This window comes from Nomascus leucogenys, chromosome X (genome assembly GCF_006542625.1).
Source record: "Nomascus leucogenys isolate Asia chromosome X, Asia_NLE_v1, whole genome shotgun sequence".
Classification (NCBI taxonomy): domain Eukaryota; kingdom Metazoa; phylum Chordata; class Mammalia; order Primates; family Hylobatidae; genus Nomascus; species Nomascus leucogenys.
In genome coordinates this window covers 58,108,618-58,180,706 of record NC_044406.1, presented here as the reverse complement: position 1 = coordinate 58,180,706, position 72,089 = coordinate 58,108,618, and the positions used below count along the sequence as shown (strand labels likewise).

Sequence of the window (72,089 nt, the reverse complement as noted above, 5' to 3'; positions counted from 1 at the left end):
GATTAATATTTTCCTGTGTTGATTATTTCTCAGGAAATACCCCAAAATATCAATTCAGGATGTACCTATGAGTGAAGATTCACTGGCCATTGGTTTGGATTTGGTGGTACCAGATTTCCAAGAACTAATGATCCAGGAATTATTTGGAGAGGCAACTATAAATATTTCTTTGGAGTTGGTGTTTTCTCCTTTCCATGTCAGTACTCCAATCTTGATTGAAGACAAACCAGATACTCAATGTAATGTTATAATGAACAGGTACAAAATCTCTTTCTTCTTTAACCTAGGGGGTTCTCCACATGTTTTTAAAGAGAATGCTTACTTTGTAATTTTTTTCATAATCTGGAAATCACTTTGGATAGAGTGGAAGAAAGGCAGGAATATATCAACAGAAGCTTGCAGAGACTTTGAAGGGTACCTCTGTGTACTCTTTCACTTTCCTTTCTGAGAAACCAAGAAACACTATTTACGATGGTGATTGGGATTTGGAAACCCAAGTATATAGCTAGTGAACCTCAAATCTAGCTGAGAAGTAGCATAATTCTATGATACATCCCTGATTGTACATTTGAATATTGATTCAATGTTTACTTTGAAACCTTAACCAATCAGACATTTTTTAGGAGAAAACCAAATTATGATCAATATCTTATACTGGGTCTTAGCTCTGATGTATGATTTGTGTTTCTGAAGAAATCTGGATATTGATTTTCAGGCATATTCTTCTGAGGTTAGAAAATTACTTGTGGCCAAGTGCAGTGGCTCATGCCTGTTATCCCAGCAGTTTGGGAGGCCAAGGCAGGAGGATTGCTTGAGTTCAGGAGTTTGAGACCAGCCTGGGCATAACAAAATGCTGTCTCTACTAAAAACACAAAAATTAGCTGGTCATGGTGGTGTGCATGTGTAGTCCTAGCTACCCAGGAGGCTGAGATGGGAGGATTGCTTGAGCCCAGGGAGGTAAAGGCTGCGGTGAGCTGTGATTGTGCCACTGCACTCCAGCCTGGATGGCAGAGTGAGACCCTATTGGGAAGGGAAGGGAAGGGGAGGGAGGGGAGGGAAGGAGGGAAGGGAAGGAGGGAATGGAAGGGAAGAAGGGAAGGGAAGGGAAGGGAAGAAGGGAGGGAAGGGAAGAAGGGGAGGGAAGGGAAGAAGGGAAGGGAAGGAAGGGAAAAAGGGAAGGGAAGAGAAAAAGGGAAGGGAAGAGAGAAAGGGAAGGGAAGGGTTCTTGCTAGTCCAAAGTATAATATTATAATATTATAGTGAGGGGAACAAAACATAATTAAGGAAACATTTCCCCTGTACTTGCACTCCCACATATTATCATTGTTTCTCATATACCACAGATGCACTCTTTGCCAATATATTTGGTATTTGTTCTTTTGTAATCTTCTAAAGATGAAAGCCAGGCATTGGTAGTGTAAAATCCCCCCCTCCCCATCTTATATCTGAAATTAACTCTGTAAGTAGGGTGAAACCCCCTGCTTGGCACAAAACTATAGGAAGAAAAAAAAAGTCTTCATTTCCTGAAACTAGGAGGTTGTGGGTGCTTCAGCAGAAATACTACTAAATTGGAGCCACAAAGTCACTATTGTCAGCAAACCTCTACCCATGAAAACCTTGAGTAGCATGTAGAGGAAGGGAGTCTGCCTGAATTTCACATTCATCAGCAGTGCTTACATTTCTGTTTACATGCTTTATTATTTTATATTTGTGTTATTCCCTGCTACTGACCCTCATTTATTGCCCAACCCCAGTGAGAAAAGCTTCCTGAGAAACATACCCAAAACTCTTTCCCTCTCCCAACGTGGTGGCTACAGCAAAAAAGAAGAAGAAGGAGAAGACTCTCCCTAACATACTTTCTGGCTGAGGATGGGAGGATTGGTGGAAGAAGCACCTATGTTTCCAAACCAGTCCCCTGGGCTGATGAAACAGATGACCTGGAAGGAGATGTTTCAACAACTTGGCACAGTAATGATGATGATTTGTATAGGGCACCTCCAATTGACCGTTCCATCCTTCCCACTGCTCCACGGGCTGCTCAGGAACCCAATATCGACCATCTTCCCAAATCACCACCCTACACTGCTTTTCTAGGGAACCTATCCTATGATATGACAGAAGAGTCAATTAAGGAACTCTTTTGAGGATTAAATATCAGTGCAGTGCATTTGCCACGTGAACCCAGCAATCCAGAGAGGTTGAAAGGTTTTGATTATGCTGAAATTGAGGACCTAGATTCCCTGCTCAGTTCCATGAGTCTCAATGAAGAGTCTCTAGGTAACAGGAAAATTCAAGTGGACATTGCTGATCAAGCACAGGGGAAAGACAGGGAGGATCATTCTTTTGGCCATGATAGAAATCGGGATTCTGACAAAGCAGATACAGACTGGAGGGCTCGTCCTGCCACAGACAGCTTTGATGACTACTCGCCTAAGAGGTGATGATAGCTTTGGAGACAAGTATCGAGATAGTTATGATTCAGACCGGTATCACGATGGGTATCGGGATGGGTATTGGGATGGCCCACACTGGGATATGGATTGATGTGGCAGCTGGGATCGCTATGATGACCAAGGCAGCAGAGACTATGATAGACGCTATGATTCCCAGATAGGCAATGGCAGAAGGGCATTTGGCAGTGGGTGCCACAGGGATGATGACTATAGAGGAGGCGGGACTGGCTATGAAGACCAATAAGACAGACAGGATGATCAGTCATGGAGCTCCAGAGATGATTACTCTCGGGATGATTATATGGGTGATGATAGAGGTCCCTCCCAAAGACCCAAACTGAATCTAAAGCCTCAGAGTGCTCCTAAGGAAGATGATTCCTCTGCTAGTACCTCCCAGTCCAGTGGAGGTGCTTCTATCTTTGGAGGGGCAAAGCCCGTTGACACAGCTGCTAGAGAAAGAGAAGTAGAAGAACAGCTACAGAAGGAACACGAGAAGTTGCAGCATCAGCTGGATGAGCCAGAACTAGAATGATGGCCTCGGGAGAGACACCCAAGCTGACAAAGTGAAGAAACTCAGGAACGGGAACAGTTGAGGACAGGAAGTGAGTCATTGCAGACTGGGACCTCCGCCACATCCGGCAGAAATGCACGAAGGAGAGTGAGTGAGAAGTCACTAGAAAATGAAACACTCAATAAGGAGGAAGACTGTCACTCTCCAACTTCTAAACCTCTCAAACTTGATCAGCCCTTAAAGGAGAATGGTTGGGTGAAGTGAAGTTCTAACTCTCCTGCTCGATCTCAGAGCTCAGACACAGAGCAGCAATCCCCTACAATTGGTGGGGTAAAGTAGCTCCAGCTCAACCATCTGAGTAAGGACTAGCAAGGAAAAACGAAAATGAAGTAGATGGGATGAATATCCCAAAAGGCCAAACTGGGAACTCTAGCCATGGTCCAGGAGAGGGAGGGAACAAAGACCACTTGAAGGAGTAAGATAGGAAAGATGACAAAAAGGATAAAGACTCCAGATCTGCACCTGAGCCAGAGAAACCTGAGGAAAATCCAGCTTCCAAGTTCAGTTCTGCAAGGAAGTATGCTGCTCTCTCCATTGATGGTGAAGATGAAAACGAGGGAGAAGATTAAGCCGAAGAGATCTCAACATCCTGTGCTTTCTCCTAGTTTCTCTCCACCCTGGAACATTCGAGAGCAAATCAAACCTCTATCCAGACAAGACAAAATAAAACTCACCATCTCCTGGAGACCTTTCTTACCTTATTTATTTTTTTTAAAAAAAGGAAATTCTTTTGCATGCTGCTGCAGCCTTTAAAGTACTGAAGCAACTGGAGAATCACCCGTATAGCCAGAGAGAAAGAGACTAGAGATTTTTAGTGGAAAAGTTGTGGTGCATTATGTCACCATGCAGTTGCCAGTGTGATTAGTGCCTAGGGGCCTCAATTTAGCAGAAATGGTAAAGACAGTGATACAACGTTTGGAATCTAGTTGGGCAGTAGGGGAGGGAGGTATAAGGAAAAGTGTGAGATTTCTACTGTTTCATTTTTATCCTATTGTGGCATATATGAATTCTCAAACATTATCTGAATAAATTTTACACTCTTGGAAAGGTAGATTTAGCCTCAAGTTGTTTTAGTCTCCAGCAGGCTGCCAGCAGCTACTCCTATTTAATCCTGACTTTGGTGGCCAGCCTAGGGGGAATTCCCTCATTTTTTTTTTTTGTTTTTACCACCCAGGAGTTGGGAGTGAGTCTATAAGCCATAAAGAATAGGACTGCATTCGACCAAAATAAATGGGAAAATTGTGGTTTGAAAAGAAGCTTTTGGGAGGTGAGGAGTCATTTTGCACCAGGTAATAGGGGAAAATTGTGTGACCTCCAGCAAACACATGAATGGTTATTTCCTGGAGCCAGAAGCACTTGGGGGTCACAGTAATTCCCAATGTTTTGTGTGTCCTGGTTTTCCCTTTCTAAACACTCTGCTTTTTGAAAGTTCAAATATATCTACATTCTGTTGAAACCTTGAAACTTTAAAAATTTAGACTCTTGTCATCATCTTAAGTTCTTCATGCGACTCTTAACTTCCCAAAAAGCAGTCTCTAAGTCACAGAGGTGATCTCTTGGGCATTGTCTCTCTCAGCCATGGAGAGCTGTGGAAGGAAGAATCTCTGCTTTTCTCAAGCAAATCGGTTTCTTGCGTTTTGGTTCTCACACCCTGCCTGCTCCTGATGCTTTGACCCCTTTTATAGATCAGAGTGCTCTAGAATAACGGATGGTCTTGGGTGGTGAATAAAGGTGGATAAATAGGGACAGGGATAGTTAAATTGGGAGCCTTTCTTACAACCTTGATGGGGTTTTTTCCCCCAAGTTTCCTTCTCCACTGAAATGCCACACCAATGCTTGTTGGATTTATGAGGTGGTCAGACTAATGTGTTGTTTTTTCTTTTTCTTTTTTTTTAAGCTTCCCTTGAGAGAATAAATGGTAATGGAGAGAACTATTTAACAAGGTCCTGGTTTCTCTTGCAACACAGTAGCTAAACTTGCCTGCTTTTATGTGAATTTTTGTAGGAATCAGCTTGGTAGAGAGTATTACCAGAGAAATGACATCTTGATCTTGGTTTACAAGCCCTTCTCCCATCAGTCCTAGATTAGGCCTTGTTCAGCCATGCAGGGGTGTTGGTTTATGCATGCTTCAACAGTGGGCATAATGAATATAATTTACCCAGCGCACAAAAGTGTGTACCAAGTGAATTTAAATAATTGGTGTGGATTGGCTAGTAGCTAAGAAGTGGGCTTTTAAAGATAGACTGAAGGTTGGAAGGTTTTAAAAAGAAAAAAACATTGATTTTAGATAATGAAAAGCTAGAATTTGCCATCTTCATGTCTACTCTCCTTCCAAATAGTTGTATCCAAAACTGTTTTTCCCTCTCCCCTACCTTGCCTCCCTGTTAAAAAAGAAATGGGGATTAATTAATGGCCTTCTCCTGAATACATGCAAAATTTGTAGAAAAATATCTTCTATGAAAATAATTTGTAATCTGTAGACTTATTACCTGGGAGATGCCTTGAGATGTAAAATCCCATCTTTTGTATTGTGGTTTTTTTGTTTTCTCCAAATAAACATGATCTTTAAAGTTCAAAAGAGAGAGAGAAAGAAAGAAACAAACAAACACACCCAAAAGGGGGCCATGTGAGCTTCCTTAGCCTGATGTCAAACTTAAGTGTGGACCAGCCCCTCAAACCTGTGCCAAAATGAACTACTTTAAGCAGCAAAATAATCATCACTCTTCAGGGCACTGAGTTGCCTCAGAAGGCAACTAGTTTGGGATGATTATTAGTTGGCCATCAAAGCTGAGTTCAAGTTCTACCAGACTGAGAAAGCTACAGGCAAGACCAAAGGCTCCTGACCTATTAGAATTTACTGGCATTTTGAGCTCTTGAAATCAGGTTAAATAATAGTTGATAACAATACCACAAATGGTCCTCACAGCACCTCCTTTTAATAATGGCACTATAAAATGAAGTCAAGATCTATATTACTGGGTAAGGTAAAAATATGCAAATTTTTTACACTCTGAAAATTGAAATAAGTCCCACTCCCCAAGTCTTGTGGCTCTCATCTACTGAAGAGATTCAGACTGAGTGCTGTTCACTAGGAGGAACACAGTCATTTCAAAGCCTAGGTTGCATATATATAGAATCTCATAGATAGAAGGACCCTAGAGGTCATTTGGACTAGCCAGTTACATTGTTGGAATATCTCGCATTTCATTTCTGATTAGGGACGGTGAAGTGATTTATCATCTTTACCTGGCACCACATAGGCAAAAAGGCATCTTGTGGGCTGAAAGTTTTCCCAGGTTGAGGAGTGCTTCCTATTCAGGTTTCCTAGGGAACAGAGTAATCTGGTTTTGCCTTTATCCTTCTTTTCTGGACCTCTTCAGTTTGAAAACTCTGGTATTGTACTCGACTGTGGTCCACTCTGGCTAAACTATAACAAGTTAATTACATACTGAAATCTTCTGAATAGCAGTAAGCTTTATAGTCTGGAAGTGAAATATCTATAACTGGAAAATACTATATGGTTTGTGTTTTCTTGGTCAAGGACCTGCCATAATCTAAGAAATTTATTGTCTGTGGTATTTTCTCAAAGATTGTCTCCTGGCTGCTAGATTACCATTTTTTCAATTCACCTTCATCCTGCTGGCAGCAGTGCTTGTTGATTCCCCACCCTCTGCTTTTCATTTACAGGATGAGATGCACAGGCTCTGTATTGGAAGCTAATCTGGCAGAGCTAGTCATTGCTATCTAGGAAGAAAGTGAATTATGACTCTTTTCATGTCAGTGAGGTAAGCTTACTTTTGGGACTTTACTGTACTTGTGTGTATTATTCCAAAAGAATAATGGTATATGACCACTGACACTGAGGATATTATTCATCCTGGAATTCAAGAATACTTGAATTCTTATCTCGGCTTTTCTACTGATTTCGTGTGTATGGTGTTTCTATCTTGGCTTTCTGAACTAAAATGGAAGAAGTTATTATATCCCTCTTTCCCACAGTAATATCACAATTTATTTGTTTGTGGTGTTTTCCTTTGCTCCACTTAAAACTTTCCAGTATGAAATTAGCCATTGTGTAGAATTGTAATGCTTTAGTAATAGTTCTTCATGTATCCAAAGTTCCTCTTCTTGTTGTATTATGCCTCAATATTGTGTACAAAGCCTTTTCTCCTTAAGTAACCTAAGGCTTAGAATTTAAATTGTAGTATTTAGAGGATTTTGTTTAGAATTCTTTCTCTTTCTTTTATTTTTAGCCAGTCAGTTCTGAACTTCCAAGTTTGATGACAAAGGAAGCTGAAACTTTACTCAATGTGAATGTCATGACAGAAATAGATGTGTAAGATCCATTTTTCTACTTTTCTTTATTGCTTTTTTATATATCACCTAGTTGTAAGGCCCTGTATTGTACCTGTACAATGAAGATTGAGGTAATAGCAGGTTATTCGTCAGATAACTTTTCAGTTAAGTGAATGAAGTCAGATGACTTATGGTATGCCATCCATATCTTTTTTTTTTTTTTTTTTTTTTTTTGAGACGGAGTCTGGCTCTGTCTCCCAGGCTGGAGTGCAGTGGCGCAATCTCGGCTCACTGCAAGCTCCGCCTCCCGGGTTCACGCCATTCTCCTGCCTCAGCCTCTCTGAGTAGCTGGGACTACAGGCGCCCGCCACCACGCCCGGCTAATTTTTTGTATTTTTAGTAGAGACGGGGTTTCACCGTGGTCTCGATCTCCTGACCTCGTGATCCGCCCGCCTCGGCCTCCCAAAGTGCTGGGATTACAAGCGTGAGCCACCGCGCCCGGCCGCCATCCATATCTTCTTATTGCTTTACTCATGCTTTTTCTCCTCTGCCTTAATATTGACTAAAGTCTAGTCTCAATTAGTAAAAATTTTTTTCAATATTTAATTGTTTTGCTATACATACAAGATATGTCAGAGACCTGTTTGGTGAAGTAGAAATTCTTTGTTCACACATTTGCAAATGGCTACTGATGAAGTAGTTAACATATTCTTCTCTTAAGTAAACTGTTGTTTTTTTGGCAGTTGCTTTCTTTATAAACTATACAAAGATGAATCTTATTCTATCTTTGACTATAAGATCACAAACTGGAATATATATCTGATTCACTGGGCTTTTACTTTAGTTACCGTGTTGAATAAGAGAACTTTCTTAAAACTTGTGGCCAAGGAGACTGTAGAGAGTACCTAAGGAAATATTTTAAGGGACTTGTCAGTCAAAAAAATATGAATGGATTGATCATTAGCATTACCACATTATTCATCTGCTTGATTTTCTCTAATATTACTTGATATCCTAGGGTATCTTTTTATACCATCATTTTTACCATCTTTTTATACCATAATTTTATGGCTATAGGTTACATTTAAATGAAAATATTTGATAAATGGAGAATCTGTACATTTTAGACTGTGACATGGATAAGTGTCTAAACATTAAATGTACTACTGTCTAAATATTGGATAGGTAACCAAATTTTAGCCATATGAAGAAATAATGCATTCTGACTGGACTGAGTCAGACAGTAAATAGCCATAATTATGACTGGAAATTGCAAGAGGATCAAAAAGAATAGGGCATTTGCTTTGTAAAATTGTCTTTATTAAGCTCTTCCTCAACCTCCTGAAATAGAAAGGAACCCTAATTCCTAGCAGATAATTGTCTTTAATACTGTTCTTACAAATCTCTTTCTTAGCTTAGTGAGGTATTATTATTGGTGTTGCTATTCTAAGACAAAGAATAAAACCCTTCTACTTCCCCACAACTGTTTTCTCCGATTATGAAAGATCTCCAGATGGAATCTTTTTTCTTTGTCATTGACCAATAAGTAATGGGACTAGACCCTGATAGGCATTGATTCTTGTTAAATTGTTTAGCCAAGATGACTTGAAAGAAGTGTTCTTTTCTTTCTGCCAGACAGACTAGGCATGTTTGATGAGTCACATCATTCAGATTCAAACACTTGTGTTTAAATCCAATATTTACTACATTTCCTTCATTCTTGGCAGAAAACATTGGTCAATATTAGTTCAAGCTAAATGACAACTGGATCCATATTTTACAGTTGACTCTCGCTGTACTATTAATTGATTTTCTGCCTCTTATCTAAAGATCATTTAGCAAAGACAACTACAGCCTGTACAAAATTTTAAAAAGTATAAACATTCTTTTCTCAATTTTTTTTTTTTTTTTTGAGATGGAGTCTGGCTCGGTCCACCAGGCTAGAGTGCAGTGGCGCGATCTCGGCTCACAGCAAGCTCCGTTCCCCGGGTTCGCGCCATTCTCCTGCCTCAGCCTCCCGAGTAGCTGGGACTACAGGCGCCCGCTCCCGCGCCCGGCTAATTTTTTGTATTTTCAGTAGAGACAAGGTTTCACCGTGTTAGCCAGGATGGTTTCGATCTCCTGACCTCGTGATCCGCCCGCCTCGGCCTCCCAAAGTGCTGGGATTATAGGCATGAGCCACCACCCTGGCCTTTTCAATTTTTTTAATCTTTCGAGATATAGGTTTTTTTTTTTTACCTAAAGTGTTTAACTTAATCTCTAAGAATGATTGGCTGAAAAAGACATCAGTGTTTTCTCTTCCTATCTAGAGTCTAAGTTTAAAGAAAAATGAAGGAGCGAAAACTCCACTTGAAGCCAATGGAAAAAGAGGTACAAAAGCATACTTGTGGAGGAATCAGAAGACTTATGTCTTAGTCCCAACTGCATGGTTTACTATCCAGATGACCCTGGGCAAGTTACTAAACTATCTGAACCCAAATCTACTCTTGTGTAAACCAATGATAATACTAACTGCTTTTCTTGCTTTGTGAGCTTTTGTGAATATTAAATAAGGTAGACTATGAAAAGGCCTGAAAACTACTACATAAACTTAAAAGATAACATATTATCATATCTCTGATTTTAAGACAAAATTAGAAAAATAAAATAATCAAACAGATGTACTGTAAAACGATGTTGGGTTTTTCACATGACATCCAAAAAAATTCTTTCTCAGAAAATAGTTCCTTTGTTATTTACTAAGCCTTGTCCTCCACAGTCAGCTTTAGATTTTTATAAGAAGTGCATCCTGCAAAGGTCTATATTCTAAGATGTTAATGCTATTCCTAAATCCAAAACAAGATTTTGACATAATTATATCACAGATCTTTATTCTTCTCCTATAGAAGCATCAAAAGGGTTGAAATAGTAGATATATTAAGGAAGGCTGATAGTAGCATCTAAGACCAGAGGCGAGAGTGCATTATTCATAGTTAAAATGTCCTTCCAAACAGGGAGAGATTTTTTAAGGGATACAAAGTAGCTACATAGGAGGAATAAGTTCTGGTGCTCTACACCACTGTAGGATGTCTATAGCTAACAATAACACTTTGTTTAGTTTCAAATAGCTAGAAGGAGGATCTTGAACTTTCCCAAAACAAATAAATGATACATGTTTGAGATGATAGATATGCTAATTACCCTGATCTGATCACAATACATTATATGTATCAAAACGTCACTATGTACCCCATGAATATGTGCAATTATTATTTTTCAAAACATTTATTAGCCTCTGACATACTTGGGGAAAAAAGAAAGTAAAATAAGGTTTTAAAAAGACACTCCTCCGTAATGCTGTGATGTATTTAACAGCGTAAGACTTGTGAATTATACTTTCTCTTATTCCCTGTCCTTCCACATCATGTATAACACAACACTGCCTCCACAGACAAGCAGATGGTACAAAACATGAAAACTCCCCTGCCTTCCCTGTTAGATGAGGTGCTAATAAGAAACCCTGGAGAAAAACTTTGAGACTCTAATGACCTTCTTTTGGACGATCTGAAGAACCCATTGGATGTCTCATCAGATTCAGGTGACCATGATTACACAGGCCTAAATGTTTCATTTAGGCCTGTGTAATCATGGTCACCTAACATTTTCAACACTAGGTGTTGCAAATCCTGTTGAAAGCTTCGAGCCCAATTAGCCACAGAAACCAGCTATTCCCTTTGCTCTTTCTCAACCCTCTTGCCAACTTTATTGAGGAGTCTACTAAAATTGACCTATCTGTTTGAATTTATTTTTAGATCCTCCTCCCAATCCAGCTTCCTTCTGGAAAATACACAGGACTCAACTATCTTTGACTGTCTAGTGTATTTCCCTCCATTTCTTAACGTCTGTACTTTAAAAATTATAGTTAAAATTGTTACCTCCTGGTACCATAACAAGATTTCATGGCTGGAATGAAATTCAGACCATATATAAAAGGTTAGGAATACATCAAAGTTGGAGGGGATTTAAAAAACATTTTAAATCAACATTCTTCCAATACCTTGAGTCTAGAACCAAAATTTCTGTTAAATACCATATGTTATAGCAGTTTTCTAAATAATTAGCAAATCCATGTAGCTTGATTTTGCTTCTAGCAAATGAGTTATATCATTCCAAGGTTTCTTGGGACAGTTAAATCTGTTTTTGGAAAGCAAGATTTAGCCAGATGTAGTGGCTCACACTTGCAATCCAAGCTACTTAAGAGGCTGAGGCAGGAGGATCACTTGAGTCCAGGAGCTCAAGACCAGCCTGGGCAACATAAGAAGATGCCTACCTCAGAAAAAACAAAAAGCAAAAAAGAAAGGAAGGAAAGAAAGAAAGAAGTTTTTTGTTAATATAGTCACATGTCACTTAACAACAGGGATACGTTCTGAGAAATGCATTGTTAGGCTATTTTGTCATTGTTTGAACATCACAGAATACACTTATTTAGTAGAGGGAACACTTGCAAATGTGCAAGATTTTAAGTTTTGAAAGTGAATATAAGGTATAGATCATCATGGCAGATGGGAGGAAGGACTAGATTGCAGCTCAGACTCGGACGGACAGAGCAATGTGCAAAGGCTCGCATTGTGAATTTTAGCTCCAGATTGACTGAAAGAACAAAACAGCAATCCCAAGAGGAGCCACAGATCTGCTGAAGGAAGCAGACTGTTCCTGTAGGACCTGGGAGACACCCCAAATATTGTGAGTCCCCCAAAGGCAGAAGCGGGAAAGGGGGAACCTCCTCTCCCAAACACACAACCCCCTGGAGAAATGGAATGTCTGTTTGCGGAAGAAATTTCTGACCATACCTGGAGCTGAGTCAATTTAGAGATCCAAGCAAAATACACGGGTAGAGGAAGCAGCACAAAGGCTCTGGGAGCTTGCTGGGTCCCCAAGCAGGCCATTCCTGCCTGGGACCACAGGGATCCATCAGGAGGGTGGCTAGAGGAGCGGGGCCAGATGGTGAGGGAAACACCACAAGGAGAAGGAAATCTCCAGCTGAACTTCATAACAATTTGGATAGGGTGAGAAACCTCCTGGCCAGAACTCAGGGAAGGGTGCGAATCCGGTGTGCAGACTCCACAGGTGGAGGAAGAACCAAGCTCTTTTCTTTTGTAGCTGGGAGGTGGGTAGCCTGGAGCAAGTTCTCAAGCCTGGCTCACCCACCGCCTGGAAACAGACTTGGGGTTGCTAGAGGGGGCACGGTGGGAGTGAGACCAGCCCTTTGGTTTGCATGGGAGCTGGGTGAGGACTGTGACTATGAGCTTACCCCACTTCTGTGACAACTTGCATGACTCAGCAGAAGCAGCCATAATCCTCCTAGGTACACAACTCCATTGACCTGGGAACCTCATCCCCATCCCCCAAAGGGCCACAGTAAGACCAGCCCAAGGAGGGTGCCTACCCCTGCCCCCACCTAATCGTCCTTCCCTACTCACCCTGGTAGCTAAAGACAAAGGGAATATAATCTTCGGAGTTCTAGGCTCCCTGCTCAAGGCTGGTTCCCTTGTATACTACCACAGCTGATGCTCTCTGGAAAGTGCCACCTCCCTGCCAAAGGACAACCAGCACAAAAATAGAGCATTAAACCACCAAACCTAAGAACCCTCATGGAGTCCACTGCACCGCCCTGCCACCTCCACCAGAGCAGGCACTGGTATCCACGGCTGAGAGACCCATAGATGGTTCACATCACAGGGCTCTATGCAGACAACCCCCAGTACCAGCCTGGAGCCAGGTAGACTTGCTGGGTTGAAAGACCCAGAAGACAGACAACAACCACTGCTGTTTGGCTCACAGAAAGCCACATCCATGGGAAAAGGGGGAGAGTACTACGTCAAAAACACACTCCGTGGAACAAAAGAATCTGAACAACAGCCTTCAGCCCTAGACCTTCCCTCTGACAAAGCCTACCCAAATGAGAAGGAACCAGAAAACCAACTCTGGTAATATGACAAAACAAGGCTCTTCAACACCCCCCAAAAACTCACACTAGTTCACCAGCAATGGATCCAAACCAAGAAGAAATCCCTGATTTACCAGAAAAAAAAATTCAGGAGGTTAGTTATTAGGCTAGTCAGAGAGGCAGTAGACAAAGGCAAAGCCCAATGCAAGGAAATACAAAAAATGGCACAAGAATTAAAGGGAGAAATTTTCAAGGAAATAGACAGCTTAAAGAAAAAACAAAAAATTCAGAAAACATTGAACACACTAAGAGAAATGCAAAATGGTCTGGAAAGTCTTAGCAATACAATTGAACAACTAGAAGAAAGGAATTCAGAGATTGAAGACAAGGTCTTCAAATTAACACAATCCAACAAAGACAAAGAAAAAAGAATAAGAAAATATGAACAAAGCCTCCAAAAAGCCTGGGATTATGCTAAACAATCAAAACTAAGAATGCTCAGTGTTCCTGAGGAAGAAGAGAATTCTAAAAGCTTGTAAAACATATTTGGGAGAATAATTGAGGAAAGATTCCCTGGCCTTGCTAGAGACCTAGACATCCGAAAACAAGAAGCACAAAAAACACCTGAGAAATTCATTGCAAAAATGTCATCACCTAGGCACACTGTCATCAGGTTAGCTAAAGTTAAGACAAAGAAGGAAAGAATCTTAAGAGCTGTGAGACAGAAGCACCAGGTAACCTGTAAAGGAAAACCCATCAGATTAACAGCAGATTTCTGCAAGCTAGAAGGGATTGGGACCCTATCTTCAGCCTCCTCAAACAAAACAATTATCAGCCAAGAATTTTGTACACAGTGAAACTAAGCATCATATATGAAGGAAAGATACAGCCTTTTTCAGACAAACAAATGCTGAGAGAATTTGCCACTAACAATCCACCACTACAATAGCTGCTAAAAGGAGCTCTAAATCTTCAAACCAATCTTGGAAACACATCAAAACAGAACCTCTTTAAAGCATAAATCACATAAGACCTATTAAGCAAAAATACAAGTTAAAAAGCAAAAACAATGAACAAAAAAACAAAGTACACAGGCAAAGAATAGCATGATGAATGCAATGGTACCTTGCATCTCAATACTAACATTGAATGTAAATGGCCTAAATGCTCCACTTAAAAAAATACAGAACTGCAGAATGGATAAGAACTCACCAGCCAACTATCTGCTGGCTTCTAGAGACCCACCTAACACATAAGGACTCACATAAACTTAAAGTAAAGGGGTGGAAAAAGGCATTTCATGAAAATGGACACCAAAATTGAGCAGGGGTAGCTATTCTTATATCAGACAAAACAAACTTTTAAGCAACAGCAATTAAGAGAGGCAAACAGGGACATTATATAATGGTAAAAGGCCTTGACCAAAAGAAAAAATACCACAATTCTAAACATATATGCACCTAACACTGGAGCTCCCAAATTTGTGAAACAATTACTAATAGACCTAAGAAATGAGATAGACAGCAACACAATAATAGTGGGGGACTTTAATACTGCACTGACAGCACTAAACAGGTCATCAAGACAGAAAGTCAACAAAGAAACACTGGATTTAAACTATACCTTGGAACAAATAGAATTAACAGATATATACAGAACATTTCATTCAACAACCACAGATTCTATTCAACAGTGCATGGAACTTTCTCCAAGATAGACCATATGACAGGCCATAAAATGAGGCTTAATAAGTTTAAGAAAATTGAAATTATATCAAGCAGTCTCTCAGATCACAGTGGAATAAAACTGGAAATCAACTCCAAAAGGAACCTTCAAAACTATGGAAATTAAATAACCTGATCCTGAATGAGCATTGGGTCAAAAACGAAATAAAGATGAAAATTAAAAAATTCTTCAAGCTGAATGACAATAATGACACAACCTATCAAAATTTCTGGGATACATCAAAGTTGGTGCTAAGAGGAAATTTTATAGCCCTAAATGCCTTTATCAAAAAGACCAAAAGAGCACAAACTGACATTCTAAGGTCACACCTCAAGGAACTAGAGAAACAAGAACAAACCAAATCCAAACTCAGCAGAAGAAAGGAAATAACCAAGTTCAGAGCAGAACTAAATGAAATTGAAACAAAAAAAAAATACAAAAGATAAATGAAACAAAAAAACCTGGTTCTTTGAAAAGATAAATAAAATTGATAGACCATTAGCAAGATTAACCAAGAAAAGTAGAGAGAAAATCCAAATAACCTCATTAAGAAATGAAACAGGAGATATTACAGCTGACAATACAAAAGATCGTTCAAGGCTACTATGAACATCTTTATGCACATAAACTAGAAAACCCAGAACAGGTGGATAAATTCCTGTAAAAATACAACTGTACTAGCTTAAATCAGGAAGAATTAGATACCCTGAAAAGACCAATAACAGGCAAAAAGACTGAAATGGTAATTTAAAAATTACCAACAAAAAGAAATCCAGGACCAGACAGATTCACAGCAGAATTCTACCAGACATTCAAATAATTGGTACCAAATCTTTTGACACTATTTCACAAGATAGAGAAAGAAGGAACTCTCCTTAATTCGTTCTATGAAGCCAGCATCACCCTAATACCAAAACCAGGAAGGGACATAACCAAAAAAGAAAACTACAGACCAATATTCTTGATGAACATTGATGCTAAAATCCTTAACAAAATACTAGCCAACCGAATCCAACAACATATCCAAAAGATAATCCACCATGATCAATGTATACTGCTCAGGTGATGGGTGCACCAAAATCTTACAAATCACCACTAAAGAAGTTACTCATGTAACCAAATACCACCTGTACCCCAATAACTTATGGAAAAAAAACTTAAAAGATAATAATTAAAATTAAATAACATAAAATGAATACAAAACTTCAAGCTGTTTTCAAAGAGATCAGTTTGTACTGCTTCCCCACTCTTTTACTTCCACCTGCTAAACTCCCCTTACATGTTTACTCATTTTATTCTCCTTTTATTTCACAAGGTTCTACATGTGCTTCCGTAGCCTCTCCAATAAACTTCAAAGGAAAGGAAGGATTTTGTCATTGCTTTCAGTCAGTATATCTTATAAAAAACACATTCACTTAAATATGTTTACACAATGTTTAAAATTCTCAAGAAAGTCCAGGCTTCAATTTACCCAGGACTGAGCTTTTGATATGCAGGAATGAACCTAGCATACTTCAAAATTGAAAGAACTATGTTGTCACTACAGTGTTGCTTCAACACGTTACATGAGGTTAACAAAGAACTTACCATGCGTTTCATAGGGTCCTCTTCTTTTGGGTAGACTGGACCCTATAAAAAAAAAGGAATACAGCTTCTAGATCACATGTTCATGTAGGTATTGAGACTGTAAAACAGACATATATGTGAACTTGTGTTTTAATTATTTTTTGCACTTCAGAAAAAATCTCGTAGACTGAGTGCCCTCTGGTTTTATGGTAAAAACATCACAGAGTCATATGTATCACAAAGTAGCATAAGCAAAAGTGATCTGGATTTATAGGTAGTTATATGATAACCAGAGTAGACATTAAACTTGGCCTTTAAAGGCTGTGGAGAGTTTTAAAGACATAACAGAGAAAGAACTAAAGGTGAGAATAGCATAGCTGGAGCAGGAGCTACAAATAGGATCAAAGAGGTGGATGAATTAGACCAACTAAGGTGGTATCTCTAAGTCCATAGTTCAGGAGGACTCGATGTAGCAAATGAGTTACATCATTCCAGGGTTTCTTGGGACAGTTAGTTAGATCTGTATCAGTAGAAAGCAGTCAAGAAGATCTGAGGAGTAAAATAATATCAAATTGCCATGCTATATAAATAATCAGACTGTAGTTTGGATAGCTTTAAGAATCAAACATTTATAAGTCTACCAAATGTTCTGTGTTTTCCTAGGGCCCACAGCCCATACTAAAAAGGTAATGAAATAATCAGCATAATTTGCTACTAGCCTCAAACCAAATGACTGAGGAGTCTTAATGTTTACCAAGTGAATATTAAACCTTGGCTTTTCCTCGTTTGGGAAATATTTTTTTCCTAATCCTATCACTGCGTTGCTTTAGACAGCCTATAGAAGAAAAAGCAATCACTGTGCTGAATGGTACGACCACCACAAAGTAATCTGGGTAAATCGTCCTGGTGCCAGATCACTAAGTAAGTTTCAATAATGTAGGCCTTGCTTCTCTTCTCCCCTGAAGAGCCATGGTCCCTTCTTCTAAGCCAAGCAAGTACCAACGTCTTTCATGGACTTTCTTATCTGGGCATATGTCTGAGAAAAGGTAAAATATTCCATTGGACAAAAACTCAGTTATGCAGTGCGCTGTAACTTCCCCCAAATTAGAAACACTATGTACATTCTGAGAAGTATAAATAAAATATATTATTAACCAACTTTCTTAATGAAGACTAGGAAGCTACTAACAGCTGCCCCTAGAATTCAAAATTATGAAAGAATTCATCTCATAAAATGGAAAGCTTTCAAACAAATGCTTTAGCTCATTTTGCTTTGCCTGTGCTCATGGCACTGCCCTTCAGAAATGAGTACTGGTAGATGTGATTTTAGAACAATGGAGGAAGATCTCCGTTCCCTTTCCAAGACACAAGCTCTTTAGGCAAAAATTAGTCTTTGCTGACTGCTTGACTGTTGAGCTATTGTCAAAGACAGAGTACAATGAAGAAAGTAGTAAAACTCAAGAACTCAAAATGTAACAAACCACCATTTGCTTTTCTATTGCTCTGAGTTCTTCCATTTAACAAATATTTGTTGAGTGCCTACTCTGCACCAAGAACTAGAAATATAGTGGTGAACAAAACAAGGCCCCATACCTCATGAATTTTAGTCTCTAAAAGGAGTCAACACAAATATATAATTGTTTTAAGTGCAAAGAGAAAAGGTGAAAAAGGAGATTTACTTATTCATTGTCAGTTCTTCTTAGCCATACTATAAGTTCAAAGAGCAAGTATTTTGTCTTGTTCTCTTTTCTACTTTTGTATCATCAGTGCCTACAACATAGTAGTCAGTCCCTCAATACATGTTTATTGAATGAAAAAATGGATAAATGATCAACCAAACTATCTGTTGAGTAGAGGGAAACATTTCAGAGTGGTTGGATAAAACTACCAATACTTTTTTTTTTTATTTTTTTGAGACCGAGTCTTGCTCTGTCACCCAGGCTAGAGTGCAGTGGCGCGATTCCAACAAAGTTGCCTATAACATTAAATTTATTAAAATAAGACTTTAGGTAACGCTGGTTCCCATTAAAAAAAATAAATAACAGAAGGAATTCATAGGGTAGGAAACTTACCAAAGAATCGAGTAATATGATGGTTTCCCTTTGAATACTGGATAGTATTACACCCAAGTAATAGGGCCTGCTGGGGTGGGAGGGTATTTTGTATCTGTTATCTAATTTCAGGTTCTCTCCTTACCCTTTATCCCATGTAGGCACTGTTTCAAATCATAAGAATTCTTCCTATGCCTGGCGAGCCCCTGACTCTATATTTTGATCACACACTCATCAAGGATAGTACTTAAGTTTGCTTTCCCAGAATAATATTTATTACTTATGCCCATACCAAAAAGTGGAAAGGAAGAAGAAATGGTAATTTCTGCAAATGTTGCTAGTTATATCTCTTGTCACAGTAACTCAAATGGCATCTAGGTGGTTCTTAACCTTGGCTGCACATTGAAATCAGACGGCAGGCTTGATATGGTTTGGCTCTGTGTCCCCACCCAAATCTCACCTCGAATTGTAATAATCCCCAAGTGTTGTGGGAGAGACCCAGTGGGAGGTAATTAAATCATGGGGGCAGGTCTGTACTGTCCTCCTGATAGTGCATAAGTTTCATGAGGTCTGATGGTTTTATAAAAGGGAATTCCCCTGCATATGCCCTCTTGCCTGCTGCTGTGTAAGACGTGCCTTTGCTTCTCCTTTGCCTTCCACCATGATTGTGAGGCCTCCCCAGCCATGTGGAACTGTGAGTTAATTAAACCTCTTTCCTTTATAAGGTACCCAGTCTCAGGTAGGTCTTTATTAGCAGCATGAGAACAGACTTATACAGAGTTCTAAGAATACTGATGTCTGGGACCTACTCCTAAAGACTTTGATTTAATTTGTCTGAGGTAATATCTGGATATTTGAACTTTTAAAAGTTTTCCAGGTGACTCTAAAGTGCAGCCAAGATGGCCTGGAGGACTGTGCGGGGACAGGGTAGGTGAGGAGGAGGAGGCAGCGATTGGATAAGAAGGGAGGGGAAAAGGCCATGGCTGCCCAGTGAGGCGGTGAGGCAGGAAGGAGGCCCAACCCCCGGCCAGGCCTCAGGCCCCAGGGAGAGGTGAGAATGGACCAACTGACATGGGGTTCTGGAGCAGCTGCCCCCAGAGAATGCTTCCCTGAGAGGCTACCTGACCACCCCTCTCCTTCTCCCCCCTCCCCATCCCTCCTTCACCCCCCACCCTTGCCCACCTGCTGTGCTATGAACAGTCAGAGCACCCTCTCCACAAGAGTTTACAAAAGAAAATGGAGGAAATGTCTTTGTCTGGCCTGAATAACAGCAAACTAGAGGCCATAGCTCGGGAGATATAAGTGGACCTAGTCTAGAATTCTTGTTCGGGATTCTGCTTCGAGGTATACCAGGCTGCCAAGTGTGGCTACCTCTTCCTGGATGACACGGACCCTGATAGCATGAAGGATTTTGGTTTTCAACCAGTGGAAGAGCAAAGAGTGTGCTTGCCCCAATTGCAACTGTTGCATTCCTGCCTCCCATTTTGCTCCTCATCTGGATAAGTGCCTGGGAATGGGTGGGAATAGCAGCCGAATCGCCATCCACCGGATTGCCAATAGCAACAATATGGACAAGTCTGAGAGTGACCAAGAGGATAATGATGACATCAATGACAACGACTGGTCCTATGGCTCAGAGAATAAAGCCAAGAAGAGAAAAATCAGGCAAGAACACTGATTCCCCTTGAAGATCTGAGTCTTTAAAACACAAAAATGGGGAACTTTGTGATTTGATTTTTTTTTAAGTATAACAACTCAACTGGGATCAGCTATGAAACCTGGGGCCAGAGGAGATTCATATCCTGTTAAGCATGCAATGTAGGGTGATTTCTGAAGATACCAAGAAGATGTGCACAAAGTCCCTGCACTGCCCACAGATGAGCAGAAGTGAACCTTGCAGATGTATTTCTTCAGGGCCTCAGCTGTCCATCCAGAGGTGGAGAGCTCCCAGGATAATGACAGCTTTGACATGACTGACAGCCAGGCCCTGATCAGCCAGCTTCAGTGGGACTGCTCCTCTGATCTCTCACCCTGTGATTCAGGCTCCCCCAAGACGAGTGAAAATCAGGGATGGGGTCTAAGTACCAACAGCTCTGAGACACAGAAAACCAAGAAAAAGAAATCCCATTTGAGCCTGCTAGGGACTTCCTCCGACCTTGGCTCCAACAAGAAGAGGCCAAAGTTACCGATACCCTTGATGGCCAGCATCTATGATGACATCAGCTGACTTTGGCGCAAGGGATAGCCTTTGGCTGAGCAGAGCCCTCTCTTCTGATCCCCACCCAGGTGCCATAGCCTGGCAAATGGATGGCTGCTAGGGGTTGGGGTTTGGGAAGCTCGGTGGGCCAGGCAGGCAGAGGATCTGATTATGTGCCTCATCTCTGTTGTTCCCTTAACCCTCTAGGATCCCTAACCTGATCAGTCCAACCAATCATTGTCAAGGTCCTCTACAATGGAGCATACCTCCTTGGTGTGCAGGACTCAGACCTGGACATACAATGCTTTGGACATAAGTGTGGTGGTTTTTCTATTTATTCTGTGAGTTACTGAATGTCCAGCTAGGCCAGGGGCCTGAACTGGGCACTGTGCCAAGGCACTGCCTGTCTCCCACCATAGGAACTGGACTAAGCCCTGCTGAGGAGCAATGTGGTGGCCTGGGAGGCTGTGGGTTGGAAGCTGAGCCTTGAGGGGGCCTGCCCTCTTTGCCCTCAGCAATGTGAATGGGTCCAGTAACTTGGAGCTGAAGGGCAAGGATGGGCATGTCCTGTCTGTGAGAAGAATCCTGTCAAATGTCCCCAGTCCCAGGGGTAGGCAGGCACAGAGTACTCTCTGCTGAGGTGGACATCCAGAATTGCCACTACCTTCCCCACCCTTCACAGGGACAGCCCTTTCCCCTTAGTCCCCATGGGCTTCCTTGGCAGCAGGAGCTGTCCTTTTGTTGTTGGGTGCCAAGAAAGGGCCTCCAGCCTCTACAGCTTCAAGGAATGGGAAAGGGAGGATATGAAGAGGGAGCTGTGTCAGAATTACTCCCCATGACTCTCCTCCCTGACCCAGGGCTGGTGAGGAGTGGTGCCCCAAGGTGAGAGGGAACTGTGTTGCTTTATTTGCAATGTTTTCTTACCTCATTCACTGCCCCAGGAAGGGGCCCAGCATCACTCTCCTGGGGTGGCCCTGTGTTCCTCCTACCCACCCTGCCCCACTGCCCTACCAGGGCAGCCCAAGTTCCCAACTGCTGCTTGCCAACCCCCTTCACCTTGACTGGCTTCTCCTCCTATCTCAGTGCTCCTGCCTCGAAAGCCCCCCATTTCCCTTCCTTAGTGCTTTTAAGTTGTTTATTCTGTACTTGTGGTTTGGGACTCTGAGGAAAATCTTAATCTCATGCCTCCTCCACCTTTCCTAGGAGTTATGTGGGAAGAGAAGGTGGCCTCTGTGTTCTGGGTTGTCAGTGGAGGGGAAGGGGTATCATTGCCCTTCTGTGGAACTGTCAAATGCCAGTGTGTCCACCTGCCTTGTCTACATCCTGAAGAGACATTCCAGCCCCCCTCTATGCGGGCACCACTACTCCCAGGAACCAATCTGGAGGACCACAACCTGGGCTGAGAGCAGAGCTGACTGACATGGGTAGAGGTGATCCTTTGCCAAGTTCTCTGGCACTTGCTGGACATGTCCTCTGCCCTCTTCCCAAGAGGAGCCATCCTACATTTGGGTAGTTAGTACCCAGGATTGGTCGGACTGTTCAGGTTAGGGATCCTAGAAGGTAAAGGGAACAACAGAGATGGGGCTACAGTGCCCTGTTTGGAACCCCACTGTCCCCCTAGGGTGACTCTGATGGTGTCTGATGCCTGGTTACAAATTAGTTTTGCCAACAAATTGTGATTATTTTTTAAAAACCAGATTTTAGCAGGAGTTAGAATAAGTCCTGGGGCCTGGGCTCCTCTGTTCTTGGCCCCATAGCCTTCTACCTCCCAGGGAGGCCAGAGATAGAGGAGAATCTCACCAGGCCTCCAGCCTCCTTCCAGTTGCAATCTTGGGAGTAGGCTGAAGGTGAAGGGAGTAAGGCTGTGGGCCACTCTCCCTGCTGAAAGGCAGCTGCAACTCAGGCCCTAATATACCCTTTTCTCTCCTCTTTCCTCTTTTTCCCCCTTCTGGTTAGAGGAGAGAGAAGTGGGAAGTAGTTTGGGAACTCGTTTGTCCACATAAACTTCCCCATTGTTCCTTGGCCCACCCTCAGGGCAGAGTCCCCTGCCTAGGCTGGGTAAGAGATGGGCTTGCTCCAGCAAGGACCCTGAGGGAACAAACCCTTTTCCTTCTGAAAAGAGAGTTCCCCGTACCATGTAGTTGAACAGTTGCTAGGAGCTTCCCACTCCCCTCCCTCTTACAGCAGGCTGTGTAGACTTCAATTCCTATCCTTCCAATCCCAGCTAGGTGTCATCTGCCCTTTGTCTGTATCCTATCATGTGTCTGAGTGTGTGTGTGTGGGAGGGGGTGTTGGGGGGTGATTCTGTACTAATTTCCATGGCCAGTGGCTTTTACTTCCATGCATCACTCCCACCCCCCCACCCCCACATACTCAGGGGCCACCGGCCTGGCATTACCACATGCTGGGGTGATTGAGGGAGGGGAGTGGAGCTCACGCTGTCCTGTCATCTTGAGACTTTTATTTTTGCATATGTAATTCATTCTGTACAGGTAGCTAACTCTGTAAATGCTATGTATTCCCTCTGCCCCCATGGCTGCTTTTGTAAATAAACTGCATCTCCTGTTGGTAAAAAATAAAGTAAAGTAAAATAAAATAAAATAAATAAAATAAAATAAAATGTGTAGCCAAGACTGAGAAACACTGTTTTACACCTTTGATTAATTTGACACCATCAGAATTGATAATGGTGACTGCTTGGATCCATAAATTTGAGAACCTACCCTGAAGTAGTAGGAACCAAACCAACCCTTAAAGCTCCATCAACCAGCAACAGCATGGACATGTGCCCAACATAGCATGAGAAGTACACATTTCTTCCAAGTACCAGAAAGATATAAAGTGTTTATCAGGCCTTTGGAAAAACGAAGTGCTCTTGAAAATGCCATATATATATATATATATATATATATATATATATATATATATATAAAACACATATGTTTTACATATCAGTGATATATAACTCTCACTTCAAGAGATTATAGCAAAGGAAGACAGCCAGATGAAAATACTATTAACTGAATTTTTCCTTGCAATAGCTTCCAAAATGGAGATGAGCAGCAGCTGCATTTGAGTTAAGTGATTCATGTATATTGAAAAGGTAGCATCTACTGTTTGACACTTTGCACCTCCTCACACGGCTCAGCATCAGTACAGTTCCATTAAGCCAGTTTGCCCCAGCTATCTTGGCCTTTAGATCTGCCTGCACTACTGAGGTTGTGCCAGCCAGGAACAGTCTTACAAAGAATCATATTAAATTTAATGTCACCACTCTTCATCTAGGTGACAGTGACCAAGTCAATGAAAGATGGTGGTGACCTCTGCGACTCTGGCACTCTGGTGACTCCTTGTAAGTCTGTCTTGTTTATTTCCACATGTCTTCTCTGTCCCACAGTTACACACATTGCTACACCACCCTAGTTGCTCCATGGGAGTGAAGGGCTGATTTCACTATTAGGTTATTCAGGACATTTTTCCACCTAAGTCAGCACACCCTCAGTGAGTGCTTGAATGTCCCAACTCCGCAGTCATGGGATTGACTATAACAGCTTACTAGAATAGTTAGTACTTAGGAAGAAAACCTAGTAAGTACTCTCAAAAAGTGTTCTGGGCCATGAGACTACAATCTGTAAAATAAGACTAACGGAACTGGGATTATATACTACAGAGAAGAAAGACTTGGGAAGGGAGTACTTGGGGAAGGGGATATCTTTGCAGTCTGTAATATTGGAAGCTATGCCAAACAACACCTTATTTGGCACCTGCTAAGACTTTAATGGGCTTAGTTGCCATGGATAGATGACCTACACCGGGAGGCTTTTTTTATTTTTTATTTTTAGATGGAGTCTCGATCTGTTGCCCAGGCTGGAGTGCAGTGGCACGATCTCGGCTCACTGCAACCTCTGCCTCCCGGGTTCAGCCTCCAGAGTAGCTGGGACTAGAGGCGCATGCCACCATGCCCGGCAATTTTTTTTTTTTTTTTTTTGTATTTTAGTAGAGATGAGGTTTCATCATGTTGCCCAGGCTGGTCTCGAACTCCTGAGCTCAGGCAATCAGCCTGCCTCGGCCTCCCAAATTTCTAGGATTACAGATGTGAGCCACTGCACCCAGCGGGATTTCTTTTCTGATTCCAAAATTGAAGATGATCTCACTCCTTTCTACCCCTGGACTATTTAGTATATATTACAGGGCACTTATTATGTGTGACCCAAAATTCTAGTTAGCTGTCATGTGTCTGTGTTTCACTCTGGATTTTGGGTTTCCTGAAAGCAGTAATGTTTTGTACTCATTTTTTTGTATTTCCAGTGCCAGCTCAGGGTCAGGCACAGAGTAGGCATGCAGGAGCTAAATGAATAACATGAACAAAAGAATACATTCCGTAGCAGTGAGCAGTTTTATAAATTGGACAGTGCTTTCAAGAAAACTTAGAGTTTTATTCCTTGGAATATATGACCTCTAAATTTTACATGGCAGATTTGACTCCTATTTGAGTACTACAAATGAAGAAAATTAACTACAAGATCTTAGAATGTTTATACATTCACCCATTCAATAAATATTTGTTGAGCTCCCAAGGTTTCAAGCCTATTTCTAGGCACTTGCAACATACCAGTAAATGAAATACACAAAACCTCTACCTCACAAAGCTTATATTCTAGCAGATAGTAAAAATTAGACGTAAATTATATTTATGTTTCCTACTTTTATCTGCCTGCCTACTGCATAAGTCCAGGTTTAAGTCCCCAGATAATAAAGCCAGATCATGAGGAGGAGTTGAAGCATTTTGAGAACTGAGAAAAGATAATCAAAATACAGTGTTTGGGACACATTTAAACATAAATTTGAGATAGGTAGGCCCATGAGAAGACATTTGTAGTAGTCCAGCTGTGAGCTACACAGACCCTCAATGAGAAATTTGACTATGAAGATGAAGAGGAGAATAGCACAGTTAGGCATCTGAAAGATGGGGCAAAAGAGAAGGGAAGAGTATCTAGTACCTCCAAGATTAGCTGCAAGGTAGCAGAAAGTATAAGCATAGGAGCAGAAGTAAATTTAGAACATTTATATTGATTGTGTCCACAGGGTATGTTTATTTGTGTCCATTTCAACATCCCTGCTCCAGCTGGGCTTTGTCAGCTTTTGCCACTTCTGCTTTGCTCCCAAACCAGTGAGATATAAGAATTTAGTTTGCTCAAGGGTTCTCAACCTCTGTGGTCAGTGAAAGTCCATGACCTAGCAGGACACACAGCCACTCTTGGCTCACCCCGGAAATATCCCAGGACAGAACACAGGGGGTTCCACTTCCACTTTCCAGTCCCTAAAGCAAAGAAACAGTCTGGGTGTGTGAAAGGCAATGGCTGTGCAAGAGACTAAGGGATGTACCAGAAAAAGTTCACTCTCCACTTGAATTAATCTGGACAGTGTTGTGCAATATGAAACAGCACAAATTTGGAGTCACACAGAACCTGGTAAGATTCATGGTTCCACGATGTGTGACTTTGGGGAAGTTAGTTAATTTCAGAGACTCTGCTTTATCTATAGAGTAATAATAACTGACAGATTTGGGATAATGCATGTAAAAATGCTTCAGTTTCCAATAAATTTTAAGAATAGAGATCTAAGGCGTTCCCTATCTGGGGAGCTCCTTTGTAGATTACCAGATACTCTACCCCTCATGGGGAGGTTTTGTACAGTTTCTGTTCATCTTACTTGCTACTCTGACAAAGTCACCAAACCATTATTTGAATGTGGATTGTCAATCTTCTTACCTTCTCTTCTGATCTTAGAAACAATGTGTAAAAATTATTAAAAATTGTAGTATAAAGCAAAATAACTGATATTTATTGCTTACATTTTAAATAACTGATATTTATTAGTTACATTAGTTATCTTCAAGGTAACTTTATGAAATACATACAAATTTTAGCCCCATTACAATGAGAAAATGGAAACTAACTTATATAAGGCCTCATGCCTTAGTAAGTAGAAAATCTGGGATTAAAACTCAGTTTTCCTTCTTTGTTGAAACTGAAAGTCCCCCCTAAACCTACCCCACAGATAACAATTTGTTGTCCGCCCTTCACAGAATTTTTCTATGCATATATTAACCTATATTTTTCAACAAAAATGGACTCATACATTCTTGTTTAAATTTTACTTTCTTCATCTATAATATGTTGTAGGCATCTTTCTGTAAGTGTACATATAAAACTACTCCCATTCTTTTTAATAGCTTCATCATATTCTTCAGTATATTGATGAACTAACATTTATTTAAGCAATCTCTTATTGATAGGCATTTAAGTTGCTTCTAACTTTTCCATATTACCATAGACAATGCAATAAACATCTTGTATTTCATCGTACACTTGTGTAAATGTTTCTGTTGAATAACATCCTAAAACTTTAATTGCTCAGTGATTTTTTTTATCTTAATAGGTATTGTCAAATTACTTTCTAGAGTGGTGGCACCAGTCTAAACTCCAACCATCCCTGTATGAAAGTGTCTTTTTCCCTACACCTTCAACAAAAATGGGCAGCATCAGTTGTTTTTATACTTCGGCTATTATAAGTGAGGTTTAGCATATTTCTATGGGTTTACTAGCCAAACATATTACTTCTTGTGCAAATTGTCTCCTGAGTGTTCATTCTTTCATTAGTTGACTTAAATTATTCTTATTTATTTGTAGATGCTATAATGTATAATGGATATTTTATGGTATTTTCAAATGCATTAGTTTTGTCTGATTATTACAATTGTACATTTTAATTGTAGAAAATCAGAAAATGGAACAAAGTAAAAAGTACAAAAGAAAAATTATTTTAGGTCTTCCAGTTAAAATATGTATTTGATGCATATTTGAAGAAAATTATAAAAATAACTTATTAAAGAAAATATATGATTATTAGAAAAATATGAAAATACAAAAAATTATAAGAAAAAAATTAAACTATCTGCAAGCTCATCATACTTTTAACCTAGTTTGGATTATGGCTTATGTACAATTTCATATTCTGCTTTATTACTTAACATTAAATTGTAAACTTTTCCCCAAGCCATTAAAATTTCTTCCAAAACTGTAATAAATTTTTCAACAGCTTCATTGAGATATAATTTATAGAACATAAACTTTACCCACTTAAAATGTACAATTCAGTGGTTTTTAGTATATTCACAGAGCTGTGCAACCTTTGCCATAATCAATTTTAGAATATTTTCACAGCTCCAGAAAGAAATCTTATACCCATTAGCAGTCACTTCCCATTTTTTCACTGGCCCTAAGCAGCAATTTCTCCTAACCCCACGCAGTAATAAACCTACTTTATGACTCTAGATTAATTTGCCTATTTTTTGGAGAACTTTTAATGCTGGCTTATTTGTTTCCACCTACTAATATGGGCATGAATGCCTTGAAATCCTCCAGATAGTATGTGCTTAGGGAAAGCAAACATAAGGTTAGTACAGCCGAAATGTTATTACATTGTTTGTATTACATGCATTTGGGTTATAGCATAGGTCGAATCCCGTCCTGAAGAAAACAGCTGCCTCACATCTGGAGTCTGCAGTCTAGCAAACTAGTCAAGGCTAGAGATGCTAAAAATGAAGTTATTCAACTGTACAAAAGTTGTCCTGCTTCACCCCGAACTTCAATTTGGAACAACCTCCTTATTTGCTCTTAATTCTTCCTATAAAAGACCTATACAGATGGTGTGCACCTATAGCCCCAGGTACTCAGGAGGCTGAGGGAGGAGGATTGCTGAGCCTAGGAGTTTGAGGCTGGAGTGAGCAGTGGTCATGATACTGCACTCCAGCCTGGGAAAAAGAGGGAGGTTCTGCCTCAAAAAAAAAAAAAAAAGGAAAAGAAAAAAGACCTATCCAATCCTCAAAATATACTGGAAATGCCATGACCTCCCTTCTCAAAGCCTTTCCTGACTCTGAGGGGAATTTGGATCTTTGTTTCCTTGTAGTTTTATATTAGTTTAACCTCCTAGGATAGTACCTTCTACATTCAATTTGGTTATACCTAACAGACAGAACCTGACACATATGAGGCCCTTGGCTGGGCCTAGAGTTACAGAGATAAAACTCATAGTACAAGAGTCAGTGTTGGATAGTGGTAGCCAGAACATGGACTCTATCCACAAACTGTATAGGTTCAATTCCCAGGTCCATTTCAAATTAAATTTGGAGCCCAGGCCTTGAGCCTTACACTTTTTGTAAAATGTGAATAAATTAGTACCTTTCTCATAAAGCTACTATGAAAGAATGAAGGAGAAAATTTTTGTAAGGGCCCTAACAAAAGCCTGACATACACAGTAAGTACTCAAGTCTATTGATGAAATTAATTGGATTTAAATTGAAAGTCCATTTAACAGGAGCCAGGAAAAAGGCTTGCAGGCCTAGCCTACCAGGGATCTTCCTGGGCTGTTGTTTGTTCACGTCTCCAAGTCAGTAGGTAGAGTGGGTGGAAGTAGGAAAATGACAAAATTTTTTCATTTTATGTATCACATCCACCCACTCACAGCCACAACTGTCTCACTTCCTCTTTTTCTGTCACCTTAAACACCAGAGCTCAAAAAACACTGCTGCTTATTGTTCAATCAAAAATAAGGGCGGTGGCATATAGTTTATTTTTTATTTGTTTTCCATTCTGCTTGCATGCATGTAACCAATGGATCCCAGCTTGATTTTCAAGCATACTCTTGGTTGTTTTAGTTGACTGATTAATACTATTAGCTTTTCACCTCAGAGAGAGCAACTAGGGCTCAGTAAGTACAAAGCAGCTCCACTCTGTCCAGTCTAGAAATGGCCTCTCCCAAATGCATTTTTGAGAGTAATTTCTTAGAACCTGCATAATTGGAGGATGTAGCAGCACGAGTGGCAGTGTGATGTAAATAAAGGTAGTCTGGGTTCTGGTCCTACCTCTGCCACTGATCTTCACTGTGTATCATTAAACACATTCTATTCCATCACTAAGCTTCATGTTTTCCCCCTGTGAAGTCGAGGTGAAGGAGGAGGACTCATTGTGGTCTCAAAGGGTCCTGTAGGCTCTGACTTTCTGTGATTTTAAGTATGGATCTAGAATTGGTGGTGAAGGAGAGAGTTGGGTGCCACATAGAACTCTCAGCTCTCCATCCTTACATACCTGCTTCTTTCTGCACTCTCCTATACTGAGGGATATGACAATCTCCCATGGCTTCACCATCACATGTCTTTGAATGATTGTCAAAGTTCTCCCTCTAGGCGTGATCTCCTCTGAACTCCAGTCCTACCTTCTTCACCCTATGAGGACATCTCACTGCAGGAGTCCCATCACCTCTGTTTCCACATGGCTAATCCCAAACTGTCTTCTGCTAAAAATAACCTCTCCCCTTGAACACTTTCTGAGCTCTGTTTATGGCCTTATTATTGCCCAGGACAACCATATCTACAACATGAGTAGTATCTATGCTTTTCACTTAGCCATGATGCACTCTGCCACATGACCAAAACCTAGCCACTCTTCTTTCCACAGTCTCTGGCATCCACCCCTTATACTCTGATTTCACTGTCACTGTCCTGCATTTACTCATTTGTTGCAAATCCAGACTGGTTTCCCTGCTTCTACCCTTGCTCATCTATATTCTACAATAGAGAAGCAAGGGCAATCCTCTTAAAATACAAATAAGATTATCTCATCCTCCTGTTCAGATCCCTCCAATCATCCCTTATCTCAAAATAAAAGTTAAAATCATTTAAATGCCCTACAAGGACCTGCATAATATACTCTCCCTCACCCTTTTCCATTCCCATCTTATCTTCTCCCAATTTTCTCCTTCACTCCCTCTGCTCCAAACACACCTCTTTGAACATTCTAGGCATGTTCTTGTCTCAAGGTCTTTGCACTTGCAGTCCTCCATGCCTGGAATTATCTTTCCCCAGACATCTGCTAAGCCTACTCTCATATTTCATTCAGGTCTGTTCAAATATTACTTCCTCTGAGAATACATGCTATCTCACTACTCTCTGTATTAGTGTTACATCACCGTCATAAAAAATTAGAACAACTTTACTGGCTTAAAGCAACATAAATTAACCATCATACAGTCCTGGAGGTCAGAAGTCTGCCATGAATTGTATTGAGCTACAATGAAGATGTCAGAGGACTGCATTCCTTTCTCTAGGGTCTAGGGGAGAATCCATTTATTTGCTCTCTCAAGCTTCTAGAGGCCACCCCTTTTCCTTGGCACATGTTTTCCCTTCCTCCATCTTCAAAGTTAGCAGTGTTGCACCTATTTGTGCCTTTCTCCCATAGTCACATTTCCCCCTACCTAACTGACTCCTCTGCCTCCCTTTTCCACTTTTAAGGACTCTTGTGATTACAGTGGACTCACCTGGGTAATCCAAAATAATCTCCCTATGTTAAGGTCAGTTGATTTGCAACCTTAAATCCATCTGCAAATTTAATTCTCCTTTGCCATGTAACCTAACTTATTCACAGGTTCTGGGGATTAGTATACAGACGTCTTTGGGGGTTTAGTACTCTGCCTATCACACTCTCACACTCTCTATCCCACAGCCCTGCTTTATTTTACTTCATGGTACTCATCACCATTTGACATATTATACACAATATGCATATTTGTTAACTAGATATACATAATCAAGGAAATCAAATCTTTCTATGAAGCTTGTTAAAATATTTCCACTTCCCCAAGACAATCATTTTCAACTTTGTTAGCTGTTTTTTTGTTTTTTTTTTTTTTGGCCAGGGGTTGACTTCATATCTCTGAATAACATGCTCATATTGCTATTGTTATTCTTAAGAATCTAGCTCTAATTCACTCCCTCACCTCTATTCACCCAAGTCCTGCACATACACATGAGTATTTCCTGTCTTCATATTCCACAATTTATTATTAATAAATAAATTATTTATAGACATTGGTGGTGGTGAGAGCAAGATTCAATGTTTATGTTACTGGTACATCATGGCTGAGCCATATAATATATAATTATATAATGATTGATTTTCCTTTTGATATTTGCTTGGTTGTTTTTTAAACTTTTTTCTTTCTATTAAAATTTAAGTTTCATGTCTGTTTCTTTACTACTATATCCCCCAGGACCTAGAACAGTGTCAGAAACAACAAAAGTGCATTATATGCATTTATTCAATACCTATTATATGCCTGGTCTTACATCTAGGGTCTTGTAAATATCTTCATCATGGCGTCTTTCAAACTACCAACACAATGTCACTAAACACAGAGTTAGGAATAAATTCACACAATCAGCTCTCAGAATTTAAGTTGGCTCTAGTACACCATTGGTTGAAATCCAGTCACCTAAATTTCTGTCTATTCCCTTCCTCTTCCCTGCTACAGAACTCCTAGGGATCCCCAGAACATAGGTTGAAAATCCATGGGTGAATATGACACCTTTAGAATATAGATGGGAACACTGAGGCCTAGAGAAGTGAATGAACCCAGGTCTCCTAATGCCCATTTCCATGCTCTTTCCATTGCATTATACAACCAATAGTCTAATTAGTCTCTCAGTTTTCTGCTTCCAATTTCCCCATCCTATTCCATTGATATTCTGCAAACAGATTTGGTCCTAAGAAACTGCTTTCAAGGGCAGCAGACCCCTGTTTCACTATAGAACCTTTTACGGCTCCCATAGAAGTCTTTAAGATCAAGTCTAGGCATTTTGGCCTTATTTTCAAGACCCTCCACAATCTGGCTTAGCTTTTTCTTCTCCTGCCTTTCTAAATATACACCAAGCCAAAGTCCAGCTGACTCTCCCTGTTCATCAGAATCATTCTTGCCTTTGATTGTCTCTGGACTTTGGCACTTTCTCTACCACTTACCTGGAATTTTTCCCCATTCTTTTTGCCTATCCAATGCTAACCAAATCTCACATCCCAGCCCACACTCCAGCTCCTCTAGAATGCTTTCCTAAACCACTGAAGTCCATAGGGATTGCTACCACCTCTCAACTCCCATTGTACAAAAGAGTTTCTGCCATTCCTTTGTCCCTTAATATGTAAGGCCTGTTATTGTTAGTTTTCTTCAAAATCCTCATATTTATCTTTCTATGTATCTTTAGGTTGATGTTTATATGTGTATTTCTCTGTATATGTATGTTATATCTGTGTTTTTACTTAAGTGTTCATATGTTTATATGCATGTATTATCTACCTATGTCCTGCTTGAGTATATGAATCTGTGTTTCATTGCTTGTTTTCTCATGTCTATGTGCAGGTCTATGTGTATTTGTGTGTTTGCATGCATATTTTGTGTGTCTGTGTCCCATGCACTTACATGTCTCTGTGTGTATATTTTGTGTATTGTGCATCAATGTGCTCATGTTTGTGCTTAAGGCCACATTATATACATATGTATAGCCATACACAAATGTGTGACCATATGTGTCTGTGCATTTATGTTTATTTGTAGTACTTATGGGGTTGTGTGTGTGTGTGTCCTCGAGCAGGGTCTATGTGGATTTCCTCTTTATACCACTGCTTCCCTCCAGCTCAGTAAGCCCAAGCTGCACATACATAGAGGAAGGTCTCAGATAATGTTTACACACTGATAAATTTCTCCAATCTGACCTTTCAACCTTTGTCTAGAAAGGTGGGCTATGGGGGTAGGAATAGACACAGAGCCACAGTGACCTCTGAATATTGGGCTTCAAAGGGTGTGAGTCGTTTTCTCTGCTGCTCACCCACATTCTGTGAACTCCTATCACATGCACATTATTATCTCATGAAGCACTGAGTTTGAAAATAAGAAAAAGGTGGACTCCTTGAATTAAAGTAATTATCCATCTCCCTCCTCTTCAACCGCTTCATCTTTTCTGGCTCATGCCCTGGTGCATGGAGGATCAAAGGTACAATTTTTTGAAACACCAACTTGGATGGTAAATTGCACTTCTGCCATTTATCAGTTGTGTGACCATGGGCAGGTTCCACGGTACCTCCAGACCTCAGTTCTCTCAATAAGGAAAGGTTATTCATAATGCCTTCTTTGTGAGGTAAGGCCTAGGGATAATGTGTACAGCACAGAGCAGGAGTTCTACAAATGGTAGTTTTAGTATCGCTTTACCTGGGAAGCCTTCCCATGCTACTATTTCCTTCACTAAATACTGCCCAAACCACAAGTTTCACAGCTCAGTTAATAATTCACCTTGTATTAGTGGTTCATATGTGTTTGTCTTTCCTTTACACTAAAATCTCACTTATACAGGGACCATATCTAACATTTCTTTTCTCTCCCTCACAACATCCAGAAAAGATCTGGAACTATTGTAGAAGTGGTCATTAAAGGTATGAATGAAGCAGAATAGTGTGTTACTTAACAGTATCATTTCTGGAGGCATATAGATAGGAGTTTGAATCTTGTCTAGGCACCCTCTATAAAAGTAAGTGATTTCACCATTCTGGGTTTTAGACACATTTGTAAAATGGAGATATATTGAATTCATTCATTCAACAAATATTTATTGAGTGTCTTATATGCTAGGCACCGTTTTAGGCACTGGAAATACAACAATGAACATGACATGCAAAAATTCCTGCCTTCAGAAACCTTACATTCCAGTCTTACATTCTGGAGATGGACAACAAACAAGTAAGACAATAAATATACAATATGTCAAGTAGTGGTGGGCTCTACAATGAAAAAGAAAAGTAGTGTAAGGGAGTATAGAGTGGTAGGGAGAGATACAAGAGTACCTACAATAATACCCACCTGAGGGGTTGTAAGAAACAAGGGAAATAACCCATGCAAGGTGCTTAATTCAGTGACTGGAAGAGTAAAAGATTTTAAATAGCAACTATCATTATATAGTTGTTATTGTATGTATAGTATAGTTTGATTTTTATAAATCTGAGAAGATACAAGCATCAAGTATAATTATGTTCATGTTACAATTAGGGAAGCTGAGGTTCAGAGAGATTTGACTTGTTCAAGGCCTCAGTATGAAGGAGACACAGAGCCAGGCTTATCTCCAGGTTTCTGACTTCTCATTCAATTCTTTTACTAATCAAGAGGCCTACTGAGCCTACTGCAATACTGGAAGTCTTTCCCAGCCTTGAAGTAATGTTGTGCATACTCCCCAGGACATTTCTTTATCTTCAGATCCAGGAGGTCCTAACAAAATGCAAGAGGTAGCTCAAAACATACACAATCACCTGGTCAGGCAGAAATTTACACCTGTCCAGTGTGCTTTTTAGCGTGGAAGGGGAGGGGTGTGTGTGTGTGTGTGTGTGTGTGGTGGTGGCGGTAGTGGTGATAGGGTGTTGGTTGAAAAATATCAAAGGAGGGTTCCCTGAAGCTCAGGGTTTCCTGAGTGAGGACCCAGTGGGAAAAAAATGGCTAAAAGTTGAAGTGAGATAGAAGGAGTGCAGTACTCAAAAAAAAAAAAAAAAAAAAAAAAAAAAAAAACAAGGAACAACCAGCCAAGGGGGATTGGGCCCTAGAGGCAGAGGTGTTTGATAGAATTCCATGTAATAATGGGTCCTGAAATGCTGGAATGTCGCCTTAGCCCATGCACAGCTCCAAATCATCTGTATGCAGCCACCCCTTGGCAAGTATGTTTCTTTACATTCCCACTCCCCATCTCTGCACAAACTCCTCCCTCCCCTGACCAAGTCCTTTCCTATCCCTCCAATCAAAAAGTAAACTAAGCTTAGATGTTACTTACAGTGCAGTATGAATTTTTGGGATGTATTTGTGCTTTTGAAAGTGCTTATAGTTTCAAAGCTTAGTAGACAAAGGGCAGTGCCAAACCTAGTTAGACTGCTGATGAAATTACAGTCACTCTGGGGCCTGTGAAGAGGAGCAATTTCTGGGGCAGTTGAGCTTTGCTAGGAGGCATAATATTACTCTCTTGTAGGTCAAGGGCCTGTACCAATTGGAAGTCAATGAAAAATTCAACCTAATAGAGCATACCACTAATGGGCTCCTGCACTGGAGGCTAGGCTTAAATTTCCCTTAAAAGAAGTAAAAAATAAATTCTTTATGAAAAAGCACGGAGAACATTAATGAAAATGAATTCTCCCTTACCATCAGAGAGGTGGAACCATTGTAGAAAGTGATTCAAAGAGCTTCCTCAATATGAGATATGAGGCATATTCACCCATAACAGCCTTATCCATGGGCTTGTCAATTATTCAAGCTTTGATGTGTAGAAAGCCCTTTAATACACTAAGCTCTTGTACTCTTAAGCCCAAAAGCACCCCAGGCCCAACACCCTCTCCATTTGCATAGGCTGCACAGGCAAGGGTTAACAGTACAACTAATGAAAATTGGATAGGCCAGCAAAGTTGATCTCTTCTCCCTGGGCTCACCACAAAGGAAAACACCCCCATAATGAAGTGAGAAGACTCATCCCAAAGGTCGCCCCCACAGCCTCTGAATCTTGTGGAGGAGACTCAAAATAAATACAGCCTGGGAGATCAAAGACCAGAAAGCCCCATTGGCTCCAGGGAAAGTCAAGTCAATACCCTGGCAGAGGGAAGAATTGCTTCACTCACCCTGGAACCTCCAACCCCAGGGAAGTGGGGGAAGGGGGGCACCCCACATGACCTGTGCTGAAATAGGGAAGGAAGGAGAATGTGTGATGGGACTAGGAGTTTGAGTGAGAGATATAGGGAAGGAAGGGAAGTAAGCAAGCACAGACGCTGGCAGCCACCAGAAGTTTGAGCCTCTTTGGTAGCAGGAGGCTGGAAGAAAGGACAGAAGTGGCTCTGGCTGTGATGGGGATCTTACTGGGCCTGCTTCTCCTGGGGCACCTAACAGTGGACACTTATGGTAAGGCAGAAAGTGGGGGCCTGGCTGCCATTGCTGGCTTAGGCAAAAGGCTAGAAGGTTGGTGTTTAATGTCTACTAAGGAAAGCCTGTTCCTACCAGGCAGGTGAGTGTTCTCAGCCAAACTCTGCAGGCGCTCTCAGCCTTGAGCAAAACAGATGGACGTAGTTGAAGGCTGCTGAAGAAGCCAGAAGGCAAGTTTGGGCAGAAATTGAAAAATGATTTTTCTCTTGGAAAACATCTGCATGATTTTCCTAGGGCTTGTATCTCAGGGGCATCAAGAAGGTTCCCAGTGACATCCGAATTTCTCCTCCATCTGCTGTCTCTCATCTAAAATTCTACCATTGGACTTAACCACTCTGCTTCCAAGCTTTAGTCTCTGTTAAAATACACAGCCCCCGAAGAAGGAGTGTTTTCTAAGAGTTGGATAGGACTATAGAAGTAACCTATACCACCCTTCATTGTCATGAATAAGTGCTCAGAAACATTCAGTAGTGACTGAGATTTCACTGTTCACTACCTCCACAGACCATCTAGTCTATCCAGGAGCAGCTCCAACTGTTAGAAAGTTCTTATTTGCGTTGAACTAAATCCAGTTCCCTCTGACTTCCATCCAAAAGCCCCAGCTTTGCTTCTTGGGGCTACACAGAACATAGATGCTTCCTTGCCCTGTGATAGCCCTTCAAAGGCCTGAGGACAAGTACTATGTCTCCTTGACTCTTCTCTCCTCCAAGCTGAACAGCCCCAGCTTTTTCAACTGGTCTTGGTTTCTTACCCATTCCTGGGCTAACTCACTATAGACATGGCTCAATTTGTCTGGGCTATTTATGGGCTGGATACAAATCCCAAAGGAGGATAGACTATTCCATAGTGACATTATTTCCTCGGAGCTTGGGAAGCTCCATCCTCATCTACACTCCTGAGAAGTGAGATGGATTTTCAGGAAACTCAACCTGGGTAACAGCTAAGTGAGATCCAATATAGGGTAAATGGGGTTTTTGCTGCTTCACTATTATCCCTAGAGAAAAAGGCTGGATAGATGTTAGCTTGGTGACACTTGTGAGGTCAGAAAGAATCCAGCTTTCCATAGCTGACTCTGATTAGGTTACCCTATCCTGGGGCTCTGTGACCCACCAGACTCTGGAACCTCAGAGTTAGAAAAGACTCTGAATTAAGTCAACCAAGAGAAAAAATAATTTGCCCCCAAGCCAAAGAGCATTAGTGGCAGAGTTAATGCTCCTGAAAAAAATATTTTTCTTTCTGTAACTACCATATTTCCATTCTCTAGCAGGTTTTATAACGTATCTCTCTACCTTCTCCAAATCTGTTTGTTTGAGCTAGGGCTCAAGCCTGGGGCTTGAGGGAGCATTTTCGAAATGTTAAATTTAAATCCTGTGTTTGTGTGTGTGTGTATGTGTGTGTGCATGCATATGTGTGTGTGTGTGTGTGTGAGAGAGAGAGAGAGAGCACTCATGTGTCTTGTTCCTTCCCCAGCCTATGAGCTTTTCCAGACCTGGAAGCAAGCCTTCCATTTGTATACAGGATCTTATACTATAGACCTGAGACTCAGATTATGCTGAGCCGCAAATAATACCTTCCCTCTCCCTGGACCTCATTGTTCCTAGCCCAACTGTACAGTGAGGAGGTTGACTTGACTGGTCTCAAAGGGGTTTCTCAGCTGGACAGCTCTGTGGGACTGCAGCTTCACTGCTAAAAAGCCTGTAGGGGCCAGAATAAGCTCCTAGCCTCTTCCTGTGGGGCTAAGAGATATGTCAAGACAACCAAAATTTAAAAAATTTCTGATATTCACATTTTATATACATTTTAAACATTTCAGAAACATTTTATAAACATCTATTATATAAGTTAATCCTCCACCCAGGAGGCATTCCAGGAAATGGAGAGAAGCCAGTCAAGTGGGGGAATGGGATAGAGAGATGGAAAATGTCACTCTCTTTGTGATGATGGGAGGAAGGGGATTCAGAAAGAGACCTAGAATGGGTCTTATAAAGGAGCACACACCTAGTAAATTTAACCTTTCTTTTCTTCAGTAGCATTACACAGGCATCAGACAGTTCCTTTTATAACGCTGGGTCTCAGGACCACATTAAGCTCAATACTGTTCCCTCTTTCTCAAGCCAAATTCTCCTTCAACAAAGCTCCTTAAGTCAATATCCAGCCCTAGTCTTTCTCCTGAGGAAGGCCAATATTTGAAGGAAATTCAAACATTTCCTGAGGGAGGAGAGCAAGGCTCTGGAATTATGGGAAAGATTTTTCAGAAAGCAACTGGCAGATGGAGGCATTTTTTTTCAGACAATCATGGGATAATATCTAACCCTAGGATAACATCCAGAAGCCATGTCAGGTAGGCCCAGGTAAGAGGTTGCTGGTTTCAATTTTGACTGACGATTTAATAAGTTAAGAAGGTAAGAAAGCAGTGTAGCTTCTGAAAACCTGTATTCTAGGCCTCCAGACTTAGCTTTGACCTTGCTATCCATGTGACTTTGAGTAAGCATCTTCCTATCTCTGGGCTTCAGCTTAACCATATGTACCATAAAGGAATGCAACTAAGTGATTCCTAAAAGCTCTTCCAGCTATGCCATTCCAGGAGGCTCCAAATTCCATCCTCTTTGGTACCTCAACCCCTGTTATACCAAGTGGCTTGCCATTTGGTGGTTTTGAGGTATCCATAATGGGCACAGTGTTCCGCCAGGAGGTGGGGGGTTTCCTGAAATGGATTTTTCATACTCAATCTTCCAGGAAAATCAGGAGTATTGCTTAATTTGGCCAACATTTTACATTGGTTGCCAAGACAGCCCTGTTATTGGAGGCACGGGCTGCTGTGTCCTCTCTGGCTGCCCTACAACCTACAGACAACCTAGTACCTGCCCATAACTCAGTAGATTGTATCAGACAGGAGAGAGTGGTTCCTTACCTTACCATGTGATGACTTCTCCTTCATGTCAATATTAAAGAGCTGACAATGTTCCAACCTAATGAATCTGTTTATCCAGGAAACAACATATCGAAGACTGCTATAGGATAGGAATAATTTAAGACAAATACAGGAAGTTTCACTTAGAGCATGGGACAAGACTGACATTTATCCAGCACCCACTGAATGCCAGCCATATGCTAGGTGCTCTCACATGTATAAACTCGTTTAACCTTCACAATTATCCTCCATAGAATCTTTATTATTACTTCCACTTTACTGATAATGACTTGAAGTTCAGATAGGTTTAGTAATTTACCCAAGGTCACACAGAGAGATATGTGGTAAGGCAGGCCTTGTGCTTAGATCAGTGTTATTCCTACTACATCATACCGTCCTTCATTACCCTCCTGCTCTCATTAGGGGCTCCTACTTGATTCTATGGGAACTACAAGGAAAGGTAGAAGGTACAAGTCACTGGTATTGTGTTTTACTTCACTTTGGAGATCAGAGAACATGAGGAATAGTACAATGTCATTTTTCTTGTGATGTCCTGTACCTATAATCCAGTCTCTCTTTATGCAACTAATGAAGCAGGAGGAGGAAGAGGAGATAAGAATAAGAAAAAGGAGAAGGAACAAAAAAGGAACGGAAGCATAATGGAACAATGAGTGGAAGAAATAAAGGAGGAAGAAGGGAGAGGAAAAGAAAAAAAAAGTAAAAGGGGGAAAAACATGCCATTTTGGGAAGTCTAGTTACCAACTCTGTCCTATTCATTCTGGGATGGAGGAGTCAAGCCTGACCTACTTCCAGAAGTAATTTTCAAAACTGAGAAATTGAGACTATCTAGCAATTTTCTTGGTAGGCCAGACTGAGCTTTGTGAGAATTTCCAGCAAATTCCCAGGGAGGAAAAATACAAGCCAGGCCTTGCAGCTCCCCTAAGGTCAGAAGGAAGACCTGCATATGCGTAGACAAAGGCATTTTCAACTGCTCCAGATGTCCTCACAGCAGAATGCTGCTTTGTTGCCCAAGAGGGGAATGTGAGAATGCTTTTCGGAGAAGAGGAGGGACATTGGGAAAGTCCAGAGGAAGATTAATGGGAAATAGCCTATTAAACCAAGAGGCTCAGATAGTTTTCATGGGGTTTAAGCATGGTATGTTTGTGCTTGCATGTGGCCAAAAATGTGCATGGGCATGTGTGTCCATGATAATGAAAAGCTGTATCTGCAATCACATGGAGGTGTGAACTATCTATAGCACAGTGAAACCCACTACCTGGTGAAAATTCACCACCAGCTGGAACATGTAATTATATAACTTCTATTTCTATTATAGTCTATTAACACTGGACCACCTAAGATTAGAAGGGACCTTAAAGAGCAATGCTAAGACCCAAACAAAGCCTAGAACTTCCGCCAGACAGCTTAATCCATCCATAGACAGCTCTGATTAATCACAAAGTTCATTTTAAGGCAAACCATCCCTTCTGCGATGTGAAAAGCAGAAAAGAATAACATAAAAAGAAATAGAATTAGGAAAATAGAGCAAACCAAAATCTGCCCCTCTTGTATTCCCATTCGTAGGTCTGAGTTCTGCTCTCTGCCAAATTCGAAGCATTCCAGAGAGTATGTAGTGGATCTAGCAACATGGACTTATGTTTATTTATTCTTTTCTACTCAAGGGCTTTTTCTTGACTAAAATATGCTACTGATGTTCTAAGAGTCCCTGGTGAGGGCACAGGCTAGAGGCTTGATTTTAGTATCTCTATTAACAGAAGTCCTGATGCTGGACAGTACATTCTGGGAGTTAGAAAGCATACACTCAACCCATCCAAAAGATGTCATCTTCCATCCGCTTGACTGAATACTGGGAATTCTAGGCTCGATAAAAGGCTTTTATTCAGGAATACCTCACATCTTTGAAACCACCTCTCTTAGGAGAGACATGAATATATTGCCTAAATATACCCACCCCACACTCCTGGCTCCAGCTAAATAAAACAAAAAATCTTCTAAATAAGAGCTTATGGATGGAAAATTCTGATGGGAGGCAATGGCTGTTTCAATATCCCCACATCCTTCCCCCACCCCCACCCCCATCCCTAAGGGTTTCCTTCTCAAGCAAGCCAAGGAGCAATCTCCCATTGCTTCTATCCCCACCACTACTACAGCCAGCTTCAGGATTTCACTCAGAACCTTTTCCTCTCTAGACCAAAAACGGATGCAATCTTTCCCCCCTCAAGATGAAATTTTCCTATGTATCCTTGCTAAGAACTAAGAGAAACCAAAAGGAAAATAAACAAAAGAAATCAGAAAAAAAGTCAGGTTTACAAAGTGCAGGTTTCAAATTTAACAACAACGATTTTGTTAAACAGGAATGTATATCCAGACTTCTTCCTCACACTTGGTTCCACCCTCAGTATTTCCTTTTGCCTGTCTTCCAGAGAACAGCTTAGGGTTGGGACCCCACTCACCGAGGATTTCTAAGGGAACAAGAGAAGATAACAGGGCAGAGGGCCCTTTCTTGCTGATCTCAAAAGCTTCCACGTTTCTCCAGGTGCAAATTTACAAAAAATGAAATAGTCCAGACCCAAATGCTTAGCATTTTTGCTTCCACATCTCTTTTGAAAAATGTGAAAAGAAAATTTTTTCATGGATTTGCAGAATGACAGAGTTGATAGAATATCTAGAGTGCCTACCATCCAAACTCTCCACATTATAGATGAAGTAAATGAATCTTCCATGGTAAGAAGGTGACTTACCTAGGATCACCTTCATAGCAAGACAGTAACATAAAAAGGACTTGAAATTCACAAGATCTAAACAATGTTAAAGGCTCTCATTCTGAAGACTGGTTCTGACTGACGAGAAGGCTGGCAAAGAGCAAAAGGGCACAGGTACGCAAAAGTGTGATAGAAAGAAAGTTGAGTGGTGTTTCTCAGAAACCTTTTGAGGTTTTGTCACTGCCACCTTAGTTGCCAAGTAGGTATGCCATCTACGTTTGCTTCTTTCCTCTGTTCTGCCTCTTCAGGCCATCCCATCCTGGAAGTGCCAGAGAGCATAACAGGACCTTGGAAAGGGGATGTGAATATTCCCTGCACCTATGACCCCCTGCAAGGCTACACCCAAGTCTTGATGAAGTGGCTGGTGCAACATGGCTCAGACCCTGTCACCATCTTCCTACGTGACTCTTCTGGAGACCATATCCAGCAGGCAAAGTACCAGGGCCGCCTGCATGTGAGCCACAAGGTTCCAGGAGATGTATCCCTCCAGTTGAGCACCCTGGAGATGGATGACCGGAGCCACTACACGTGTGAAGTCACCTGGCAGACTCCTGATGGCAACCAAGTCGTGAGAGATAAGATTACTGAGCTCCGTGTCCAGAAACGTGAGTCACTATGGGGGTAGGAAAGCACTGATAAACAATGAATCAATAATGGATGTAATTCTAGAAATGCCTGAAAAATCCAGAGGCCTTTGTTTATTTATATAGAGGCTCTCCACAGGTATATGTGCCTATCAGAGGAAGTGGACAGGCAGAGGATTCTTAGGGTTAACATTCCCGTGGTTAAATTTAGGAAGTGCTGGGAAGGGTTCCTGACCGCAAATCTCTATCCCTTCGAGTGTCCCAGAAATGCCAGTATCCATAGACTAGTTACCCTCCTTGGGCTCTGGGTTTTACAACTCAAAAATGAGTATATTTAATTTGTAGATAGATGCCGATAGAGAAGCTCTGGGGAAAGGGAGGCAGAGGTTAGCCAGGATAAGTTTGCTTGCTGGACAATTTTACGAAGGTCTGGCCCTGATAATCCATAACTGCAGGTGATCAAAAGCTCTACTTGAGCCCCAGAACAAACTACATTATTTTTAAAGGTCAGTTGATTTTTACTTCCAAGTATTCCAAAACCCCAGGTAATACCAAAAAGTACCTACCTTCAAAGGAAGCCATTTTATTTGTATTGCCCTTTCCTTCCTATTTCCTCCAAAGTCAGAAGCCCCCTTTAGTTCCAGTTGCAGATATATGCATGCCCTTACACCCAACAAGAATGATTCAGCCTTGTGGTCCCATATCCTTATGACTGCCCAGAGTTTCCTGTCTTGTCTTTTCTTTGCAGTCTCTGTCTCCAAGCCCACAGTGACAACTGGCAGTGGTTATGGCTTCACGGTGCCCCAGGGAATGAGGATTAGCCTTCAATGCCAGGCTCGGGGTTCTCCTCCCATCAGTTATATTTGGTATAAGGAACAGAGTAATAACCAGGAACCCATCAAAGTAGCAACCTTAAGTACCTTACTCTTCAAGCCTGCGGTGGTAGCCGACTCGGGCTCCTATTTCTGCACTGCCAAGGGCCAGGTTGGCTCTGAGCAGCACAGCGACATTGTGAAGTTTGTGGTCAAAGGTGAGCGGCCCTCTTTCCTGGTGAGCATCTTAACACACCAGCTTGAACCAAAGATACCTCAAAAGGTGCCGTTATGCAAAAGAAGAATTGGGAGAGTAGGATCCCAAGCAGGCAATGGTCATACAATCACAAAGAAAAAAAATTAGACTGGGGACAATAGGGATAGAGACTTTGCCTGTCATGCCATAGGTTAAGTAGATAAAGACGGTAAAGGAAAGAGTGAGATTTACTAGCACATTGTATTTGCCAGACACACAGTACAATAACTTGACACACATTTTCTCATTGGATCCCCACGAATGTCCCATGAGATAGTTGTCATTACTTTTACTTTACAGAAGAGGAAACAGAGTCAGAAAGGGGAATCTACTTGCCCATGGTCTCACAGCAAGGAAGTATAAATCTGGATTTGCACTCAGATTTCATGCTCTTCCTACTATGTCTGATTGTTTCTCATGGTTGAATCTATATCAGATCCTGGGCACCCTTTGAAAGCTGTTGTTTTTTGTTTGTGTGTTCTGTTTGTTTGGTTATTGTTTTGCTTGTTTGATTAGGCTTGATCTAATATATCTACATGCTTTCTTTTAACTTCCCTCCCACACTTCATTGTAAACCCAAATACAAGTTCTGGTTGAAGTATCCTTGAAGATGGGCTCTGGTTAATCAAGATTTGACTATTTCTTACAGCATTTTCCTGGGAGCACTACAAACTATGCATATAAAGACTGTAAGCTGAGGCTTAAATGAAGAGTCCAGCAGTGATATGTCCAGATGAGTTTTCTTAGCTTTCAAGAGATCTCCTTGGAAAGAAAGACACCCCAACAAGGTTACCATTGCCCAAAACATGTTGGAAACTAACTGATTTTAGGGAATGGCCCTCAGAACCATCTGAAAATTATTATCTTCTGAGGATAGTTCTGTGTAAGGAGACGGCGTAAACCTAGCCCAAATGGCTTATTACCATTTGGGCTAGGAGACTGATGTTGGTTTGAGGCTCTTGTGTTTGCCTGGAGGAATTTGTTTCCCAAAGTTAAGCTGTAGTGAGGATGTGTCTGCTGTAGATCATGGTTTGTTAGTTTTGGGAGGAACAAGAGTGGTCCGCCCTGAAACAGTTATATGAACAGTGTCCCAGTTCTCTAAGAGCTGACAGTCTGGTCAAGCAGAGAGGGCAGGGCATGACCAGAAAGCCCAAGAATGTGTACTTCATAAAGAGACTGATTGAACATTTTTGACTTTCTGTGAGTTACTTCTCAGACCATCTAGGCAAGAACTTGCTCACAGTAAACCTTCCTGTTTACTCCTTCTCACAGTCAATGCTTATCACAGTGCTGTTAAGCAGTGCTCGCCATTGCCCCCTACTGATAGATAGGAAAACTGAGGTTCAGGGAAGTTATTCTCAGCCTTCCACTCTTCCCTGCTCCGTGAGCCAAGGTAATCTTTCCTGGCTACCTCTACCTGCCTCCCTGTCCACCCAACCTTGTACCCTGAGTCTGCCCCCCCTGTTTCACCTCTGCCCTATGGAACTCTCAGCCCTTTCACCCTTCCACCTCACTCTGCACTGTTCTTTAGTTCTAGAATGACTCTGGAGGCCCTGCTTTTGCTCATGTTCTTGGACTGCTGAGCTTTGTTGACAAACAAAACAAAACAAAACACAGATATGAATTGACTCCACTTTAATTTTATGCTCTGCGATATCCACTGCCTGCCCCCATGCTGTGTGTCCATCTATCTGCTTATCTTTGTCTCATTCCTCATAGCAGCTTTTCAGAACATTTCTACCTTATTTCAGGCCCCCAGCCCTGCTCCTAAAAGATAAGGTAACTTCCTTCCTCTGTAAGAAGTTCCAGGCCCTCTTCAGATGTGAATTTTATCAACTACCCTCCTCTCTGCCTTGATATTTCCCTATCCATTTCCTCTTGGCTCAGAGTAAGGTATGCTTTGCTCCTCTCCACAACAAACCCCTCCTCCTGAACTCTTAACATCAGCTACTCCGATGCCCTGCAATACCCTTTATCCTCTACCTAAGCCAAATATATATGCATGTATAATATATGTATATATGTCAGTATGCAAGCCTAATACATATATATATATATTATTTTTCAAAAATCTTTCTCTCCATCTGCCACCTCATCTCTCCTATGGTCACTACCAACCTTCTCACGAAGGTAGCTTCCACCAGCTGAACCTCTCAATTCATTCACCACAACATAACTTTGTAATTTGGGGTCATCATTAACCTCCATATCACCAAATCCCAAGACCTCTCCATTCATACTTTTCTTCCTCAACATCTCTGTAGCAGTGGACCCTGTTGGCCGTTTCTTCCTCCTCAATATTCTTTCAATCACTGCTATCAATGACACCAATTTCTCTTGGTTCTTCTAAGACCTTCCTGAATGATCCTTCTGAGATACCTTTGTTGGCTCTTTTTTCATTCACTCCTTAATTGTAAATGTCCTCAAAGACTCAATTCTTATTCATCTCTGCATGTATTTCTGTATTATCAGGAGATTTTATTTACTTCTGTGGCTTCAAATATCACCTGTAGTCTGGTGACTCTCAAACCATAATATTATCTGTAATTTTTTTTCCTGACTGCTAGATCCCAGTGTCTAGTTACCTTCTGGACAGCTTCATTTCTAATCTCAGCTTGTTCAAAACTGAATGTACCTTTTACTCACCAGACCTGTTCCTCAAACCTGTTAGAAAACACAGCAGTACCTTTGACTCCTCCTTCTCTTTTACCTCGCATCATCAAATAATCATCAAGATTACCAAGTGCTGTGAATTCACCTACTGAATCAGATACCTTATTAGGCTCTTTCTTTCTCTTCCTATACCTTCATGGTCTCATATTCTTTTTTAAAAAAACAATTTCAATCGTCTTCTAAATGTTCTCCCCATGTTCATACATTCTTACGAAATCATCAACTTATTCAATATTTATTGAGTATATATTTTATGTCACTAGATTATAAAATTCAAGAGTGCGTAATTCTACCTGTCTACTTCATGGCTGTTCTCCAGAGGCCAGCAAAGTATTTGGCGCAAAGAAGACACTAGACACTAGATGAATACTGTATTTGTTAATGAATGGGGAAAATATGCTATTGCCTCACCTTTGAAAATCCTACCACACTGTTGTCAGAATTATTTCCAAAAAAAAATAGACTGAAAAATTTTTGCGTCCTTTCTCAAAAGGAAGTAAACCTTTCTCAAAAGGTGTAACCTTCTGTTACACCCCATGAATCCTTCCAACCAAAGAACAAAGCCCAAACTCTTTTAGTCTGTTTTCAGCCTACCTATCCAGCCTTATCTACTAATATGTTTCTCCACATCTAAAACGGAGCATGCTGTTTCCTCTGCTAGCAAGAGGGAGGAGCTTATGGTTTTCTCATGTCTTTTCTGAGCAGGTACAAGGCCCTGTGCATGTGTGTGGCCTCCTAGTTTCCCAGAACTGTGTCAGAACTCTTCAAAATCCCTATGGAAATCTTATTCCTCAACCGTTTTTAAGGCTATTTTGGTTAGTTTTTTTGTTTCTCTCACCTATTATCCATTGCCTCAGGCAGCTGTGTGACAAATGCTACCCCATCCCTGGGGAGAGGCTCTTAGCACTGGGTGACCAATAAAACAAGTCTTTTGAGTCAAGTCTTTCAGGGAACCACCAGACAGGCCAAATAATGGCAATTATTCAGAAATGAAGTTTGTTGGGCTCACTCCAGCACCTGGAATGGGGTTGTATGTTCAAGATTACCTCTGAGATGGAAGGGGTAAGGGGAATAGGAGAAGTTAAAATAGCACAAAGCTTGCTGTTCTTACGAAAACTGTGATATTTTTCTTCCATAAATCCTGTCTAACGTGCTGCAAACCTTGGGCTATTTTGCAAAATTCTAAAAAAAAAAAAAAAAAAAGTTGATTACGTCAAATTTTGCATTATTTCACTGATGTTGTTAAAGGGTAAATTTCTGGAGGCTATTATGTCACCATTTTCACTGATGTCACCCATTGCCACATTCTTTATGATACTTCCCAAGTTTCTCTCAAGAGAATTAATTCCTAGGTCTCAATTAGAAGTTAGTAAAAATAAAATATATTTTCCCATCCAAGTTGACTGACTCTCTGAACTCCAGCTACAGGTTCCTTCGAGATCTATTAATCCTGGGTTAAAAACTCTGTCCTTGATTGATGTATGAAAGATGAACAAGCAACACATGACTTACCTGCATCATGACGGAAGTGTTGAGGCAGGTCCACGTATGGACCTGAATGGCCTTTACTTACTTCCTACTTCCCTAGGGCGTTAAACTATTCACCCAAGGGTACAAGATCCCTTTTCCTTGCAGACTCCTCAAAGCTACTCAAGACCAAGACTGAGGCACCTACAACCATGAGATACCCCTTGAAAGGTGAGTTTTACTAGGGTTTGAGGAAGTAGTAGAGGTCCAAAATGGTGTCATGGTAGCCAAGGAAGGAATCACAATGCCATTGAATGGCTAATAAACAGTCGCTTGGTTCCTCAGAGAGAACATAGCAGTAAAGGAATGGAAACAAAAGAAAGGTAACAATGATGAATATATACTCATTTTTTGTGAAAACTTCTGAGGCAAAAGGAAAGAGAGAGTTAGAATACTCCCATTGGAAATACAAAAAACAAGAACACTAAATTCTATTCTGCTCCTAGTTTGACTTGCTGTGTGACTTTGGGTATATTACCTCCCCTCGATGGGAATTCTTCTCACTGCCCACACCTAACAGTAAGAAATGAAGATGCCTCATCTCATGGTACTAGTGGTTGGTAACATGGTCAGGCACTCTGGAAAGTACAGCACAAATGGCCAGAGAAGGACTCCAACCTTTGCAACCATCTCCTATCTCTCAACTTTTTGATAGAAGAGAGATCTCTGACCCAATTCTCTATATTCATAGCAACATCTACAGTGAAGCAATCCTGGGACTGGACCACTGACATGGATGGCTACCTTGGAGAGACCAGTGCTGGGCCAGGTAGGAATATTGTCAGGATTTCTATCTTTTCTTCTTTACTCTAAGCTTTGTGACCAAAACTTTCCCTTATGCACACTGTTCTACAGCATTGAACTCTGCAAATCATTACCTGCTATGTGCCAAGCAATGGTCAAGGACACTGAGGATTGGTAAAGTGGGTGGGATGTAGAGAGAGAGATACAGATCCAGGGATGAGCAAAGTCAGAGTGAGGTTAAGGGGAGTGATAAATGTGTCCTTTATTTAGTTCTCTGTTGTCATAGTAATATACTTTCCAAACATTCTGAGCAAGAATACGGATAGGGACATTATGACATCATGACCTCAGCCAGGTAAGGATAATGGCAGAGTGTCATTGCTTGAGCTCTTAACCAGGGCTCTTCAAGCTGCTTGAAGCTGATTTCTGATTCCTCTAAGGCCTTGAAAATTCCCAAGTCAGGGTCTCAGAGATTCAAATCCCAAATAAATCTTTTGTGTTTCACCTGCATCTGATAGCCAGTTGGTATGCATTGACATGACCACATTTACTGTTGAAATAATAGAACACTCTCACAACAATTGATAATTAGCTGCTCCCCTTAACGCCTGAACCCTCCATTATTACCTGGGGCTGCCTTGTCCCATTCCTCAGAACTCTCTAGACCACCCCCATGGTCATGCAACAAAAGGTATACCAAGGAATCTCTAAGACTCCAAGTCTACAGTAGGCATCTGTTGTGATTGGTTGGAATCAAATAATTTGATAACTATCACTCCTGGTACTCATTCTCTGCCTGTGTATAATTGAGAGAGTGGACTTCCAAATGCTCTTTGTACCTCTCCATTCCTGATTGCAGAGCTTTTTGGCTATCCCTGGGCAGCACTCAAACCTGTTTTATATGCCACATTTGCATTGACATCTTTGGCTTCAAGATTTCCATAGCTCCATTCCTCTCCCAGAAGAACTCTATTGGGAGAAGAGAAGTTAGAAAATGCCTCACAGGGAGTTGGTTTGGAAAAATGAGAAAATAACCTTGGGCAAAGTCTAAGTTCGTAGATGTTGGGTCTTCGCCCTATTTTCTCTACCAAGTTTTTTAGTACTTGACTCTCTTCAAAAGAGAATATTTCTTCGATTTCTACTAGTTTATAACTTGAGTTCTCTCAGTTCCAACAAGACACTCTGAGGACCACAAATATTGGATTCCTAGGACACAATATCTTAGGGTCTCATGAAAACAAGCCAGTTGCAGCAACAAATCCTAAGTACACTGAGGTTCCTTTCCTCACGCCTCTCTATACCCCCTGACCTAGCCTCTTAGATTCAGAATATTATAGCTAAAAGTGCTTTAGACATCATCCAATCTTTTCATTGAACTTATGGGGCAACTAAGGCCTAGTGACAGTCAAAGTTTTGTCTAAGGTCACTGTATTCATTTTTCCATGGCTGCTGTAAAAACTTACCCCAAACCTAGTATCTTAAAACAGCATAAATATATTATCTTCCACTTCTGGAAATAAGTCTGACGCAATTATCACTGAGCTAAAATCAAAATGTCAGTCAGCAAGGCTGTGTTCCTTTTGGAGGGTTTGGAGAAGAATTAATTTCCTTGTCTTTCTTTTCTGGCTTCTAGAAGCTACCCATATTCCTTGGCTCATGGCCCCCTTCCTCCATTTTCAAAACTAACAATGTAGCATTCTCAAATCTCTATTCCTTTTTACTATGTAAACTAACATACTGACAGGTTCCAGGAATTTAGATGTGAATATCTTTAGAGGACCATTATTCTGCCTACCGTAGTCATACAGCAAGTAAATAACAGATGTAGGACTGGAAGCCAAGTCCAGTTGATTCTTTCAGCTTTTAGGCATAATGGGAATATGTGTCTCAAGTGGCTCAGTGGAAATATGTTTTGAGAAAGAAGGAAGCTGGGGACTTGACCAAAGAGTGTGATGGGAAGAATCTTTGTGGCTAGAAGTAACTGACCAGAATCTTAATAAGGTATGTAGCATTTTTGGTGAAGCTGGAAAGTCAGGATATTATTTTCTTTTTTCTAAGGGAAGGTGAAAACCTTCTGTCCTGGCCCTATAGAAAGCATGGACAACTAGCTCAAATGCCCAGGCCAATCAGCCCACCAGTGAGTCTGGAAGAACCTGTTTACACATGGCATCTCTTTCTCAAGTCTTTCTCATGGGACTGGAGTTTTGTCTCTCTGGCTAGCTAAGAAGGTTAGGAGAATATGGAAAATGAAAAAGAAAAAGGGCCTGGCCTAGTCTGGGCTGTTCCTTAGAGTTTTTGTTTCTGGCCTTATTTTCAACCAAATACCACTTGATCTTGTTTTACCCTCTAGGAAAGAGCCTGCCTGTCTTTGCCATCATCCTCATCATCTCCCTGTGCTGTATGGTGGTTTTTACCATGGCCTATATCATACTCTGTCGGAAGACATCCCAAGAAGGTTAGTGATGAATATGAGAAGGTGGCTTTGGCTCATTTGTTCTTTCTGTCAGTATACTTGAGCCTAAATTCTGTATCAGGCATTGTATTAGGCACTTCAAGAAGCTCCCAGCCGAGTTTGGGAGTTAAGGTTGGGGTGCAGGGAGGCAGATGTTCTAGCAAACAATGGCATAAGACTTATGGAACTAAACGCACTAGTCTTTGGTACTCAGTCAAGTACAGCCATCTTCTAATGAGTCACCTTGTAATGATGCAAGAGAAAGAGAAGTCACAATCCCTGACCTCAAGTTGCTTACAATTTATTTAGGAGATTCAAGGTAGAAACATGGAATTTATCAATAACAATACATAGCAATAGAGGCTATGAGCTCAAAAACTAGAGAAGACAGTCAATGCTAAAGGGATTGACAGGAGAAGAGAGTAGTTTAAGGCTTGAGTAATTAGCAAGGGATTTCAGAAGGAAGAATATCTTAGACCACATTTTGGAGGATGAAAACAATTTGTAAGGTGACAGTATTTCAGGAAGAGAGAACGACATCAGCATAGCTGTTGGGGCCTAAAAGACAACTGAGAGTTTGGTCATCAATAAAGAAAATTTCTGTAGTTGGGCAACAGGGAAGTACAGTGGGAAATGAAAGCTTATTCCTGATTATAGAAGGCCTTAAATGCCAGGTTAAATAATTTGGACTTTCTTCACTAGGCCTTGCAAGGGCACTAAAAGTTACCAAATTTTTCAAGCATGGAAGTGGCATAATGACAGCACAGTTGTCACAGCCATTTAAAAACTGTGAACCAACCGAGGAGGAAAAAAATTGGGATGCTTGTTTCTAAAAGAAAAAAAACTAGCTATCTCTCAATGCCCAGTGCGCTAGTCATTTTGCCAAGCATCAATTTGTCTTATTCTCTGTAGTATCTCTTACTCCCAAATAGCCTGGTTACTACCATGGGTCTGATGGATTTCCATCACCAGAAGGGAGCCTTGAGTATCTCCTTCTCTCAGGTTTCAATTATAAACTCTGGCTTTTGCCAGTTAGCATGGCTATCACCATGAGGCTGAACTTGATAGCACATGACTACAAACCCCAGGGGCACTAAAATGAAAGTATTCGCATATAGTCTTGATGAGGCTGGGCATAAACGGTAACCACATTACATTGTTTCTCTCTCAAAAACCTTCTATGGCTTCTTATGGCCCAGGGGATAAAGGTCAAAATGTAGCATTCTATTCAAGGCTCTTTGTGATGTGGCTCTAGCCAATTTTCTCAACCCACCACTTACTTATACCTAGTCTCATTCCCAAAAATTCCTCTTTCCTATCCCTATATAAGGGAGACAGCCTCAGAGCATCAATTTAATTTAACATAATTACTGAGCACCTATTGTGTGATGGGTGCTGGGCATATTAAGATGAAAAAGACATGACCCTTGCAGTACAGGTGCTCATAGGCCAATGGGCGAGTAAGACACAGAAATGCAGGGCTCTACCATAAGGCAGAAGTCCTGTGGCTTCCCTTGTTTACTTTGTTGTCGTTTAATGCTTGCATTTCCAGTTGCATCCCTGAAAAATTATAAGCACCTGGAGGGCAGTACCAAGCAATATCTGTCTTTGCACCAACCTAACCCTTTAAGCCTGTACGGAATATAGGACACTCCTCCTCCGCAGACACTAGGGGGCAATGGTGACCAATACCATGGTTTTTCCTGGGTATATGGTGGGGGTGAGTGCATTTGGGAATGTCTTGGGTCACGGCCATCAGCATCAGGCTAATCCAGCCCCTTCTTCCTGGTATGTGGCCTGACAGTCAAGTTTCACACAAGGACTCTCTGGGGATCCTTGGGGGAGATTCCTGGGTAAAGAGCACGTCCAGTTCCAGTGCCCTCCCTCAGCCCATACCGAGAAACTGCTCCAGCCCAATATCCTGAGTCCAAGATGACAAAATGGATAGTGACCTAATGTGCTTCCCCTTCTTTTACCTGATAAATTTGCATCTCTGTGTTTCAATTCACCTCCCCAATGCCTCCCAGTTGTTGGAAAGCTGAGACATATTAAAATCCCCTCCTCTGTACCCTTCCCTCATCTTTTGACTGGTACCCAGGATCCATGCTTGACCTTTGTCCACTTGCCATGAAAACTTCTGACATGATTCCTTCTTCTTTTCTAGGGCATGTCTATGAAGCAGCCAGGTAAGAAAGCCTCTCCTCTTCCATTTTTGACCCCGTCCCTGCCCTCAATTTTGATTACTGGCAGGAAACGTGGAGGAAGGGGGGTGTGGCACAGACCCAATCCTAAGGCCGGAGGCCTTCAGGGTCAGGACATAGCTGTCTTCCCTCTCTCAGGCACCTCCTGAGGTTGTTTTGGCCCTCTGAACACAAAGGATAATTTAGATCCATCTGCCTTCTGCTTCCAGAATCCCTGGGTGGCAGGATCCTGAGAATTAATTGGCAAGAATTGAGGCAGAAGGGTGGGAAACCAGGACCACAGCCCCAAGCCCCTTCTTATGGGTGGTGGGCTCTTGGGCCATAGGGCGCATGGCAGAGAGGCCAACGACTCTGGAGAAACCATGAGGGTGGCCATCTTCGCAAGTGGCTGCTCCAGTGATGAGCCAACTTCCCAGAATCTGGGCAACAACTACTCTGATGAGCCCTGCATAGGACAGGAGTACCAGATCATCGCCCAGATCAATGGTGACTACGCCCACCTGCTGGACACAGTTCCTCCGGATTATGAGTTTCCGGCCACTGAGGGCAAGAGTGTTAAAAATGCCCCATTAGGCCAGGATCTGCTGACATAATTGCCTATTCAGTCCTTGCCTTCTGCATGGCCTTCTTCCCTGCTACCTCTCTTCCCGGATAGCCCAAAGTGTCTGCCCTGCCAACACTGGGGCTCCAGGAATCACTGGCTTTGCCTTAGAATTTGCCAGATGCATCTCAAGTAAGCCAGCTGCTGGATTTGGCCCTAGCCCTTCTAGTATCTCTGCCCGGGGGCTTCTGGTACTCCTCTCTAAATACCAGAGGGAAGATGCCCATAGCACTAGGACTTGGTCATCATGCCTACAGACACTATTCAACTTTGGCATCTTGCCACCAGAAGACCAGAGGGAGGCTCAGCAATGCCAGCTCAGAGGACCAGCTGTATCCAGGATCGTTTCTCTTTCTTCAGGGTCAGATAGCTTTTAATTGAAGTTGTCATTTCACAGACCAGGGTTCAGTTCTGCTCCTACACTGTAAGTCTAATGTTCTGACTCTCTTCTGGTGCTCAATAAATATCTAATCATAACAGCAACTTCAGTCGTGTTGATCTTCTCTCACAGTATGGTAGGACCTACTAAAAGTAATTAAAGTGAGACTAGTTAAGATGGCTGGGGCCCGAGAGTATGGATGTCACTTTTGCTTTTTTGGTCTTTCCCCTTCCCACACACGCCACTCCTACTTCACTCCACTGGTAAGCCCAGCTGGAGAACAGTGAATACTTGATTAAACAGTACTCCCCTGGTTCCATTACCCCACCTGTCATCCTGCCAGGTCCACCTGGATGATTCTTCCCACATCAACTGGAAGCCTGAGAAAGAAAAAGTCCTTCTGTCTCAGGAGACTATGAATACAGAGATGAAGGGATTTCCTTCTTTCCAAAGTATGGATGCACCACTCCCAAAGATTTCCACTTCTTTGAATCTTAAAATCTTGGGGGTAGTTGCATTTTTCATACATTATCTTCTTTAGCTCCTGGCCCCTTCTTACAATGTGAGGTGGGGATAAGAGCAAGAAAGCCTTTCTCTTCAAGGAGGAATAGGGTTAGAAGTGTGTGTGTGTGTGTGTGTGTGTGACACAGAGAGAGAGAGAGAGTTTGTATGTGCACGTAAGTTCCTACACCTTTAAATCAGGCTCCCCCTGTGAGGACCTGTTCTGATCCAGGTCATCATAGCTTTCTTTTCTCCATGTAATTAATGTCAAATCAACTTCTGCACTCTTCAAGGAAGCTGCCATGTTGCTACTTCTGGTTCCCATGCAGCCTCTAGGTCAGCTCATGTTTCACAAGGATCTGCTCCCCTTTTGCAATGATTACAGAAGTCAAAATAGTACACGAAAGTAACAAAAAGGAGTCCTCCACTTCACCACCAGCCAACATGCCAAATCCAGGGTAAAAGTCTGAACATTTTCCTCATTCCAGACGCTAGCTTCTCCTAGTTGGTGAAAGGAACAACTCTTTCTTCCCCATCATGCTTACAAGCCTCTGAAATAGGGCCTCCACCCAGTGGAAACCTCAACTTCCTTCATGAAACAACTCTGTGTCCAGACCTTACAGCCTTTGAAGATACCCATTATCTTTCCCTACTACCCAAAGAAAAATGAGTTTTAGGTGTTGGGAAGAGAATCCTGGTTGCATTTTCACTGGTAAAAGGAGCCACACATCCAGAGACACCTCTCCATAAGAGCTAAGGACTCCCAGGGATATCTCAAAGTCATTCATCTTAAAGAGCCTAGAGATTACTGATTCTAATACTCCCATATTAGAGATGAGAAAATGAAGCTCAGAGAGGAATAAAAACACAGTTAGTGGTAGAAAGGAGACCAAAAGTCAGGCCTGTGAACTCCTCAGTGCATATATTTATTGCAGCATCTGGATCATCTTTGCCTCAAAACTGAGAATATTTTTAAATACAGGACAAGCTAGTAAAGAATTCCTATGTAATAAAGATAGTCCACAGCTGCAGAGGCTAAACAAAAATGAGGTGATAACATGGGACCTTTCTTAGGCACATGGCTGGTTGGGGAAAGTAGATGAGTGAAAAGAGGAAAAGATCTCCAGAAGAGAGGGAAAGTATAAAGTTTCTCCAGGACGGTTTCCCAAATCGTGCTTCACTGGACATTGACACAGGAGAAGGCTGTGGGGGAAAAGAAAATTCACGATCAGATAGGTATGGCAAATGCCTCATTCTATGGTTTCCTCTTTGAGATTCTCAATGCAACATTAGACTATTAAAGGCTCTGAAAAATCCTACAAGAAAGCACCTGTATAACCTTGTGTAACCAAGTAATACCAAAATTTATTTGCCCTCTGAGTCTGCTATTTTGCCCTCTTCCTCCAGCCCTTGACACTGTTTCTCAGGAAGAAAAAATCCTTCATGCTGGCTACTACCTCATATGCTCTATAACGTTGTGGTGTTCACAGTTTGATTTTTTTTTCAAAATCCAGGGTAGAATTTGGCCCCCAAACCTAAAGCTAGTGGACTAGAGGAAAGTCAATCAATCAGTAAATATTTATTATTTTCTGTAACTAAAGTACTGGGCTGTGGTAGGGGAGACAACAATCAAAGACATAGCCTTGTCTTCCAGAAGCTCACAATCTAGTTGGGAATTCAAGAATACCCCCTAGAAAAGTTCATTGACAATTCAAGAGGTGCTATTAGACAGTAGGAGAGAAAGGGGCACATACCAGGGCCCAGGGAAGAAGTGCTTTGTGAATGAAGAAGGAAAAAGTGTAAGTTGACTTTCAAAAGTCTCTGGAAACACTGGACTTTAGCTGGTCCAGGAAATATAGGGAAGAATTGGATAGGCAGGAATAAATGGAGAAAGTGTTCCTGGAGGAAAAGACATGTGGAAAAGGGGAGAGGTAGGCAAGATCAAGGAGTGTTTAGAAGGCAAGACTGAGTATCAAGAAAGTGAATTTCTAAGCCCTGCTTACTCAGATAAGCCATGATGCTTGTGTGAGAATTCTGATGTCCTAGATAGGAGACTCTGGGAGGGGAATATGAAGGAAGAAAATAGTAATGAATCAAAGAGCACTTCCATTCCTGGACCCTTTATCCATTTTCAAGACTATTGAGCCCCAATCAGCACTCTCATGTTGTGTGTAGACACAGCCCAGGGCTGTATTTCCCAGAGATGCCACACTTTTCCCCTGGTGTCCTCAGATATAATGCCTCAGTTCCTGCAGAGTCACATAAAATAACGTGTGAGAACTTGGTGCTTGGTGAGCATCCTTGTATCCAGCTGGCAGTCCATTCGTCATATCCCAACTGCCCTGGCCTGGAGCTGGTAAGCATGTGCCGCACTTGGGGTATTTGACAAACTGACACTCTACCATATGGAGTGTCCAACTCAGCTTGTCAAATACACGGAGCGTGGCACTGCAGGAGGCCGGGCCAAGAGCTTCTGTGGGGAAGTGAGATCTTCCTGGGAGATGTGACCCTAGAAGGAAAGAGAGAGAAAGGAGTGATGAAGTCACACCCTTAGCCCCAGGGATCTTGCTCAAAGGACCAGCCAAAGCACCAGAATAGGGAAGTGAGCAAAATATGCATAAGGTTCCTAACCAGAAGGGAGATCCTGAAGATAAGCAGGTAAAGCCCGAGTGACACCCAGGGCTCAGCTGGAAGCTCATCAGGCCTGAGTCCTGTAGCTATGGCATTTCTAGGGGTCCCAAGCTTCAGTGGGTTCCTCTATGCAGCAGAGAGGGAAAAATTTGGTCATCATCCTGCCTCCCTGACTTGAGGAAAGTACCAGACCCTAGAGTCAGCATCCTTGCTCCCTCTTCTCAATTCTCCCAAGCTGTGTTTTCAGTGTTGTGGTTATGCACATAGGCTTTGAGGTTAAACATGAGCTTAAATCCTAGTTCTTCCATTAGCTAGCTAGGCAACCTTGGATACATCGTTTCACCTCTCTGAGCTCAGGTTTGCTATACCCACAAAATGTATGTAAGTATAGTACCTACCTCATAAGGTTATTGTGAGAATGACAGGAGATAATGCATGTAAAGCCTTTGGTTCAGTATTCAATACATAACAAATGCTCAAAAAGTAGTGGTTGTATGACCAAAATGAAAGAAAGAGCTATTGGCAATTGATTTAGCAGGATCTGGACAGGTGTGACATTGATTTCTTGTGGTCTCAGCCTTGCCTAACATGATCCTCTTGTCCCATAGGGACTCAAGAATGGCAGCTATTAAAGTGCCCTTAAAGATCATCTAGTCTCACTCACTTGGGTTATAAATGAGATAACAAAGGCTCATGTTGGGGAGGAGACTTGTAAAGTTTATACAATAAATTTTTTACAGCTCAGCAGTATGCCTTTTACAGCTTTCCTCATTGGTTATTTTGCCCCCCTTCTCTGTATATCCCTCTGGGAAAGGGGAGACACATCAACAAAGAGGGCAAAAACAGGCAATAGCTTTGCAATGCAGCATTTGGGATCACTGAACCCACAAGCCACCAGAGCAATAAGGAAGCTGCCAGGAGCAGGGTCAGGTCTGAAACTTCTGGGAGAATTCCCTTGGCGACAATCAGATCCTATTGCTAAAAATGCCAGGTTGCTGGTGTCAAATTACTGCCCTTACCAGCTGTGGCAGTTGATCTGTGAGCAGGTAGCTGGTCTACATTAAATATTGTCATGAAAAGTGGCAAACATCACAAGGTTACCAGAAATGGTAAACTGCCCCCATGAGGCCGGAAAGCCCTGTCCCAGCCAAGGCAAGACAGAGGGATTCAGCCTTGTCTTTCAGCAAGAAAACACTCAGTGTCTTTTCTTGCTAATTCTTTTAATTGAATGTAAGGAGGTAACATACCTCTTCAATTTAAGTTCTGGCAGTAATCTCAAAACTAAAACTCTTTCACTCCCTCACTTACTTTTCTACCTACCCAATTCAGCCTAAGCCACCCAGCAGCAAAAGCAGCAGTCATGGTCACCAAATATGGCATGAAAGAATCAGACAAACCTGTGTTCTAATGCTGTCTTGGCCACCAACTAGCCAATCATGGCTTGGGCAAGTCTTTCTTTGGGTTTCACTTGTCTTCTCTGGAAATGTGGACAAGAAGACTTACCTGGCAAAGTTGTTGGAAAGTGTTGCTAAGCTTTCCAGAGCCTCCCACATAGGAGCTCAAAAGGACCTTGTCTCAGCCCCTGGACCTGTGGTTGGAGGCCAGCCAAGCAAGCTGATTAACCAGAGTATGAGTTGGGGATGGCAGGAAAAAAAGAAATGGATTGTTACCTTTTTTGTATCATTACCCTCATTGGCTGCCAGCTGCAGTAAGAAGACCTAGATAAGCTGGAGGTGTTCACAGCCTTTTGAATGCCCTTTCTGACTTTATTCACCTCCAGAAAGCCTGGAAAGGAGGCATGAAAGGGGCTAAAAAGTATTAGTACTTTGAAATTTATAAAGCCTTATTGACAACATTGCTCCAGTATTAATGGAAGGAGTTAGTGGCTGAGCTGAAACTAGACTGGTTTCATTTCCACTCTTGCTGTTCTAGTCCATGCCTCTCCAATGGAGTGCATGTAAGAAAATCACATTCAGTTGAGAAATGTTCACCAGACCCATAGAAAGAAGAGATAAATGTCTATGTGGGATGATATTAAGGGAATTTGAAAGCCCTTCTCTTGGTCTGTTATATTACTTAGAATAACATCATTTTTCCCCATATGAAATGCAAAATCCTCTATTGAAGAGCTTCACCAAGCCACTATTGTTGACACGAAGGATGGGTCAGTTTTTATGGAGGGAATTGGAGGGAATAGACCAGAAGAAGGAGGGGTAAGTAGGTGTCTAGGAATCTCTGAACACTCAGAGTGAGCCAAGTACCTGAAAGAAAAATAGAAGAAAAGAAGAAGTCCTCAGGACCATGCCTAAAAATTCCAGACTGCCTCTAGTATGAGGAGGCCCAACTGGGTCAGTTACAGGACAGGTCCTGCTGCTTGATGTCTCAGCCCTCCTAGGATAGAGCAGAAAGAGGACTGACCTGGGATCCCAGACCCAGCTGTGCTACAGATTCTCTCTATGACTTTGGGCAAGTCCCTTTCTTCCGCTTTCTGGACCTCAGTTTCTTCCATATGTACCTAGTCTCTAAGAGTCTTTCAATTTTGAATCTCTAGGAGTCAAAAATTGGACTAGAAAAGAGGCTTTCATCTTTGAGTCATGCCTCTCAGAGAGTGCTGTATGGATTACCACCAGCACTCTCCTCTTGAATGTGTTCAGCCCCACCCACAGTTGCATATGCAAAGATTACTCTCCTCTTCTTTGACAGAGGGCTGACAATCATGGAAATAAGGAATCTAATAACTATGGTTCTCTAGACAGCATCTATCTAATCATTCTTTTCCTCTTTTTACTTTTTTATTTTGCAAAAGGGGTGAAAAAAACTGTGTCCTATATTGGAGAAAGGACTTACCCAAAGATACACATTGGGTAAATGGTAAAACCAGGACTGCTACTCAGATTTCCTGACTCCTGGGTCCAAAGAACATTCCACTTCCATGTGACTATCTCCTAAACATCCTGATTGGATAGAAAATATCCTATCCCCTTTTCCCCTCTATTAGAACCTCTAGGATAAAAGGCCAATGGAAACCTTCTTCCTCCCACCTTTGACCTTGATCCCTGAGGAAGGTCTGAGGAGAATGGGATGGGCAGATCCAAGCCACCCTTGGCTGCCATGGACACTGCCCCAGCTTGAGAATCCAAGAAGAGAGGGCAAATGGATACCATACCTGTCAGTGGAGTGGTGCCTTGGTCATGGAGGGGACTCTGATTCCCCAGTGCTGAGCCAACCTGCAGGGGCCAGATGGAATTGGGCTTTCTGCCGTGAGCAAGAAGCTTGTGTGTTTTGAAGGGCCCTTGGTGTCTTCAACAGGAAACAGAAATGAGGAAGATAAGACTGAGGTTAGCCAACGGAAATCTGGGTGCAAAATGACAAAACAATGCTGTTGTGAAAGGGTCTGCTACTGCAGCAATAGTAGCAGGCCACTGCCCTGCCTCCACCAACTCCCAGCTGACCTTCAACAGACACTAACTTTCCAAGCTGCAGAGAGAGAGAGGAGAAAGCACATGGCTGCCCTTCAACAGACACTAACTTTCCAAGCTGCAGAGAGAGAGAGGAGAAAGCACCTGGCTGCCCTAGGCTCTGCCTGTGGGTCAAGGAGGTTTTCCCAGAATAATTGAGGGAAACCTGGAATACCAGAACTGAGACATTATCTAATGAAAAAACCCGTAGTCAAAATTGAGAAACAGAGCCTCTGAGGGATAAAAGGAAATACTCAGTATCACAAAGCAAATTAGTGGAAAGCTGAAATTTAAACCCATCCCTATGGACTCCAAATCACGTGTTCTTTCACTCTGCCAGAATGCCTCATGGTCCTGGAATACCATTTTACTTCCAACTTCTCTCCTGGCATTCAGAACCAGCTACATAATTTGCAAGGCCCAGTAAAAAATGAAAGTGATAGGCCCTTTATTTAAAAATTAAGAATATCAAGATGATGATAGCAGAACATTAAATTAAGTGTGGGGTCCTTCTAAGCATGGAGCCCTGTGAAGCTGTACAGGTCATATGCCTATGAAGCTGGCCCTGGGGCACAGCTATGACCACAAGCCACATTCTATCATCTTGGGGCTTGCTGAAGGAAATAAATAAGGGAATTCACATTTATTAGAGTACTTATGATATTCTTTCACGTGTATTATCTAATTTATTCAACAACTCTCTGGTATGGTATTGTTATTATTCTTATTTATAGGTGAGGAAACTGAGGCACACAGAAATAAAGTGACTTGTCTAAGGAAACAAAACTAGAAAATAATAGAGAAGGCAGATTTTTCACTCAGGTCTAACTCCAAATGTTGAGGTTTTCGTCTACTTTCCCACATTAGCTACAAGGAAGGGAGAAGAAAGTAGTTGACTTTGAGAAAGAAAAAATAGTGCCAGACCCCTAAGTTCAACTGTGATCTTCAGGCTAATGAGGGACATGAAAGGTATGAAAAGAGGGTGAATGGTTTCCTAGTGCCTCATGTTTGCAGTTTCCAGGAAGTCCCCATTAACAGCCAGGAAGATGATGAATTCCCATCATGCAGTGCCCTCCACCATGAATTCTGATGGCATGAAGGATGGGAGGGGCAATGCTTTCAGGGTATACTTTGATAGCTTTCAATGACTGCAGTGCCCAAGTCACAGTCCTCTGTCTACACTAGTGGAAGTATGGCCCTGAGTGGTACTCAAGCCGTGGTAAATAATCTTTTCAAGCTACATGCATTCTTGTAATTTCAGGTTCAAAAGAAAGACCACATCCTGTGAGCCAAGAGCCCTGGGTCCTATTACCCACTCTACTACCTCCCTGGGCATTAGTTTCTCCTTTAACCAACAGAGGTTGGACTGAATGGTCTTGGAGACCACTCCAACTCAAACATTCCCTGGTTCTTTTGTGGCTCTTCGTTACTCACTGTGGGCTTCCCCATGGTTGCAGGACCTGAGGCTCTGTGGAAGCCTGAGATAGGGATTCACTTGCACTAACATCACTCTGTAGCAAACTTCCTTCTACCAGAATAATGTATTGGCTCAGGCCTCAAAACCCCAGATCTAGCTTCTAGAAAGATTCAGTTCTTGTTTCTTTTGGTTTCTGACTAAAGCTTGGAGTGGAAGTAGGGTAGTCCTGTGGACACTTTGCTAAAAAGGCACCCCCTTCTTCCTACGCATACCGTAGAGATTAAGTTTAGCTATACACGTTTTTTTCTTCCCTATCTATTAGGGTACTCTACTGGCGTTTTAACAGGGGTTTCTGGAGACAATGTGTTTACCTAAAGTAGTAATTAATGGTATCTATTTTGAGCCCAAAGACAGGGCAATAAAAGAGAGCATTAGTAACCAGAAGGCTCTGAAAACCATACCACCTATGCATAGGGCCTGAATGAGAGAAAAGGGAACTGCGCTCAGAGTTCCTCTTTAGCCCACAAACACAAATTACGCTGGGAAGGGCCAAGTTTCCAATAACAGCACAAAGAGTCTTCTTCTTTTTGATCTGTTATCCAGGCTTCTGCAGAGAGCAGCCAAACGTCACAAAGTTTTCCCATTTTGTATGATTTCTGCCTTGCCTGTGCTTGTGAAGGGAGATGAGAAAGAAGGGAAAAGAGTTGACAAGCGGAGCAAGCAGGCAGTGCTGGGGTCCCACACTGAAGACACACTCATTTATTTCCTCAGTACTGGAATGGAAAGAACACTGAATCAGAATCCCTGCATCTTAGACCCTAGGTTATAGACCAAGCTCTGTAACTCATTAATTATGTGACCTTGAAAAATCACACACAGCCTGTCTGAGCCTTAGTCCTCACATCAGATTGAAGGATTCTCAGGCTAAAGGGAAATGGAAGACAGGTGTGCACCCCAAGAGCTATGTCACCCTACAGAATATGATAAGTAATTTGACAAAGGCATGAAGTGCCGTCAGATACGTATATAAGATTCTCCCAGGGCAGAAGATGAGGAGGTGATGGTAACTGGAAAGGTTCTCAGAAGAATAGGATTTTGGCTACATCTTAAAGGATAGAGAGGAAAAAAATGATGCTCACTGTCTCTGGAAAGCCTTTTCTGACAACCACCTGCAAAATTAGTTGCTTCCCACCTTGCCCTCCTCTACTCTTGAAAAACATTCACACAGCACTTAGGTGTCAGTCTCTCCCAGAAGACCAAGCACTGCCCAAAGTAGGAACTATATTTGATCTTTACTGTCTTCTTAGGCCTAGGAATAAACTAGTTATCCCAGAACTGTGAGGTGAATAAGTGAATGAGTCAATGCATAAGCAAAAGAAAGAGACCTCATAGCCCAATGTCCCCACATTGCTTAGCTTACCCTACCTCCATGAAGGAGCTGAGAAGCCCCCACCCTTCACTTTGAGTTTATCTTCCTGTTCACTGACCCCCACCTCCTTTCAGAAGACTTTCAAGAAGAGGCCCCAGGGAAAATTGCAAAGCTAAGACCACTTCCTGTGCAAGTGGCTTGTGTCCACACACTCCACCTCAACCCTGGTGATTGCTATGCATAGGATTGCAGTGGGGTTTCCTTTGAAAGGAAATACAAAGGCTGATGCAATGTGTAGGGCACCCGCAGGCCGGGACTAAAGAACTTTTTGTACACCTGGGCCCGGGGACAGAGGTTTCACTGTGAGGCTCCCACAAAACAGTGATATTGACAAGATAAATGTCAGCAATTAACCCAGTAACTACAGCTTAACTATATTCAGCAAGGGTGTGTTGAGCACCTACCGGCTACAAAGCTCTATGCTTGGCAAAAGGGGAAAAAATAAACATACAACAGAACATAAATATACAACAATCTAATACAAATGTAACGCGAGCCACAATTATTATAATAACCACATGAAAAATTTTTAAGTGAAACTAATTTTAATAATATGTTTTATTTAGCTCAATACATCCACAATGTTATTTCAACCTGTAAACAATGTAAGCATTTATTAATAAGATATTTTACATTATTCAAAATGTAGTATGTATTTTATACAAACAGTACATCTCAAGTTGAACTTGCCATGTTTCTAGTATTAAATTGCCATATGTGGCTAGTGGCTACCATATTGACCAGAACAGGTATAAAATATAGTCCCTACCCTCTAGGAATTCAGAGTCTAGTTCAGAAACCAGAGTGCTACATAAGCATGTTCAAAAAATGAGTACAATAGTGGAGGTGCATGTATGGAAAAGAGAACTGCACTAAGAGTCAGGAGATCTGGGCTACAGTCTTTTCTCTGTCACTAATTCTCTGTGTGACCTTGAGGAAATCCCTCTCCCTTTCTGGGCCTCCATATTTCCATCTCTACAATAAGTCTGATTAAATTTATTCACAAAACAAACACATGTTGAATGTGTTCTAAGTGTCAGGCATGGTGCAAGGTACTCAAGATGCAGAAGTAAAAAAGACATATGAAACGTCTGCCTTCTTGACATATACAGTGTGGTGGAAAATAGCCATTAAAGAAATTTTTTAAATATGTCAAGAAAGGGGGAAGATCAGAGAGCAGGGAGAACACATAACAGGATAACATAATCCACCAGACTTGGATAGGTCAAGAAACCTTCTCAAAGGAAGTAACTTTTAAAGTGAGACTGAGAAATGAAAAGTAGTGAGCCAAGTGGATAATGGGTGCAAGGCAGTTCCAACCAGAAGAAGCAACATGTATAAAGGTTCTGAGATGGAGAATAATGTGGCATATTCCAAGAAGATAAAAGGCTGGTATGGCTTGAAGAAGAGTGAGCAAAGGAAAAAAATAGCATAAAGCAAATAAAAGAGTTAAGCCAGGGGCCAAACTAAGAAAGGCCTTGTATGCTATGTTGGGCGTTTGAGACATGAGAAGCCGGAAAGTGTATATATGTGATGCAGTGCCCTTCTATGTTCAAGCCTAGGATTTTAGGGGCCCAGACTATGGCAACAAACAGGAAAGAAAAGTTAATTCCAACTGGTTGGATTAGAGACTTCACAGAAGAGGCTGAATTTTAAAAGAGCCTTGAAGGATAACAGGATCAATAATCAGAGAAAGGCATTTCAGGCAGAGGAAAGGACCCAAGTAAAGGTGCAGAGATAGGAAAGAATATGGTGAGCTTGTGTGAATAGGGAGACTACCAATACAAAATGGCAAATATAAGCCTGAGAGCATTTTTGAGTATCTATAGACATAGTAGAATAATAGTAGCCCAAAGGCCTATCCAACGCACCAAATGTGCTCTGGAGGAAATCTGGCAAAGACCTTGGACCTATCAGGAGATCCATTTTGTACTGGAATAACAATAATTAACAAGTATTATGAGCTTACTAAGTGCCAGGCACTGTTTGAAGCCCTTCACATATGTTAGTTTATGTAATCCTAATAACAACCTTATGAGGGAGATACTATAATTACCTAGTAAATGGCAGATGTAGGATTTAAATATCATGCAACAATTTATGAAAGGTAGAAATTTTGGAACAATCTACAAAAAAATATATAATATGTCTCTGGCTAGGAAATGTCAAATTCAAGTCAGTTATCATCTCAGTCTTTAAGGGCAGTTTTTTTCCGGGAAAACCTCATTAATTTCCAATTTATGATCATTAGATAAGTCTGAGCTGAAGCTGACTTTTGTTGAGCTTCTTAGAAAGACAAAATAAATGAAGTAAATAAAATGGGAGTTCCAGGGAGTTGTTTAAAGACAGAAAACCAAACTGGTTCTACTTACTACTCATACCTCACTCCCAGTCAGAGTCCTTCAGAAGCTTCCATCTATGGCAGAAATAACTGAAGTGACCCTAATCAACCATTTTAATCTATTTCCTATAATGGCCCACCTAAAGGTTTTTACTAAGCAGCAGCTGTTTTTTTTTTCTTAAAATGAGTAAAGAGTTTATTTGGGCCAAGCTTGAGAGCCACAACTCAGGAGCATAGATTCAAGTTGCCCTAAATATACACTCCCTTGGGAACAATTTTAAATGGACAACGAAGAAAGGAATGAGGAATCAACTTTCAATAGCCTATTGTAAATAGTATATTTGGAAGGAACAAACATGTATTTATTTAAAATATATATTCTCACTCCAGTCTGTCTCTCATTCCCACTATTCACATCACACCTGTAGTCCCAGCTACTGGGGAGGCTGAAGCAGGAGGATCACTTGAGCCCAGGAGTTCAAGGCTGTAGTGCACTATGATCACCTGTGAATAGCCACTGCACTCCAGCCTAGGCAACAGAGGAAAACCCTGTCTCAAAAAATAAATAAATAAGAGGAAATTCTGTCATTTTCAACAACATAAATGGAATTGGAGATTACATGAAGTGAAATAAGCCAGGCACAAGAAGACAAATGCCACATAATCTCACTTACATGTGGATTCTAAGACAATGAAAGTTATAGAAGCAGAGAGTAGAATGACGGTTACAGAGGCTTGGGGGTGGGTGGAATGGGGAGATAATTTTCAAAGGGTACAAAGTTTCAGACAGAAGGAATAGGGTTTTTTTGAGATCTATTGCACAGCATAGTGAATACAGTTAATAATAGTATATTGCATGTTTCAGAATTGCTAGGAGAGTATATTTCAAATTACTCAACAAATTATAAGTATTTGAGGCAATGGATATGTTAAATTTAATTACTCCACACTGTATTCATAAATCATAACATCACTTTGTATCCCACAAATACAATTATAAATTTACAATAAAAAATTAAATGAATATATCTATATCTATATCTGTATCTATCTATATATCAGTATAGAGATATTTCCTAATTCAGACTGGGGTAGTTACCCCTGATATCATTGACTTGGCACACACAGACTCTTTTCATCTTCTTAGTTTGTCTTCTGAGTAAAGGAAGGGCAAGATTGGGAAACAAAAAGAAAATTTAGAACAGATCCTTGAGATTTCACCACAGCTAAACATTTGCTAGAACTAGATTTGGCACTGATTCAGGAATCAGTCAATCCCTAAAAAATTCATACCTCATGGGCTTTCAAAGTGGAATCCTGAGAGCACCTGCAAAGGCCAGATAATGGAAGGTAAAAAGCAGAGAAGCTCATATTAGCATCAGAAGGGACACTGCCTTCTATTCTCAGTTCTAGGCAGAATAGGGAATGGGAATTGGAAGAAAAACACTTTTGTTGAGTGCTTATTATGTACCACCTACTCTCACTCTCTATTATATCACTTATTACTCTCAATAACCTTATAAAATAAGAATCATTTCTATTTCACAAATGGAGGCATTGAAGCATGAAGAAATTAAGCAACTTCCTTCAACATCACATATTTAGTAAGTGGCAAAGCTGAGATTTATAATTTTGTTAGAATTTAGAATTCCAAATTCTAAAATTTAGAAGTTTATCGCTAAGATGGCATAAGAGAGGCTACTCAATGACTCACCATATCCTTTGGCCCCCTCAAACCCTGCTGCTTAGCTGTTTCCCCTAGCCTTAAAGAAAAAAGGGGGTTATTCCACTCAATCGCAAACTCCAGGAGAGCAGGAACCATCTCTGTCATACCCAGTTTTCAACTGGACTGCTGATACCTTTTTCTTAATTGATTTTGGGTGTACCTTGTATGTTAGAGAGATTTTTCCTTTGTATGTAGTGAGAATTGTAATTATTTCCACTAGTTTGTCATTTGCCTTTTGACTTTGCTTCTACCATGTTATAGTTTTGTTTATTGTTTATGTCCCCTACTAGAGTGTAAGCTCCATGAGGGTAGTTATTTTATTTTATTCTTAACTATATCCCTAGTGCAAGAGCTGCCTTGCTTATAGTAGTAGGTTCTCAGTGAATATTTGTTGATGAAAAAAAATCTTCCTGTTCTGCAAGACCAGAAAATGAGGTGATATCTGAATACTGAAAGCTTCGACCTTCCTTGGACTCTGGTTCCTGATGACCTGGTTCCTGGAAGCCATCAGGTTTGAAGGCTCATTGAGAATAGCTCTAGACAGAGTGTCAGGAGACCTGAGTTCCAGGCCCAGCTGTGTCATGGCTTATAACATGACCTTGGGAAGTTTCCTTTTTGCTCTGGCTATTGGTCTCCCTGTATCAGTTCATTCTCATATTGCTGTAAAGAAATACCTGAGACTGGGCAATTAATATATTTTTAAAAAGTTTAATTGGCACATAGTTCTGCAGGCTGTACAGGAAGCATAGCAGCATCTGCTTCTGGGGAGGCCTCAGGAAGCTTCCCATGGTGGAAGACAAAGGGGTGCAGGCACATCACACGGTAAGAGAGATCAAGGAGAAAGGAGGGAGGTGTTACACACTTTTAAACAACCAGATCTCATGAGAACTTAATCACTTTTGCAACAAAGTACCAAGGGGGATGAAGTTAAACCATTCATGAGAAACCACCCCCATGATCCAATTACGTCCCACCAGGCCCCACCTCCAACATTGGGGATTACATTTCAACATGAGATTTGGGTGGGGACACATATCCAAACTATATCGCTCCCTCACTCCCCATTTATAAATAGGGTGAACTGTATGGTCTTTAAAGGGCCCTCTTCTCTCTCCCATTCACAGATTGGTCAAGTGGTCTAAGTAACAAGGGTGTCAAAGATAGCAAGACTGACCAAGGCCCTGCCTTCCTAGAACTCACGTTCAAATGAGGGACACAGGCACTTGCCAAAGTATGTCAGAATGAAAATATAAGTATTATACAGGATAAATATAAGGTATTATAAGAGCAAATAATAGTAAACCTAATCTGGTATGAGAGTTTAGGGAAGACTTTCTTCAAAAAATATTTAAGACCTAAAGAATGATCTAGACTAAGTAAAGTTCTCGGGCCTTGTATATATGTGTACATACATAATGTTAACATTAATTATACTATATTTATATTACTAGTTTCCTGTTAATTTTTCATTATTATAATGAATATGATTATTTGTTGTAGATAACTTATAGTGATACTATGTACTATACCTATCACTATAAAATATATATATCACTATATACTATAATTTATAGTGATACTATAAACATTATTTATATTATATTAAATATATATATATACTCACCTAACATGTGAAAAAAGCTTTCTAAACTGCAAAGTGATAATACAACTGTGAGCGATGAATTTTCTCATTTGTCTGGGGATTTCTCTTGACTTGTTTTGGACCTCCATGGGTGGCCCTCAATGAAGGTTTCCTTGAGACTGGACCTGAACCTGAATCTGAGTCCCCTTGGGATTTGTAGGGCAACCTGCTGGTGCACTTATTGGTACAAAGTAGATATCATCTATCTCTGACAAGGAAAGATATGTTTTGGAGCCTGGAACTACCTCTAACCATATATGAAGCTCATTTGCCTGAGCCACTAATGATATAAGATGTCGTAGAAGCTGCCTGGCTTATCTGCAAGTCTTGGCACTGGAGGCCAACAGAAAAGGGGAAGAAGCTCTACAGGTCTGTCTAGCAACCTTGACTATCCAGGAGATGATCAGTTCTTGGACATTGTGGCATAAATTCCCAGCATACACAGACTTTCTCATCTTCTCATTATCTCATTATCTCCAGCAGGACTGGAGACTCCAGTACACTGCGTTGATAGGGCTAGGGAACCAGAGGAACTGGGGGAAGAGAGACAACAGTTGAAGAACGGCTACTCTGTCCCAAGCTAGATGCTTTATGCACATCCGCTTACGTAATCTTCATAACAACTCTACAAGGTGAGAGTTGTCGTACCTTTCACTGATAAGGAAATTGAACCTCAGAGTGCTCAAATGACTTACTTCAAGTAATTAATTAATCAGCTAAGCTGGAGTTCAAACCAATTTTTCTACTGTCTTCCATACCACATGCCACTTGGAAGGTCCATTTTAATGTCTTTCGCTGCCTTCAGGCTGGACCATATCAATTTTTACTCCAAAGCAGGAGAATTATATCTAAGTTTTGTGGATAACAAATAAGGAAATTCTCTCACTTCTCTTCACATGAACTGGTGCTCCTGTGGCAGGAAGTTGAACCTCCCATCTAATCTGAACCAGGCCTATTGTGGTTTAAGTCAACTTCCTCTTCCTTTATCCTACTTTTCTTCTGAACATTCTTCTCTGAGCTGCAAGCTGCAGCCTGAAACCTCTCAGGAACCTCTCATTTTACCCCTAAGCTAGGCAAAGGGGTTTTAGAACTGGAGTCTACTACTCCCACTTCACTTGCTTGTTACTACTCCATTGGCTCTGTTCTCACAAAGATCATCAACCAAATAGCCTGTTCTCAGACATTGTCCTGTTTTGTCCCTCATCTGTTGATCTCTGAGCCTGTACATATAATCACGTCACAACCAACTTTTAAAAAAAAGTCTTTATAGTGACCACCACATCACTCTTCAGATCACTCTAAAAAGTAGTTTCCATAGATTATCTCACTGTTTAACCTCCGAATCTACCATAATTTAGCTTTTTGTCCTTTATTCGCCTTTCTGCACTAACCTTGGTAACTGTTGTCACAAAATTACCATGAACTCCTAATCAACAAAGCCAAAAGCCTCTCTACTAGCCCTCACCCCCTTCAGTGTCTCTGCAACAGGTGACTGTCAGCCATTTCTTCTTTCCTAAAACCTGTCATCAAATGGTTTAGAGAATACCCTCCCTGTCCAGACTGAATTTGATCACCAGAACCACAGAAGTATGGTTCAGATGAGATGTAAAGATCAAATTCATGCCAGAGGATCATAGTCAATTGCAGAGACTGTCTTCTCCATTTGTGTCCCTGATACCTAGCAGAGCACCTGATCCCAAATAGTGCTCAGTGAGAATTGTTGAATTTACCTATACTCCTCTGATTCACCTATCTTCCTAATCATTCTCTTTGGTTCCCTTAATGACGTCTCTTTCTTTCCTGTTCTTTATTAAATTTGTTTCCAAATACTCTGTACTTTTGTCTTTTTGTTGTGTCTCTGCATGCTTGCTTACTCTCTTTCTATCTTCCCTACCTCCAGATCAGTCATTCAATCTAATATTGAACATATCTCCCTGAATATCTAAGTCCTCATGCCCTAGACCCTACACCTCAAACAAACTTGGTCATAATACTGTGTTTCTTATCTCCTTGGAGAAAATCCAAGTTAGAAATATCAATCATCATTGATCACCATTATATATTTTTACTAATACTCCGATTATAACACTTATGACCTCACAGTGTGATATTTTTTGTCCATGCCTTCTTCTCCTGAGTAGCCTGTACTTCCCTAAAGAAAAAGTATCTGTGTTTAAATTGATTTCTGTATCAACAGTGTTTGGCACATAGTAAGGGGCCTTAGTGTTAGCAATTGTTAGCTAAATTAATAAAGGGTGATGAGGTCAGCTCCCAGAGTGCCTGTATTTGAGGAAGAGAATAATTTTATTCCTAATGATGAAGAAGAATATAGAAAAAAAAAGGTGAAAATGATGTTCATTTTCATTCAGGAATGTTTTTATCCTTAAAGTTCGATATTTATTGCCAGGATG

General features: G+C 41.3%; 1 protein-coding gene, 1 long non-coding RNA gene and 2 pseudogenes across 3 annotated transcripts; 3 read left to right on the top strand and 1 right to left on the bottom strand.

Annotated features, from left to right (window-relative positions):
- Positions 1–67: 67 nt before the first annotated feature.
- Positions 68–3,593, top strand: LOC100597237 (annotated as a pseudogene).
- Positions 3,594–19,824: 16,231 nt separating this feature from the next.
- LOC100603569 lies at positions 19,825–20,815 on the top strand (annotated as a pseudogene).
- A 15,595-nt stretch (positions 20,816–36,410) lies between these two features.
- VSIG4 (V-set and immunoglobulin domain containing 4) lies at positions 36,411–54,637 on the top strand. Of its 2 annotated transcripts, XM_003272661.4 has the most exons (8): positions 36,411–36,589; positions 42,553–42,909; positions 43,637–43,918; positions 48,265–48,327; positions 48,848–48,925; positions 51,251–51,355; positions 53,517–53,538; positions 53,879–54,637. In XM_003272661.4, exons 1-8 carry the CDS (start codon positions 36,535–36,537, stop codon positions 54,144–54,146), a joined length of 1,230 nt encoding a protein of 409 aa, XP_003272709.2. In that variant the 5' UTR covers positions 36,411–36,534; the 3' UTR covers positions 54,147–54,637. The 2 variants fall into 2 exon arrangements, with proteins under 2 accessions (XP_003272709.2, XP_003272710.2); XM_003272662.4 differs by lacking the exon at positions 43,637–43,918.
- Positions 54,638–55,941: 1,304 nt separating this feature from the next.
- On the bottom strand, positions 55,942–60,922 carry LOC100602776. Its single transcript, XR_122398.4, has 2 exons — positions 60,832–60,922; positions 55,942–57,543 (listed from the first exon to the last, which is right to left on the bottom strand). It is a non-coding gene; the product is annotated as an uncharacterized LOC100602776 (long non-coding RNA).
- Positions 60,923–72,089: the final 11,167 nt, after the last annotated feature.

Coding starts and splice junctions, on each gene's coding strand:
- VSIG4 (XM_003272661.4), top strand. CDS start 36,535: ATGGGGATCTTACTGGGCCTGCTTCTCCTGGGGCACCTAACAGTGGAC. Junction 36,590..42,552: donor CCTAACAGTGGACACTTATG/GTAAGGCAGAAA, acceptor CTGCCTCTTCAG/GCCATCCCATCCTGGAAGTG. Junction 51,356..53,516: donor TCGGAAGACATCCCAAGAAG/GTTAGTGATGAA, acceptor CTTCTTTTCTAG/GGCATGTCTATGAAGCAGCC.